Raw genomic sequence first — 67,579 nt, forward strand, 5'->3', positions numbered from 1 at the left:
GAAGTACTTCTGTACTGAGCTTGAAGCATGGATTTTTCACTGTTTACTTCGATCACTGTCCTCTTGCCATTATTTTCCAAAAGGTAAAACTGTAAAGCCCACCCCGATGTGTCAGATACTTGGAGTATACGGACAAATTTAGCACAGATATGCGATACATAAGTGGTTTCAATAACGTTGTTGCAGATTGTCTTTCGCAGGCACGCAGTTCCAATAATGGAGTATCATGGGCAGACATCACTGTCACGCAGAGCTTTGAACCTGAACTACGAAGCTCAGTGCACAACAAGAGCTGCAGCTATCAGTTACAGAAAAACTTCGTCTCAGCTTTCCAGGCGACTTAATGGTGTGACATAGCACACGGCTGACCACATCCATACATTCCATTGTCACATCGTAAAGCAATATTCAGTGTTGTTCATGGTCTTCCCCACCATGGTGTTCGCGCTTCCGCACATGCAGTGACTCAGTGCTTTACGTGGCCAGGAAATGACAATCAGTGGCACCAGCTAGCAAGAGCTTCTTTAAATTGCCCACAAAGTGAGAGACTGGTTACCATACTTTAGCACCTATTGTCGATATAATCACCCCCATCACAAGATTTACATATCTGCATTTGGACATTCTCAGACCACTACTGTTATCCAATTAGGACATATATTTACTGACAATGGTAGACTGCTCTACCCATCTGCTGGAAGCTACACTAAGCATGGGCATTTCAGTGGAAAGCATAGCAGAGGAGTTTGTTAGCATGTGAATTGCTAGGTTTGGAGTTCTAGCCACTGTGATCACCGATCGCAGTCAACAGACTGACTGCTCATTGTTTATGGAACTCACAAAACTATGTGTAATCTGCCACCTAAAAACTACTAGTTACCATCCTGTGAGAAATGGAATGGTGAAGTGTCTGCACAGAGCCCTGAAAGCAGACCTAATGTGCCATGAAGACACCAGAAGTGAGACATTATCAGTGGTCCTGCTTGGAGTAAGAATGACTATAAAATCTGATATTGACCTGGCACTGAGTCAGTTAGTCTGTGGTCAATACATATGAGTGCCACCAGGTATCAGAGAGAGTCAGGAGATTACAACACCTCCAGGAATGTAATGCAAGGGTTTGCCCAAACACTGCAGCGGACAATGAGAATATTCATTCCCATAGCACCAGTTCACCATGGAATCAAGCAAAGATTTTGCCACAAGGATCTTCAAAGATGTTCACACATTTAGTTATGGGTAACCGGGCTTAAACCGTCAATGTCGCCTCCATACGTTGGCCCATATTAGCTATTGTAATGAGGCCTAAACCTTGTGTTATTTTGCGAGATGGCAAAGCCGCTACAGTCTCAGTTGAAAGGATAAAGCCTGCATATGTCGCACATGAAGAGACTCTAGATTCACCTCCAGCAACTTCTTCAAGACAAACCCCTTCAGAGGAGCACACAGCTTCGCGGAATCATGACACTGATGATCCCTTCACAGCAGTAACCCCTGCAGGACGCAGCTTATCAACATTTGAAGATCCAATTCCATCAGGTTTTGTCACTTGGGCAGGTCGAAGAGTCAAACATACCCATCTGTACATACCGAGTGCACCACTTCTGACGGAAGAATACAACCAAAGAAGGCTCTGCAAATGCAGTGTTCCCCAGATACAGTTCCGTCAACCTCTCCAACCACCTTCCAAGACAGTCTTTCATCTAAAAAATTAAGAGCTTCCACAAATGTATTCTCTCGAAGAGGACGGAAAATACGCCAGAATTCCTCTCAGTTCCTGTTGCGCCCGGTTATCGCCAACAGAATCATTGGTCAGAGGGAAACAGCTGTTGTTTTATCACTTGCAGAGGACCATCCTACAGATGTCAACCACACCCCGACAAAGGAATGGTTCAGTTGCATTCTGCCCCTAGAAACGCTGAATAGCTGGCTGCCTGCCACTCTACGCTCAAAAGAGTGGGCTACTGTGGCAACAGATCATCAACACAAGTCGCTAGAATGAGAATTCCACACATGAACGCGAATACACTGCAAGAACTTATTGTTAGACATACATTCAATTGGGAATATGGACAACCATCAGCTGTAGAATGGACTGACGAAAATGAAAATTTATGGCAGACCGGAACTCGAACCCGGATTTCCCGTTTATCGCTAGTAGTCGCCTTACCATTTGGCTATCCACGCACAATTCACAGCTAGAACCGAACTTCCATACGTCAATCATGCGTCTACTACCTGCTCTCGTACATCCATTATGTATATTCCCATACGGGTGAGACATTTTACTTGAAAGTCGATTGTCTGGTGTTGGCGGATATATACAATATTGCACTGCGTGTGTTATTCTGAATTACGATGCAAACTTCCTTTGGACGTGCATACAGGTTAGAGGCGCCGTCCAAACCAAATTTGAATTGTCTCAGTCCATTCTACAGCTGCTGGTTGTCCATATTCGCAACTGCGAATACATTTAATTTATTTCGTAATGGCTGTAGTCGCCGCAGTGCCTGTTCCTTTGGAGACGCATACATGCTTCGTAATTCGGAATCACACAGGCACCGCAGCATCGTATTATTCTTAGACAGTTAGTTTCTCTATGTTTGTTATCTCTTGTGAATGAAATAATAAAGTTTTCTAGTTAGTCACTATTGTCCACATCTTTCAATTTTGGATAAAGTTGATTAACTACAATATGAAACATTTGCAAAGATAATGTGAATTTAATGTTATTAAACCTATGCTCTTTGACCATGACGGTCTATTCCTGAAGTTAATGGGATTTAGAAAAGTTCGTGATCAATCAATAGAACCCAATTCAGTGAGCAAATTACATCCACCAAATGTAGCTAACCTCACACAAAGACTTTTGAGCATTGGTTGGTGTAGCACTGTCATGGAGAATGGATCATTAAGTTATTTGTTACATACCATTATCGCTGTCTATAATGAAGATGAATGTAACTTATTGGTATACACCTTACTTGAATGATTTAAGAATTCTGTTAATAATTTGCTATGACAAAACCTCCACTAATAATGAGCATAGATGTTCATCTGCCACATTAAAAAACCTTTGCAGAAAAGAAATCGTTTCTACAAAGAAAAAAAAGCCAATGATGTCTATATTTACAGTCCAATAACAAATGTAAAGCAGCTTGGAAAACAGCTAAAGCAGAAATAAGGCCAACTGCAGAATATTTACCATCAATAGAATGTGTGGGGAAAGAACAATTCTGGACTGCCTGAAACTGACAATTGTCTTGCCGGCAAACAAAAAAAGGGACAGAAATTCACTCCAAAATTACAGATCTATAGCAAAAGTGCCATAATATCGACAATGACGTCAGCTTTAATGAATGACAAATTAAATGATATTTTTCATTGTTACAATCTACTTAACAAGGCCCAATATGGATTCCAAAATGGGCTACCAAAAATTAAAGCAATTCAAGATGTTGTAGTATCAGTACTATATGGTTTTAAACATAGGTAGCACATTTATACTACTCCAGTGGATATAACCAAGGCACTGACACTGTCTCACATACCTTCTTAACTACAAACTTGAAAGGTATGGAATAACTGAAATATAACTAGCACCACTGAAATCGTATTTGACAAATAGAAACCAAATAGTTCTCATAAATTCAAATAAATATGTGACCTTCTCAAGCTAAAATATGGAGTCCTACAAGAATTTGTTGTGTATGTGAATGACCTGATCAGCTTATCACCATATAAATCAGTGATGTACACATAGGACATAGCTTTTATCACATCACATAATGGTTTTGTGTTGTTGACCAAATGAACAACTCCATGATGGAAAAGGCAGTGGTTCTGTGAATGTAGGTTGACGTTAAATAGAAATAAAACTTAAGACATCCTCTTTTTCCCTTTAATGCATTAATAATGGGCAAAATGAACTCAAGCATTCCGTAAAATTGTTAGGTATATACCTTGTTAGTAAAGTATGTTTGAATATCCACACAGAAAAGCTCTGCTGTAAACTCAAAAGAGTTTTATATCTCCTTAGGAAACTAAAAGATTGTGTGAGTATAGAGCTCATGCTTACAGCATACTATGTTCTTTTTTCATACACTCTTGCATTATGAAATACTTCTTTGGGGAACTCTGTTGGAGCAAAGGAGGTTTTCCTCTTGTAGAAGAAAGCTATTACATGCATTTTTTTGTCCAAGCAAATTCATTTCGTGCAGACAGTACTTTATTGAGCACTAGATACTTACAGTCCCCATTCTATACAAACTCAAAGTACTTACGCATGCTCAATAGAATTCCCGGATGTATGAAAGGAGATCAGATGTGCACTCAAAGAAAACTCACAATAGGTACTTACTGGACATTACTTGGACTCATTTACATAAAGTCCAAAATAATTATCTGCATGCTGGCAAAATATTTTACAACAGTATACCGTATGACAGAAGCAATTACATGAAAATAAATTTAAAATTGTGGTAGAGACATGGTTGAAAGGAAAAGCATTTTATACCACAAATGAATTTATAGATAATTAAAAAGTGATCTTTTATTATAAATGTGATTGCAACAAACAAAACTGTAACTTATGGCATACAAGCTAATTTGTGATCTATATAATCTGCGTAACAAAACTAATTATGTGATGAGTAAAGGGTAAGCAATATCTATGTAATGACATTTATATACGTTAATCATTTGTATAACCATTTGTATAATTATTATGTACAAGCTGATGATGCCTATAAATCAGTTCAATTCAGTTCAACTGGCAACTTGTTTTAGAGCTTTGGAAAAATAAAACTCTGTACTTCACAAAACGAAACAAACGTAGTATCCTGTGTCCATAATATCAATGACTCGTGGCTGGAATCAGTCAACTCTTATAAGTTCCTGGGTATAACACGTTGTAGGATAATGAAATGGAACGATCTCATAGGCTCAGTCATGGGTAAGGCAGATAGCAGAATTCATTTCATTGGTAGAATACCAGATAAATGTAATCAGTCAACAAAGGAGACTGCTTACAGATCAGTAATGAGACCCATCCTAGAATATTGCTCATGTGTGTGACTCATACCCAATAGGACTAACAGGGGATATTGAACGTATACAGAGAAGGGCAGCATTAATGGTTACATGTTTGTTTGATCTGCAGAACAGTGTCACAGAGATGGTGAAAGAACTGAACTGGCAGATTGTTCAATATAGACAAAAACTATCGCGTTGAAGCCTACTTACAAAGTTTCAAGAACCATCTTAAATGATGACTATAGAAATTTACTATATCCCTTCATATTGCTTTCATAGGGATCATGAGGGCAAGACTAGGCTAACTACAGCATGCACAAAGGCCCTTTAACAGTCCTTCTTCCCACTCTCCGTATGTCAGTGGAGAAAGATAAAGCCCTAATAACTGGTACAACGAGATGTACCCTCTGCCATGCACTTCACTTCACAGTGTATGTCCTCGGAGTCTTTTGCAAAGGCATACATGAATAAAACATTCTCAGTTTTCAAGCCGTGTCAGTTCGAATAAAATCCTCGAGCTTTCGATGACCATTTCCGACATCGTCGTCAGAAGTTCACTGACTGTCAGGAGTTCACTGACTGCCGGGGTGCTACGGTTTCTCGCTAATATAGGCATGATGACATCATCAGCAGCCAATCAGATAGACCCAGTGTGGTGCGCGCGTAAGTCGACCCGGGCAGCTAGCGGAGCAATTGCCCGCGGTAGCACCGGTGACGTCAGGTGGCGCCAGGACAGGCGCCATGTGTGAAACTGCCGCTCCCGCGTCGAGCATCTGTCTTTGCTTTCTTTCTATGCCCAACGCCCGCCCCCGTGCCCTGCTGAGTGTGTACACCTGGTCTCTGTTGAAATTGTTGTTGTTTAAACGAATCTCGGCCGCTTCCTTTAAAACAGAGTCCCAATATGTAGAAGCATGAGCCAACACTTTTATATTTTCGAACTGTATTTTAAGTCCGTTTTCTAGGCAATGCTTTGCTATGGCCGACCTGTCAAGCTCCCTTTGTTTTATATGGCGCTTGTGCTCAGTATAACGCTCCGCAACCGTGCGAATTGTTTGTCCGAAATACATGCTGCCACATTTCATGCATACCATCGCAAAAGACTACGAGGACACATAGCTTTCCTGTACGGTGAGGACATAAAGCGCAGTGTGAGACTGTTAAAAAAACTGCGGAAAAAGAGATCACATGTGCTGAGTTCTTTGGCATTTTTACAACGCTGCCGGGACAAGGAGGTAATTCCTCGCTTTGCAGTAGTTAAGCACCTCTTTCGAACTGCTGCAGTGGACAGAATTTTGAAGAGGAATAGTCTCGCCATAGTGGTACAGCGGATACGACAGACAAGGTACGAGCTTGATTATAATGCCAGGAATCTATTTGAGTGTCATCTGTCTTTGTCATCAACATTGTCACCATTCGATTGGGATTTGGTGGATGTAGCCACGGCAACGCAACAACATGCAAGTTTATCCAAGGCAACGTCGAAGCAATGTGCCAAGTTCGACCGACTGAATCACGGGAGAACTAGTGTGAAATCCGATAAGGCCCATAGAACGGTTGTTAATCTTTCCAACCAAGAACGTCCAGTTGGCTCTGTATCAGCGCTGAGTAAAGGCCTCAAGTTTTAGGATTCTGGTTTACCAGATGAAGTGGTGAAGAAATTTCGTAAATTTCGTGCTTTAGTTTTCAACTGACGATTATTATTCTTTCTAGTGAAATATTTCAGTAAAATTATCATTTAATGTTTTAACTTCGCTTAGTGTTACAGTGGTCGTTTTAATTTTTTGGTTTTAGCTAATAATTTTGTGAAGTTTTGCTGGTATTGGCATCGGCTGTGTTGTAGTAGTATTACTACAAGTAGCTGCTTTCTTAGTAGGCAGAGAATTTCGAGACCATTATTGTTAGTTCTTAAATAGTTCTACTGGTGTAACTGAACTTTGGTAACGTAGATGTATAGTTTTTTTCAGTAACTTGCAGCAGTCCTCAGCAATTAGGAGGCCTAGGTTAGTTGCAAAGTCTAGCAGAAAGAAGGTTCTGCTGCTAGGTAGTTCCCACGGTAGAGGTGTGGGCCAGCAGTTGCAGGAAGTGTTAGGGAGTGAGTACCAGGTCACCAGCATTGTGAAGCCTAGTGCAGGATTGGCTCAGGTGACTGAAAGCATAGGAGAGTTATGTGAGAATTTTACGAAAGAGGATCAGGCAGTGATAGTGGGTGGAGCAGGGAACAGTCTCGATAGGGACGGGAAATATGATGTCAGTGGTGACTTGGTTAAGATAGCTACTCAAACTGGTGGCACTAATGTGCATTTCGTGCAACTGTTTCAGCGTCATGATAGGCCTCACCTTAATGCGGCTGTTAGGCGCGTTAATGTGGGGCTGGGGAGGGCACTGATGGCGAAGGGCATTGATCACATCTCAGTGGTGCCAGTTGGGTCTATCAGTAGATGGGGTTTCACTAGGCATGACCTGCACCTCAATAGGTATGGGAAGGGGAGGCTGGCTAAGCTTGTAGGTGACAGTGTAGTGGGTGGTGGTGGTGGTGGTGGTGGTGGTAGTGGTATCACTCATGGAAAAATTCCTGTAGTAGTTGGTGTTAGAGCTGCAACTTTTTTAGACTGAAGTCAGCTGATAGGTATACCTGCTTAAAGGAAGTGCCTCTAACTAAGGGCTCACCTCCAGAGGATGTAATGTTTCCAAGTAGAGAAGGAATTAGCATATTTCATCAAAATATAAGAGGTATTAGAGATAAAGTTAGTGAACTGCTAATAGATGTTAACTCTGAAATTATTGGTATATCAGAGCACCACTTAAATAATTTGATAATTCAGAGGCTTCCTTTACCAGGCTACAGATTAGCTGGCTGTTTCTCAAGGAGTTCCTTGCCGGGTGGGGGAGCGGCTCTGCACGTAAAAAACAGTATTTCATTTGGGTCCATAGACGTACCACGACACTGCACTGAACAGATACTTGAAAGTTGCGCAGCATTAGTTGAATTTAGTGAAACTAAACTTCTAATTGCTGTTGCTTATAGGTCCACTACCTCCGACTTCAGAGCATTTTTGCTTGAGCTAGAGAGGGTTCTTGATTCACTTTGTAGGAAGTACCAGAAAGTACTTATATATGGTGACTTCAATATTAATTTTGTACATGATGGTGCAAGAAAAAGGATGTTGGTAGATCTCCTAAATTCATATGATCTGATGCAAACTGTGTTTTTTCCAACTAGGGTTCAGGGGAACAGTAGCACAGTCATAGACAATATTTTTATTCATTCTTCGTTACTAGATGGGCATTCTTTTAGTAAAAGGGTGAATGGGCTTTCAGACCATGATGCATAAATTTTAACACTAAAAGGTTTTTGTACTCAAACCAATGTCGTATTTAACTACAAACTACGTAGGAAATTTAATCCAACAGCAATAGATAGTTTTTCAAAACTTGTCAAGGAACAAGAGTAGCAAGATGTTTATAGCGCCGATAATATAGATGATAAATACAATGCTTTCCGTAACACATTTATCATGCTCTTTGAGAGTTGCTTTCCATTATAACATTCTAAACGGGGTACTAGCAGTAATGGACAGCCCGATTGGCTGACTAGTGGGATAAGGATATCATGTAGAACAAAGCGGGAATTATATCAAAATATTAGAAGCAGCCACAATCAAGCTACAGTAGCCCATTACAAACAGTATTGTAAGGTGCTTAAAAATGTTATTAGCAAGGCAAAACGTATGTGATATGCAAATAGAATAGCTAATTCACAGGATAAAATTAAAGCCATATGGTCTGTTGTGAAGGAAGTGTCTGGTCAGCAGCACAAGGTTGATGATATAAAGTCAGTTTGCAGTAATAATATTTCTGTTACTGATAAATCAGATATATGTACAGTATTTAACAACCATTTTCTGAGCATTGCTGGTGAAATAAATAAAAATTTAGTTTCTACAGGAAATCATATTAATTTCTTAGCAAACGCCTTTCCGAGGTTGACGTCTGAAATACTCCTCTGTGATACAGACAAGAGGGAGATTGAGTCGGTAATTAAATCACTGAAGACTAAGGACTCTCATGGTTATGATGGAGTGTCTAGTAGAATATTAAAGTACTGTGCTGCACATGTTAGCCCTGTATTTACCCATATTTGAAATTTTTCCTTTAGGAATGGTCAGTTTCCTGAGCGAATAAAGTACTCAGTAGTAAAGCCGCTTTATAAAAAGGGAGAAAGGGATAATGTAGATAATTTTAGACCTATTTCTATGCCATCAGTGTTTTCAAAAGTTATCGAAAAAGCTGTGTATGTAAGGTTAATTGATCATTTTATCTCACACGATTTGCTATCAAATGTACAGTTCGGCTTTAGAAGTCGTTTGACAACTGAAAATGCTGTATTCTCTTTTCCCTGTGAGGTACTGGATGGGCTAAACAAAAAGTTTCGAACGCTTGGCGTATTTTTTGATTTAACAAAGGCATTTGACTGTGTTGATCTCACACTATTGCTCCAGAAGTATCGAAACTGAGTGATACTTCGACACGTAAATTAGTCTACTTTGCTTATTTTCATTCACTTATGTCGTATGGTATTATGTTTTGGGGTTGGTTGGTTTGTGGGATTAAAGGGACCAGACTGCTATGGTCATCGGTCCCTGTTTTGGGGTAACTCTTCCCATTCTAGAAGGATATTTTTGGCTCAGAAACGGGCGGTTCTTGTGCAAAAAGGTGTGCAGTATACTGCTGCATCCATTTTCAATAAGTTGCCACTCGAATTCAAAAATCTTAGTAGTAATGCACGCGCTTTCAAATCGAAACTGAAGAGTTTCCTCATGGGTCACTCCTTCTATTCTGTCGAGGAGTTCCTTGAAAAATTAAGCTGATTCTCATTGTACTGCTGATAGCGTTTGCTTAAACTTGTGAGTTCACAAACCTCTTGTCGACCTCTGTTCACGAGTCTGGGTATTTTGACATTGGCCTCTCAATATGTATATTCCTTATTGTCGTTTCTTGTTACCAATATTAGTTTATTTCCAACAATAAGCAGCTTTCACTCGGTTAATACTCGGCGGAAATCAAACCTCCATTAGGATCGGACTTCCTTAACTCATGTGCAAAAAGGTGTGCAGTATACTGCTGCATCCATTTTCAATAAGCTGCCACTCGAATTCAAAAATCTTAGTAGTGATGCGCGCGCTTTCAAATCGAAACTGAAGAGTTTCCTCATGGGTCACTCCTTCTATTCTGTTGACGAGTTCCTTGAAAAATTAAGCTGATTCTCATTGTACTGCTGATAGCGTTTGCTTAAACTTATGGACTGATTTTCTTTCAGGTTCATGAACATTTATTTTTATCTGTTATTACTTTTATGTTGTAAGTTCATGTACTGACACGTTCCATGACCTTGGAGATTTGTTCCTCAATTTGGTCCTACGGAACTCGACATGTAAATAAATAAATAAATTAATTAACGCCTTGTGCCGCCAGACCTCCCAGGATTTATGGATTACCAAAGATATACAAGGAAAGTGTTCCTCTGAGGCTCATTGTTAGTGCAATCAGTTCGCCCACCTACAGACTTGCTAAACATCTGGCCAGATTATTAGCACCAAAATTGGGACATTGTGAACACCATGTTCTCAACTCACAGAAATTTGTTGAGACACTCAAGAGAATGAAGATAGGCCCAAACGACCTAATGGTTAGCCTGGACGTTGTGTCACTTTTTACGAGAGTGCCAATACAAGATACACTCGGTCTTTTGGCCCAACATTTTCCATCTGTAATTATTAAGTTGTTTCGTCACGTCCTAACGACAACGTACTTTTTGTACTGCGATGAATATTATGAGATGACGGACGGCACAGCCATTGGATCACCACTGTCTCCAGCAGTCACAAATTTCTTCATGGAGCACTTTGAGGAGCAGGCTCTGCAAACTGCGACATTACGACCGTCTTGCTTTCTACGAAACGTTGATGACACCTTCCTGACATGGCCTCATGGTGAAGATACACTACAGCAGTTCATCGATCACATGAATGGCGTCCATCCCAACATTAAATTTACTGTCTACAGGGTGTTTCAAAAATGACCGGTATATTTGAAACGGCAATAAAAACTAAATGAGCAGCGATAGAAATACACCGTTTGTTGCAATATTCTTGGGACAACAGTACATTTTCAGGCAGACAAACTTTCGAAATTACAGTAGTTACAATTTTCAACAACAGATGGCGCTGCGGTCTGGGAAACTCTATAGTACGATATTTTCCACATATCCACCATGCGTAGCAATAATATGGCGTAGTCTCTGAATGAAATTACCTGAAACCTTTGACAACTTGTCTGGCGGAATGGCTTCACATGCAGATGAGACGTACTGCTTCAGCTGTTCAATTGTTTCTGGATTCTGGCGGTACACCTGGTCTTTCAAGTGTCCCCACAGAAAGAAGTCACAGGGGTTCATGTCTGGCGAATAGGGAGGCCAATCCACGCCGCCTCCTGTATGTTTCGGATAGCCCAAAGCAATCACACGATCATCGAAATATTCATTCAGGAAATTAAAGACGTCGGCCGTTGGATGTGGCCGGGCACCATCTTGCATAAACCACGAGGTGTTCGCAGTGTCGTCTAAGGCAGTTTGTACCGCCACAAATTCACGAAGAATGTCCAGATAGCGTGATGCAGTAATCGTTTCGGATCTGAAAAATGGGCCAATGATTCCTTTGGATGAAATGGCGGCCCAGACCAGTACTTTTTGAGGATGCAGGGACGATGGGACTGCAACATGGGGCTTTTCGGTTCCCCATATGCGCCAGTTCTGTTTATTGACGAAGCCGTCCAGGTAAAAATAAGCTTCGTCAGTAAACCAAATGCTGCCCACATGCATATCGCCGTCATCAATCCTGTGCACTATATCGTTAGCGAATGTCTCTCGTGCAGCAATGGTAGCGGCGCTGAGGGGTTGCCGCGTTTGAATTTTGTATGGATAGAGGTGTAAACTCTGGCGCATGAGACGATACGTGGACGTTGGCGTCATTTGGACCGCAGCTGCAACACGGCGAACGGAAACCCGAGGCCGCTGTTCGATCACCTGCTGCACTAGCTGCGCGTTGCCCTCTGTGGTTGCCGTACGCGGTCGCCCTACCTTTCCAGCACGTTCATCCGTCACGTTCCCAGTCCGTTGAAATTTTTCAAACAGATCCTTTATTGTATCGCTTTTCGGTCCTTTGGTTACATTAAACCTCCGTTGAAAACTTCGTGTTGTTGCAACAACACTGTGTTCTAGGCGGTGGAATTCCAACACCAGAAAAATCCTCTGTTCTAAGGAATAAACCATGTTGCCTACAGCACACTTGCACGTTGTGAACAGCACACGCTTACAGCAGAAAGACGACATACAGAATGGCGCACCCACAGACTGCGTTGTCTTCTATATCTTTCACATCACTTGCAGCGCCATCTGTTGTTGAAAATTGTAACTACTGTTATTTCGAAAATTTGTCCGCCTGAAAATGTACTGTTGTCCCAAGCATATTGCAACAAACGGTGTATTTCTATCGCTGCTCGTTTAGTTTTTATTGCCGTTTCAAATATACCGGTCATTTTTGAAACACCCTGTAGATGGAGAAGCACAGCAAGCTATCATTTTTGGATGTTTTGGTTGAGAGGAAGGCAGAAGGCCGGCTTGGTCATTCAGTGTACCGAAAACCAACACGCACTGATTGGTACTTGAACGCCAATAGTTTCCACCACCCTGTACACAAGAAAGCGGTCTTGAACACGTTGTTTCATAGAGTCAAGATTATCTCTGACGACGACCACCTACAGTCTGAATTGCAGAACTTGAAATGTGTTTTCGGGGAAAATAGATACAGCAAAAGAGACATCGCAAACGCTTTCAAGGGCCGCCGACGAAAGACATCTGGTGAATCAGTGGAAGAGGCCAAGCGGACTGCATTCCTACCTTACTGTGGAGCAACTGGCGGCAAGTTATGGAGTCTGCTGCAGAAACATGGGCTAAGACCAGTGTTCCGACACGCCCTCAAGATCCGAGATTCGTTGTGCCCAGTTAAAGATGACACTGCTCTTCGAGTGTCCAGCATGTATAGTGGACCCTGTGAATGTGGCAGCATGTGTATCGGACAAACAATTCGCATGGTTGCGGAGCGTTGTACTGAGCACAAGCACCATATAAAACAAAGGGAGCTTGACAAGTGGACCATAGCGGACCATTGCCTAGAAAACGGACTTAAAATACAGTTCGAAAATATAAAAGTGTTAGCTCATGCTTCTACATATTGGGACTCCGTTATAAAGGAAGCGGCCGAGATTCGTTTAAACAACAACAATTTCAACAGAGACCAGGTGTACACACTCAGCAGGGCATGGGGGCGGGCGTTGGGTATAGAAAGAAAGCAAAGACAGATGCTCGACGCGGGAGCGGCAGTTTCAGACATGGCGCCTGCCCCTGGTCCACCTGACGTCACCGGTGTTACCACGGGCAATAGCTCCGCTAGCTGCCCGGTTCGACTTACACGCGCGCCACACTGGATCTATCTGATTGGCTGCTGATGATGTCATCATGCCTATATTAGCGAGAAACCTTAGCAGCCCCGGCTGGCCGACTTTTAACCAATGCATGTGCATTCAGTGTCTTCTCTGTGTTTTAAGAATCGCCAACTGTGTTTTTTAACTGTATGGTGACTTTTTTTAATTGTCCGCCCATGAACGTCTCCCTGTCCGGGTATTTTTACCTCCATTATCTCCTCTTACTCTGTTTTATGTTCCCCTTTTTTATCGCCTTATATATGTAGCATTTTATTCTTGTTTTATTTGTCATGTCACTCGGCTGAAGAACCGCGGATTTTGCCGCTGACAGCCCTCCCCTGCCTATATGGGGCAGGGGAATGAAATCACAATAAAGGGAAAAAAAAGCAGCCCTGGCAGTCAGTGAACGCCTGACGACGATGGCGGAGATGGCCATTGGAAGCTCGAGGATTTTATTCGAAATGACACGGCTTGAAAACCGAGGACGTTTTATTCACTTCACAGCAGTTTGTAAAGTATGGCTGTAGATGCAGAAATAAATTCACATTTCGAAAATTGATTCAAATAATGTAATGTCCTCATTCGTGCTTCTGCAGGTGTAACTATATTTTAGAACTTTTGTGGAATCTGCACAACCTACTTGTGGTTATAAAAAGTATGTTCTCCATATGCGAATGCAGGCTTTCTCGGAGAATCTCGACGATAAAATCTTCTTGTTTGACAGTCGAGTCAATACATTGCTCTCTGGCAACGTTTCAGCAAATTTCTTACTTGCCATCTTCAGGTGAAGTCTTCGCCTGAAGATGGCAAGTAAGAAATTTGCTGAAACATTGCCAGAGAACAATGCATTGACTTGGCTGTCAACCCGAGAAGATTTTACCACTATGTTCTCCATTCCAAAACGAATCAACTTATAAAATTCACCGCCCTACTCTTCCATTTTGAACACCTGTAAACTTGACACTGCCCACTCCCCAGTTCCCCCCCTGCTTACTCATCCTGATACTCTGCTGCGCCTCTATTACCACATTCTATTAACACTACACCACCACACTCTCCACGTCTTCTCTTCATGAAACTTTAATCACCTTCCCTTACTCATCCATGAAACAGCCCTGATATATGCCCATCTTACCAGATCTAGAAGATCCCTTCCACCTTTCCCTTGTCAGGGCTTCTTACCTCTCCACTCACTTCCTAAATTTTGGTTCGGAACCATCTACATCTACGTGATTACTCTGCTATTCATAATAAAGCGCCTGGCAGAGGATTCAATGAACCACCTTCAGGCTGTCTCTCTGCTGTATCACTTTCGAATGGCGCGCGGGAAAAACGAGCACTTAAATTTTTCTGTGCAAGCCCCGATTTTTTTTATTTTATCGTGATAATCATTTCTCCCTATGTAGGTGGGTGCCAACGGAATGTTTTGGCAATTGGAGGAGACAATTGGTGATTGAAATTTCATGAGAAGATGTGACGGTACGTCACATCAATGGACATTTGGAGAAAGGGAAAGGAAGTTTTTGTTATGAGACATGTGAATTATAAATTATTTCAAGACTGTGTACATGTGCGCGATGTATAACAAATAGTAAAGAATGTAAGTTATTATTATCGAAACACAAATATCTACGTAATTAACAAAACACAGTTTTTTTTATATAATCTCTGTGTAACATAGGCCATGAAGATCAGAGACAATGGTTTGATTGAACTATCTCTCCTGTTTTGTTTCGTCTAGCGGTAGGCCGACATTGTAGTGCTGTCTGATAATTAATGTAAGTTTTATCTGTATTTTTGAAAAATATAATATAAATTGTTATTAGAAAGTGTGTATTATTGACTTAGTTGTCACCTCTCATGATTGCAGCCAGTAATTATAGTTAACAAAGTTTTTACAGAAATTCGTAGTGCAGGGAGCTCATCTCCCCTAGCAGGATTTAGTCGACCATTACGCTGACGATTCATGTTATTAAATGTAAATGCGAGAGACTTCTCAATTTTGATCTTTCATTAACTTCAAAGTCAAAGACAGTAGTGATAGATTTCAATAACAAACATTCAAAGCGCTGAATGAGTTCAGTATGTTTCATTTTGGCCACGTAACAGCAGATGAGATTCTCTCCAGTTTTGCCTTGCAAATAATGAACAAGAAACATTAAAAATCATTACATTCAGCAATATCTCGGTTACTCTTTATGTAATTTGGTACATAAACAACCAGTAGCCCCTGAGACCCATATTAATAATTACAGTTTGCATAAGAATACGCATATTTTCTTTTCTAAATAGCAGCGCTCACGCAAACTATTTATTAGAAGGTGGTGAGTCGAGCGCTGTGTTTAAAAAAGATTATATCGTACATACTTCAGGGCAGCCGATGTTCGTACAAGTGTTATCGCGGTATAAGTTAATTAAAAGTCTCATGCTAGCCCACAATATTTAAAGTCACCCCAACCAAAATCCTAAAATATATAATTATAAAAATAAAAATATACACTTATACCGCGATAAAGACCCTGTCGCAACGAAAAACACCTTTGTTTTAATGATTGCAACTCCAATTCATGTATCATGTCTGTGACACTATCTCCCCTATTTCGCAATAATACAAAACGCGCTGCCCTTCTTTGTACTTTTTCTATGTCATTCGTCAGTCCCACCTGATGCAGATCCCACACCGCACAGCAATACTCCAGAACAGGGCGGACAAGCGTGGTGTAAGCAGTCTCCTTAGTAGACCTGTTGCACCTTCTAAGTGTTCTGCCAATGAATCGCAGTCTTTGGTTTGCTCTACCCACAATATTATCTATGTGATCATTCCAATTTAGGTTATTTGTAATTGTAATCCCTAAGTATTTAGCTGAATTTACAGCCTTCAGATTTGTGTGACTTATCGCGTAATCGAAATTTAGCGGATTTCTTTTAGTACTCACGTGAATAACTTCAAACTTTTCTTTATTCACGGTCATTATGCAAGTTGTTTTGATCATCTGATGACTTTAAAATACGGTAAATTACAGCATCATCTGCAAACAGCCTAAGACGCTACTCAGATTGCTCCTATGTCGTTAATATAGATCAGGAACAATAGAGGGCCTATAACACTTCCTCGGGAACGCCGGATATTACTTCCCTTTTACTCGATGACTTTCTGTCTATTGCTACGAACTGTGACCTTTCTGACAGGAAATCACGAATCCAGTAGCACAATTGAGGCGATAATCCATAGGCACGCAGTTTGGTTAGAAGTCGCTTGTGAGGAACGATGTCGAAAGCCTGGAAATCTAAAAACCACATTCTCTTCACTCTCGTCAAATCCCTCCTTCAAACATCTATGAATACAGACACCCTTCTACACACAATCCCTGAATGCTATGTTTCCATGACACTCATCCCTGGCATTCTACATTCACTCATCACTTCAATCATTTATGTATCTATTTTAATCATTCAACACCTTTTTAACTTGTGCACCTGCTCATTTGTTTTTATACAGGGTGTTCTTTTCACTGACGTCACTGAAATATCTCGAAAACTACACATTGGATCAAATAAAGTTACAATTCCAATTTGTTTCTCTCAGAGGGGGACATCCAATGATACACTCGACCCCACATGCCACGCCATGCGTGGATGGTGGGGGGCAACTTTGAAATGTTCAATGAGAACCTCTGATTTTTTATGGCACATTACGATTTTGTGGCAAAATCTACATAGTTTTGCCTGAAGTATTTTCATCATATCACCATAGATATCTCTGTGATATGGGGAATAGGAATGGCTGCACAATTGTAATTTACGACATGTTACTCAATTGCCCTTGAATATCCAAAGGCAAATAGTAGGACAGTCCAGTATTTCATAAATTCTGATTGGAAACTCCATTCGCAAGGTTGTATTCCTCCAACATATTAAACAGGGAACTACTCGACTCACCACTGTGGACATGGCTGTGGACACTGCTCTACTTTTCCAATCAGAGTAAATTTTCAAACGTACTTCCACCAACTTCAGTATACTTAGTGGTCTGCTTTTCAAACGACTGTATATAGGACACAGGCATATCAGTGGGAATGTCAGCAGAGGCATTTCTGATGCAGTTGACAATATCTTCACGGCCTGTTGGTACTTTCTGGTACACATTACCTCTTAAATATCCCCACAGAAAGAAATGTGGCGACGTCAATTTCAGCAAGCTAGCGATCCTATTATTAGGGTTACCTCTGCCGATCCAGCGGCCAGTGTAAACATGGTCTAATACCTGTGCTTCAGTTGTGTAATGTGCTAGGCAACTGTCAGGCTGTAACCACATACATTGTATAATGTCCAGGCAACATCCTGCAGTAGAACTAGTAGTTTCTGTTCCAAAAACGTTCGATATTTGCGTCCATTCAACGTGCCATCGATAAAATATGGACCAGTGAGTTTGTTCCCCATACATTAACTGACCAAGGTGGTTGACGATCAACTTTCTGTAGTCCATGGGGATTGTCTACACTCCAGTAATGAATGTTATGCCTGTTAACACTACCATTGTTTGTGAATGTAGACTCATCGTAAAATAGTACTTCAGCAAAGAATGTGGGGTCGTTTGCATTTGTTTAAGTGCCCATTCACAAAACACTACCCAGTTATGGAAATCGAGGCCATGAAGTTCTTGATGCAGTAACACATAGTATGAATGATACTTAATATGATGCAGTACTGTGACAATACTACCTACGGAGATACTGGAATCGCGGTTTAATTGCCAGGCACTTATCTGTGGGTTGTGGTTCACTTCCGCTAGTACAGCCATTTCATTAGCTTCTCCTGTTACACATTTGCTTTGTTTCCTTTTGCTGTTCTGTACACTGCTATCAGACATTAAGGCGTTCATAACCTTGTAAAAGAACAAACGAGAGAGAACTTTCTCTGGAAAACGCTCCTCATACAATACAACAGCAGCCTCAATATTTCTCCTACATTCTTCACAAAGCAGGACAATTTCATTTCTTCCTTCAATGGTTGCAACATTCATCGTCCACTTGCATGTCTGTTTTCCAAATGACAGGTAGGGGTGTAGGCAAGAAACACTGCACAAATGTAATGTTTAGACCCGATGTCTTTTTTTATGTCTGCATGATTCATGAACTCCGGTCGCAGTGTACTGCCTGTTATGAGGCCTCGAAGTTCGGTACACGGTCACAGTGGCGCGTGAAGTAGTCTGCTGTTAGATATGTTGGAGGAATACAACGTTGTGAATGGAGTTTCCAATTACAAGTTATGAAATACACTGCGCTTACATGCGACACATCTTCCGAAAGACGAAAATCGAATTTCAGAAACCGTTTCTCGCTGTTGTGTTTATTTGTTAAGCTGGGTTCACATATGCATCTAATGTGACGCCACAGCTTGTGGCTTGCTGTAGTGATATTGTGACCCACCGTTCACACAGGACACCACAAATTCTACGTAGATGCACAGCTTTTAACATGTGTCAACTGAAATCATATGGGCGGGTATGAATGCTATAGTGCAGGTTACGGCCTTAGAGCTGTGACAATGACAGGTAGAGGTGTAGGCAATAAACACTGCACAAATGTAATGTTTAGACCCGATGTCTTTTTTTATGTCTGCATGATTCATGAACTCTGGTCGCAGTGTACTGCCTGTTATGATGCCTCGAAGTTTGCTACACAGTCACAGTGGCGTGTGAAGTAGTCTGCTGTTTGATATGTTGGAGGAATAGAACGTTGTGAATGGAGTGTCCAATTACAAGTTATGAAATACACTGCGTTTACATGCGACACATCTTCCGAAAGACGAAAACCGAATTTCAGAAACCGTTTCTCGCTGTTGTATTTATATGTTAAGCTGGGTTCACACAGGCATCTAATGTGACGCCACAGCTTGTGGCTTGCTGTAGTGGCGTTTTGAGCCACCGTTCACACAGGACACCACAAAGTCTACGTAGTTGCACAGCTTTTAACATGTGTCAACTGAAATCATATTGGCGGGTATGAAATCTATAGTGCAGGTTATGGCCTTAGAGCTGTGACAAAGAGTTAAATACAAGGAAGACGAAACCCAAATGCTGCATCCGAAAATAGATTTCACCCACGGATAAATCAAGGAAAACAAACACATTTATAAAAGAAATAACACTCAGAGACGATAATGCTGTCTGCAATGGCAAACTAACCAACAGCTGGCATATAAATATCATCTGCAGACATGCTTCTCTCTCAAGATTTTAGAATCTTATTATATTTGTTGATATAGGCATTTCGAATAACTAATTTTTAGTTTAACAGCTGCTGCATCACACTAGGGAGCAATTTCCTGCATATTATCCACAATTTATACACTGCTTGGTCCCACATTTACGAAGTTTATATGACTCGTCTTTTTGGTTACACATACTAAGTTTATTTATTTATTCCTTAGTGGGATATGTCATTGGTTTGCGCACACACACACCCACACACACACACACTGATTCAGAAAATCAAACATAGATTGCTGTTCTTGTAATTCTAGGAGCTGTGAAAGTGTACCTGCCGAAACTGCTTTCTTTTTTTTCAGAAATAAAATAAAAACACCCTGAAATAGAATAGTGCACGGCAGCGTTCACTGCGACACAATGCTCTTGTTTCGCAATACTGCCACCAGGGAGCAGTGGTGGTAGGAAAGTGGAGTCACAAAGTACAACCAAGTTCAACTCTTTGTAGCATGACAAAAATCGAGTCTCTTAGGTTGCGCCACTAAAAACTTGGAGTTCACACATGCAACTGCAATGCAACTGCAGTATGCCACTAGCTGTGACGACACTTTTGTTTCATGTGTGAAACCAGCTTTAAGACCAGTAGCGATCTGCTAGGCCAGTTAAATACGGCGCCTGGAAAACAGCTGTTAAAGTTAATGATTTAGTTAAATCACTATTCTCCTTCAATTAGACGTGGTGTAAACAGTATCAGTCTAATATTTATACATATCCTTCACTGTACAAAAAGCCACTCTGTCCATATTAGCTGAAAACTTGAAAAAACAAGAAGAAACCTGACAGTCCAAGCACGTTTCAAAACCGGTTGCATTAACATGGCAGTAAAAATCGATTGCGGTATTGGAAAGCCAGCAACCAGAAGCGGATTTCTAGAATCTATTTTGAAGTGTTTACAGGAGTTTTGGGAGCCCCATGTATCAGGGGTGATACTGGCCATTCCTACTCTCGCAGCATGGAGGTGGGCTCACACATGCCACTGGCAATTCAATGGCCATTGAATAGCATGTCATAAACTACGATTTTTTAAAATTTTACATCTCTAGTTCTGTAGGATGAAACTGAGGAGCAAATCTTCAAGGTCATGGAACGTGTCAGTATGTGAAATTACAAAATAAGAGAAATAAAAGATTAAATGAAAAGTCGTAAGTTTTAGTAAACACATCACCTTAATTTTTCAAGGAACTCCTAGACAGAGTGGAAGGAGTGACCCATGAGGAAAATCATCAGTTTCGATTTGAAAGCGCATAGATTACTGCTAAGAGCTTTGAATTCTTGTGGCAGCTAGTTGAAAACGGATTCAGCAGTATACTGCACACCTTCTGCGCATGAGTCAAGGAAGTGCGATCCAAATGCAGACCGGATTTCTACCTAGTATGAACTGAATGAAGGCTGCTAATTCTTGGCAATAGGTTGATATTGTTAACATGAAACGACAGTAAAGAATGTATATATTGAGAGGCCAATGTCAGAATATTCAGACTACTGAGCAAGGGTCAACTTGCATCACTTATTGCCCAAACTGCCCATTTTAGAGCCAAAAATATCCCTTGAGAATGGGAAGAGTTACCCCAAAATATAATACCACACAACATAAGCGAATGAAAATAAGCAAAGTACACTATTTCTCGTGTTAAAAGATCACTTACTTCAGATACCATTCAGACAGTAAAAATGGCAGCATTAAGTCTTAGGACAAGATCCTGAATGTGGACATTCCACAACAGTTTATATCTATCTGAACACCTAGAAATTTAAACTGTTCAGTTTCACTAATCACATGCCCACTCTGTGAAATTAAAACGTTATGTTTTGTTTAATTGTGTGGTAGAAACTGTAAAAACTGAGTTTTACTGTGATTTAGCGTTAGTTTATTTTCTACAGGCCATGAACTTATGGCATGAACTGCACTATTTGAAACCGAGCCAATGTTGCAAACAACATCCTTTACTACCAAACTAGTGTCATCAGCAAAGAGAAAATATTTTAGAGTTACCTGTAATGCTAGAGGGCACATCATTTACATAAATAAGGAACAGGAGTGGCCCTAACACTGATCCCTGGGGCACCCCCCACTTGACTGTACCCCACTCAGACCCCACATCATACCCATTCTGAACACCGTGAATAATGACCTTTTGCTGCCTGTTGTTAAAGTAACAGGTGAAGCAATTGTGAGCTATTCCCTGTATTCCATAATTGGGTACTTATTTCTATTCTTCTGACTGGAGCGCCATCTGTGACGAAACGATGAAAATGCTTCATACAAAACGGATGTAAATTTTGCTGTAGAATCTTAATCTGCAATTAAAAACGGTGGTTTCCCCTCCCACGCACGGTGTGGGGTGGCAGGTCGATTGTGGTATCGTCGGATGTTCGCCTCTGAGACAAACAAACAAATTGGAATTATAATATTTTTGATCCGATGTGTAGTTTTCGAGACATTTCAATGTCTTCAGTTAAAAATGAACACCCTGTTTATTCATGTGCAACACATTTTACGTTCGTCTGTGCCTATATTTTAGTTAATCAACGAGTCGACCTTGTATATTTTAACTTATACAACTGACGATCTGTTTTTTTATGTTTTAAAATATTTACTCTCATGTTGCTGAAGAGCGGCAAATTGCGTCCGCAGACAGCTCACCCCTGTCCCTGATTATGCGGGGGGGGGGGGGGGGGGGCTGAAATAACAAATAGGCAGTCTTTTAAAACAAGTCGACAGATGCAACGCTAGCGTGAGATAAGTAACGTCTTTGTTTAAGTGCTTTGAAAGTCAGATGAGTTAGCGGCTCGATAAAGCCTAGTAGGCACTAGGCCGTAAGACAGAAGTCAGTGAGATTTAGTGTGTCTGTGCGTGAAGTAGCTGGGAAATGTTTCGCATTGCTTTGTTGGTAATTTTAGTTATAGGAGCGTGTTCGGCAGAACTTCACAGGTGAGACATCTCCTCTTCTGCTGAATTGTTGTATCAGTCGCGCAGTTGAAGTTATTACCGAAATCCTCAGTCCAGTAGCTGCAAGTTTTATTTGGTTGACATTTAGGGAATCTTCAGATATTAAGATTGTTTTCATAGCAAGAGCTTTGTGGCAGATGTCAGAGTTTTAGAAGCAGATGTGTATTTTCAAATGTCGCTGACTGAGATGTACATGTTCAAACAAGTTTGTGTGGGGGAAAAAAAAAAAAAAAAAAAAAAAAAAAAAAAAAAAAAAAAAAAAAAAAAAAAAAATCGATCTCGACAATAGCAGACAAAACACCTCCAAGCAATAGCTACCTAACTTGTCTCACTAAATTCTCGATTACTTTAATCATTATTATTCTAGTATTTCGTAATACGTTCTTCTAATGTTTCATAGAAACTATTAGGAAAAGTGTAGCTTTAAGAGAGAAAATGTTGTAGAGTGTGGTGAAGGGGAGATTCCATTTCTTTGTTTTTCCATGAATACCAAGGCTGAAAATTAAGATACACTTTGGAAAGGAATTTTAAGTGTCATCTTTAGCAATGGATGTAACGTTCTGCTTCTCTTGGGATAATAACTGACTGAGCATTCCTGGGCTGCAGAATTGTGCATTAGCATGTCATGCTAGTACAACATACCATCTGTGTGCTGTATAGAAAGTGACTCATAAGTTTTAGCAATCATTTGGCTCTTTCAGATTGTGCTTAGGCACTGCATACATGAAACTACAAATGCATGACTAAAGCATAGTTACTGTAAAAATAACTAATTTTGGACTTATAGTAACAACTATTTGTATCTGTAAAGAATAATCTTGGATCACAAAAGTGTGGTTAGAACTGCCTGTGGTGTCAGTTTGGGAACTCGGTGCAGGTTTCGTAGGGTTCTGATTGCCATCTGTGTAGATTTACATATACTTCCCCATGCACTGTAGTATTATTTATTTGTGTATACTAGGGTGCCATAAGCATTTTGTGTGTGTGTGTGTGTGTGTGTGTGTGTGTGTGTGTGTGTGTGTGTGTGTGTGTGTGTGTGTGTGTGTGTGTGTGTGTGTGTGTGTTCTTTATATGTATCAGGATTCTGGGATGATTGACTCATCCCATGACATGTGCTGTATGGAACACAGTACTTTCAGAAAAGTTGCCCATAAGCCTATGTCAAATGGTAATTAAAACAGTCACCAGTCCATTCAAGATTATTTGCATGTGCTTGACAATGGTGAGATAGTTAGTTGAAAATATTTATGCCTTTTTTATGGTGGTTTCACAGTCAGGAATAGATTATTGGCACAAGTTGCGTGTGTAGTCCATTCAGAATATTGTCTGTTGTGTAACAGGAACTGTATTTAGGAATTACTTTGTAAGTGGAACTATCAAGCAGAAATGTTCTAGTATTCTTAGAGAGAACATTTTAAATAGGTAGATGTGTGGAAAGATCATTGTTGATATTTTGTGCCTGTAGGGAGGGGGGAGAAGAAATTTCATGGCTAATTTTCTGTATTAAAGGGTGCCCCTCTACAAAATAAAGACAGCCCGCAGATCTCTGCAGGAAGTAGGTACAGAGGTACAGCAAGTGCGGCGAAGGTATGGTGGTCCGACTCCAGAGCCACTTTCTAACTACCTTGATGTAAGTACTCAGTTTTGCCATTAATATATTTTTTAACAATTGACACATATGGAAACATGTTATTGCTACTGAATGGATTAGCACAATGGTTGAGATACAGATCATATTTGTAGAAAGTAGAGAAATGCCAATAAAAAATATTTCGGTGAGTACAGTTTGGTCAAGCTTTTTACTGTAGTGCCAGTAGCAGAAAAAATTTGAACGTGATTGAAGATGTTTGTCTCAAAGCACTGACAATATTTCCACATGTCACATCTGCTGTAATGTAACTACAAAATATGGATAATTGTGTGTATATTGCAGGAGGCAGTTGGTGCTGCCTTCCCTTCACTGCTCCTGCCCCCATGGCAGTACTAATATGGGTACAAGGCATGGCACCTGTTGTTCCCTGCAGCCTTAGACATCTTTTCATTGGACAGAATTCATTTGGTAGTGCTGCTGCATGTATTTGTGAGGCAATTGAATAAGAACTGGAAAGAAGGAAAATAACTTGCTAAACAAGTGCCATGTTCGTGTACTGAAATGCAAATTGAAATAGGATGTGGAATTTTCTGACTTTTTTTTTTTTTAAATCCTGTTCATGTAAAATGTGCAATATCAGAGTGAATGCCAATGGTTAATTTCACATGCACAATGTGTGGTATGGGATGTCAGTGATTCTCCTTTCGTGACGTCAATGGTGACAATAAGTTGTATTACATAATCTCCAGAGTTCTGCTACAGGGTAGCTATATAGAAACTGATCCATATTGTAGCCTGACATAAAGGTGAACATGGAAAGTGGTAGAGTATAAACTGTTCAAAACAAAAAAATTGGAAAGAAGCTACAGTTACAGAACATGTTGGGAAGGTAGAGAATTCTCATGAAAATTGAATTTGCTAGGGAAGAGAAGGGAATCCTTAGTCTGGGAGGGGATGGGTGGTTGAAATGTTGGAGGGTGAAAAGAAATGGGTCTTCATTTTACTACAAATTGCTTGGAGATTGTACCAATTCAAATTTTTTGCTTTGAGCCACACGTTGTGATTTTACAATGTGAAGCACATAAGCAGTTGAAGTGGCACATTATTAAATGTTGTGTGTTTCTCACTAACTGGCACAAACACATGCTGTTTATTCCGATTTCAGAACATGTCAGGTGGGAACCTAAAAGCAGGTCAATTGTGTTTATAATCTTCATTCTCACAAATATTTGGCAATTTTTTCCAAATAAGGCAAGATTTCTTCTAGGGTTCATTTTTTGGTACTGCCTGGTCTGTTTTAGCTGTATAGCCCAGTACAAGTTGTTGACTCCTTGTTCAATTATTTATGTAATTTTACATGTGTAGTGACATTTGTTTCAGGATTTTTTCAGTCTGTGTACTTGAGCAGTATAGCTCAATTGGGATTACCAAAAGTTGAGATTCAACCTATCTGCTTTGATGTGTGATGTCATCAAGGTGGCAAACACTCACACTTCAAGTAATGTAATACAGCGATTGTGGTGTCATTTACTATTAAACACGTGAACAAACAAAATAATACACAAAATATTTGACTCCAACAATAGAATGAAAGTAATGGCACAACTGTGGGAAGTAGGGGTTTTTGGGTGACAACAAACTGAATGTACAACAGTAAGAATGACACCACTCAAAAACAAATGTTGTTTTCTTCAGTCCGAAGACTTATTTGACACAGCTCTCCATGCTACTATACACTGTGCAAAAGTCTTAATCTCCAAATAACTTCTGCAACCTACATTCATCTGAAGCCTGCCCCCCCCCCCCCCCCCACACTCTCTCTCTCTCTCTCTCTCTCTCTCTCTCTCTCTCTCTCTCTCCCTCCCCCCCCCCTCCACCCTTCCCTCACCCCCTGTTCCCTCCCTCCAGTACATAACAGGTGATCCCATGATGTCTGAAAATTGATCATACTGACTGATCCCTCTTCTACACATTATGCCACAAATTCCATTTCACCCCAGTCCCATTCGGTACTACGTCATGAGTTACACACGGAGTAAGGTGGTGCAATGGTTAGCACACTCGTGAGGACAACGGTTTAAACCCATGTCCGGCCATCCAGATTTAAGTGTTCTGTGATCTCTGTAAATCAGTTCAGGCAAATGGCAGGATGTTTTCTTTGAAATGGCATGGCCAACTTCCTTGCTCAATCTGAGCTTGTGCTCCACCTCTAATGACCTCAATGATGGGACTTAAAAACATGTGTAGTGCAGCATTAAAAGAAGAAGGAAAAAAAAAATCTGCTCAATCTGTTTATTCACATTTCACTTCCATATCAGGCTACGCTTCAAATACTGTACCTTCAGAAAAGACTTACTAAAACTTAAATCTATATTTGATGTTAACAAATTTCTCTTCAGAAACACTTTACTTGCTGTTGCCAGCATACATTTAATATGCTCTCTACTTCAGCCCTCATCAGTTATTTTGCTGCCCAAATAGCAAAACTCCTCTACTACTTTTAGTGTCTTATTTCATAAGGTAATACCCTGAGCAACATGTGATATGACTAAATTCTTTATCTTAAAAAATACATCCTGTGTGTATATGAGCACAACAATACCTCAGAGTTAGATAAGTTACACATAAGATTACACCCTAACAGCTTATTCACACAGAACTAATATGGAAAACATTGAGACATGTAGAATTTGCAGTGATAAACACACACAGTGTGTGCTTGTGAATTAATATTGCAAAAACATTTCACTTTTAATTGTAATTGTATGTAGATCCCCACAAGGAAATTTTGAACTGTTTATGAGGAATCTCGGTTCCTTACTATGCTGTCTGTCAGACAGGAGCAAGCTGTTAAGTATCTGGTGACTTTATTGTAGATTTTCCAACAGGTTGAGATAGGAAGATGATATGCAAACTTTATTTGGATCCTACAATTTGATGTCAGTAATTAACTTTCCAACACAGGCAGATAAAGACACTAGGACAGGAACTGATAATGTTTTCTTTGTTGAACCTCGAAAGCAAGAAAATAACTGTTTACCCGGTAAAAAATGCTCACTCTGGTCATGATGCACAGTTAAGATAAAGAAGAGTTCTTACAGTACAGGTAGTCCTAAGTGAAAACCAGTTAGAATAATTGACTCCAGGGCAAATGTTTTCACGAACATTTGGCAAGAGATGATGTGGGATACAATTTATAATGTAAGAACTTCTGACATAAAATTTAATCTGTTCTGCGATAAATTCGTTTCATTATTTGAAAATGGAATAAGCCAGACAGAAAGGATGTTACACACATTAAAAAAAAAAAAAAAAAAACATGGTTCACTATAGGGGACTGAAGTATCTAATGAAAGGAAAAGTGGAATGTATCAGTTGGCAAGACCAAGTAGAGATTCTGCAGCAGGTGCACACTACAAAAACTACTCAAAATTTCTTAAAGGTTATTAAAAAAAATAAAGGAACATGGACATAGTCAGAAGTCAGTAATTCCAACTGTGAACTTAAGACTATGTAGAATGTAGTGAAGAAAGATAAGACCACCAACCAAAGAACAGGATAACATCACTATTGAACCAAACAAAAGGACTATAAATCATGAATCACAGATAGCAAATATCTATCATTTCTTAAATATCATAGAAAGTACAGGGACACACAGAGAAAAATCACAGCAGTATGTTGAAAAAGTAGCTGTCATAAAATTGAATCATAAGAATGTATCAGCTACTTCTGAAATTGAGAATATTGTACATTCTCTCAAAAGTAAAGTGTCCCCTGGTTAAGGTGTTTCCAATAGAACACTAAAGATTGTTCCCATATAATAAGCCCTGTGTGACCTGGAATAAATAATTCATTACCAATTTTGGCATTTTTCCGGAGAGACTGAAATATACTATTGTTGAAACATCTTTTTAAGAAGGGTAATAGGAGATGTCTTCAGGCAATATAGGGTAGACACTTCAAAATTCTAGAGTTTCCCTGCTGATGAGAATTTAAACTGGAAAAGCACATTTTGGAATCCTTATAACAACTTAAGTCAGCCACATTTGCACTTAGAACACAGACTACTGAATTAGCCTACTGCCGCAGACATATATTGCATGTAAGGACCACAAAGATAATAGAAATTAGGGGTCATACAGAGGCATCTAGATGATTACTTTTCCCTTGCCCTATTTGAGAGTGGAACAAGTAAGGAAATCACTAGTTGTGGTACAGGGTATCATCTTCCATGCACCATACAGTGTTATGCAGTGGGTCTGTGTAGATATAGTCATTGTAAATCTTGGAAGAGAGAAATCACCAAGTTGACATTTTGCATATTTTTATTTAGTAATGTCATATAGAATAATGTTCTGGGGCAACTTATCTTTGTCTTCATTGCTCAAAAATGTTTTGTGATGCTCACCCACAATCGTCTCGTAAACATCTGTTTAAAGATTTAGACATTCTAATTACTGCTTCACACTATATTTATTCCCTCATTAAGTTTGTTGTAAATAATCCACTACACTTGAAAAGGAACAATGATGTACATAATTACAATACCAGGAGGAAAAATGATGTCCATTACTACACATTAAGGTTATCTTTAGCACAAAAAGGAGTGCACAATGCTGCAACAAAAAATTTTATGACTTACCTAGTGATATGAAGTCTGGCAGACAACAAAGTAAAATTTGAAAGCAAACTGAAAAAGTTTTTCTGGCAATTGTTAAAAGGGGATGGTGAGCATAGGCCACAATGTGGTGGGAAAGACTATTAATTACTACACAGACTAAAGATCAGTAAAATCCAATCTGACCGCATGGAAATGAGCAAATATACCAATGTAAAGAGAAAATTAAGGCAGGTAGGAGAGTCTATATGCACCCCCAATCAGTCTTAGTTTTTAAAGTTAGTCAACATCAAAATTTTTATAAAGATTCATAAACTGGTACATTGGGCAAGTTTTGCAAACCATGTCTCAGTGGATAGCACTTCAGAATCTCTATCAGAGCATGCTATCAGAAGTATGATAGTTAATAGGATTTGAAATATAAGCCAGTGTGTGCATTCATTATACAAAAGCATAAACTTTATGTAAAATCTGTAAATAAATAAAATTAGTTGTTGTATGCTACACTAGGCTAAGATAGCTTCCAGTAAATGTTTTTTATATTGTTTTCAATTATTTGATAACAGATGTGTTTCAGATCCCTCACTGATAAAACTGGTAATATCTCTAGGGCCAGTCTAGTGAGCACAGCATTGTAAAGCTGAGGAAATTCTGCTCCAGATTCTGTTGCATGGATGATTATTGTTTGATACATGTTTATGGAAATTTGCCACAACAGAATAGAAATTATTACAAAAGAGGTGGCCATCTTGGCTCTTGGTCAGTTATCATTGAGCTATAGTAGATGTAGGGCCTATGCTGGTATGCACGAGTCACTTTATGAAAGTGTTGGAATTTTCCAGAGTTCAATTTTGGGACTTTAAATAATTTCTCAGTGACAGTGCTGTGGACTTGCAGTCTTGGTGAGGTTTTCATGCGAGATGCTTTTGCCATTTTAAGTTGGGCTCTGCATTCATTGAATTTGTAAACTTTGGTGAGTTAACTTGAAAGGGACTTGAAACATTAGATAGCAAGCAATAATATTGAGGTTTATTTCCAGTTAACTTTCCTGTCCAAACTACTATAAACTCTACCAAAAGATTTAATATTCTCAAAGATGTTCTTGTGCTACAGATGATGTTCACAAGATGTCCAAACAGGATGTCACTGCATGAATTGAAGTCCATGGTGTTTTCACACAAAGAACTGCAGAGATTTAAGCCCCATCATACAGGAAAAGTACAACAGCTGTTGTAGTAACAAACTGTCAAGTTAATGTGGTTAAACTAGATTTTTTGACATCTTGGAACATTGTTTGATCCTAACTGTGGACTTGCATTTAATTTGCGATAGTTAACTTGATGGTACTTGTCATACGCTAAGGTGATGATGCCTTTAGTAACTGTATCAAAACGTATGTTCTATTATTGTGTGAATTAAGAAACTATATTATACCTTTAAACTTTATTTCGTGTGTGTGTGTGTGTGTGTGTGTGTGTGTGTGTGTGTGTGTGTGTGTGTGTGTTTTATCAAATTTTACATAAATTATAATAATCCGGCCTGAATTTTATTTAAATTTTTGTAATCTGTAAGATGATTAATGAGGTGATAGGACAGGAGTGTGGTTGTCCTATAGGCACCAAAACGTAGCCAAATAACTTTAAAAATCAACCAAACATATTAAATTAATTTTGACTTTGAAACATACAGTAATAGAGAGTAGAAGCACTCTGGTATGTTGCACGTGGTTGGTCTCATCTGAGATTAATAACTTGTAGAGATAATCAGACATGTATGTCATAAGCTGCAGATAAATTTTCAGTGTGATTAGATAATTGCCATAAAATAGTTTGTCAACTTGAGTTTGTTTTATATGCTTTCTGTGTTGTATCTGTGACTTTGAAGAAATATACCTAATATCGCTTGTAAATTTTTCAGGCCCAATACTATGGACCAATAAGCATTGGTAACCCACCACAGAAGTTTAGAGTAGTGTTTGATACAGGATCTTCAAATTTGTGGGTACCATCAAAGAAATGTCATGTTACAAGCATTGCATGCTGTAAGCTGTCACTTATTTCTCTTCATTCCACCCAGTCTCTGTAATGATGCAGCTTTAAGTAATATGTAATTTTTCTCATTCCAGTGCTGCATAACAAATATGATCATGGGCTGTCCAGCACATACCAGCCAAATGGAACAAAGTTTGAAATACAGTATGGTTCTGGAAGCCTTTCTGGCTATTTGTCTACTGATACAGTGCAGGTAAATTTTTTAACTTATCTTGATGGAATAAGTAATTTTCTGTAACATATACTGCATAATTGGGTGTATCTTTCTCAGCAATGGTAATTAAGTTAGGTGAAACCTGAACTAGTTTCATAAAGTTTGAATCAAGTGAGGAAAACCATGTTATTCTTTCAGAACAAAAACACATTTGGGAGCCAGGAGTAAAATTTTCAGTAACCAATCACAGGTGTTAGAACATGAACAGTGCACTCAAATCTGAGCATTATATAGCACTTTGGAATGGTTTCACTGTGTTGAATATGGTAAAATGGAAATGAGCATTTGGTGTCATTGTCTGGGAGACCCCTTACAGGGCATTTTGAGTATGGTGTTTTCGATGAAGTCATAGGAACTGTCCCAGTTGCTAGCCTGTCAAATTTTGACAAGAATTGTTAGTAGCTGTGGACCTGGCTGAATGATTGGAAATGCCTATAGACAAGAAAGCATTCTGCAGTTAAATCAGTTGCTAGGAACTCACAAAATCTGAGTTGGTTGTGAACCCACATGAAATGGTGAAGGCTGGTCTAGAGACAACTGAATGAGGCATATCAGCAGGTCTTAAATTTCGTAGTTGGACTTCGTTGTTGTAATGCAGGTATGTGTGATTTTATTGCAGCAGCTTTGCTGTAGTAATTGTGAATCAGCAGTTATAGCATTCAAATTTACAAAGCCCAATCTGGTGCCACACTATACCTTTATCTACCGAGCGAGGTGGCGTAGTGGTTAGACACTGGACTCGCATTCGGGAGGACGACGGTTCAATCCCGCGTCCGGCCATCCTGATTTAGGTTTTCCGTGATTTCCCTAAATCGCTCCAGGCAAATGCCGGGATGGTTCCTTTCAAAGGGCACGGCCGACTTCCTTCCCTGTCCTTCCCTAATCCGATGAGACCGATGACCTCGCTGTCAGGTCTCCTTCCCCAACCCAACCAACTATACCTTTATCTAAACTACTACTCTGCAATTTGCACTTAAATCCTTAGCAGAGAGCTTATTGAACCATTTTCATTTCTCTCACATCCTACTCTCGAACAGTGTACAGGAGAAGTGAACATCTAAATTTTAGGTTGAGTAAAAAGTACACCGTTGTTTATCTACTTATTTTTGTTTATTTCAATCTAGTTTTCAGCTTATTGCGCCATCTTCAGGAAGCAACTGACTAGCGTCTGGAATGGATATTAGTTTTTGGCTACCAAGCATTATAAGCAAAGATTCAATCCACCACTTGCATACAGTGTTGTGCATCAAACTCGTCTTAATGTTGAAATCACACTTTACACAGTGGGAATTTAACTAGTAATATTGTGTAGTTTATGTATTGTGCTTAACATCTTCCATTGTATAACATGTAATTCCAACATTAAGACAAGTTTGATGCACAACGCTGTATGCAAGTGGATTTTCTTTGCTTATAATGTTTGGTAACAAAAAACTAGTGTCCTTTTCAGACACTAGCCAATTGTTTCCTGAAGATGGCCCAATAAGCCAAATGCTAGTTTGAAATAAACAAAAACCAGTGGAACAAAACAGTGTACTTGTTGTTAAACCTTAAATATGGAATTGTTCTATCAAGAAGTAATGTAAGAATGCATAAAGAACACTTATTTTTGTGAGAGCTCTGATTCCTTCCTATGTGGTCAGGAGTTGTCAAAATACTTCCACATTTTCATGGAAAAATCTCTCCCCTCCAAAAAAACGAATTTGATTCAATGATTGCCTCACGTTTTTACATATATTGCCTGAGGCAACTATTCAATGGCACTTATACCAGCAAGAGATACACTTATCAAGGTTGTCTGTTCATACTTGCACGCATATGATCTGCACGTATCAGGGTTGTGCACACCACAGTTGTGTATGGTTGTGGAGTTACCCTCAAGTAGTATGGATTTTGAACCCATGAATTGGAATGTATGTTGCCATTGCCATATAAATTGATTTATGGTGCTGTGACATGCCAAAGAAAACAAACATTAAATTGTTGAGGGGGAATGTAAAATTTCTTACAGTGGATTAGTTTACACGGATAGCCTCCTAGCTTTGCTGCTGCTTATGTGGCAACCATCAAAAAAATCGCTATTGAAAGCTAATACAGCAACCCATAGTGCCCACTGAGATAAGACAAATTACTTATACTTGTAAGTGCATATGCTTGGGGAAAGAAATGCCTGTAACTGCTACAAAAACAACCATGTTTTTTTTTTTTTATCCTCAGACATCTAAATACATGGGGATGCTGAAAGTTCCTCCTCAGCAAACTTTAAATATAGAATTGTTTATAAACTATTGCCATGGAAGTTTTTAAAGATGGAGTCTTACTTGGGGAATTTGCAGTTTCCTGCTTTTCCTCCAAACAATAGTTAGTTCTTTTACAATGGAAGGAGGTGGAGAAATGGACTGAAAACAAGTTTTTAAATCTTTAAATAATGAGTTTTTTCTGTTCACATTTTTGATAAGCAGCTTACCCTGTTGCCACACCAGAAGAGCTGAAAACAAGAGTTCCTCAAAGCACTTGACAATGAGAGCAGACCAATCTCTTGTTCTGAAGTTTTATACAATCTTTGTACAGTCATGGCATGATATGGTTTGCATGATGCCTTACCTGAATACACGTAATGCATTCTACCATAAAGGGAATTAGTGGCAACAGGGGCATTTAGGAACATTCCCTATTTATGTAGAGGCTGGTAAGCAGCCACTGTCCATCACATGACAGCTCATTGTGTAATGGCAGGTGCACCAAACTTACAGTACTGTGACAACCCTTAGTGAAGTTGATACCTATCAGCAGGATAGATGGCGACATATTATTAGGAAAGCAGACAGAGTAACAGGAAAAGGTTAGGGCTAAGATCATGCTATAATCAGTATTTAAATTTTTTTCTTACCACAGAGCAAAAGGTCACAAAAGACTGAAATAACATGAACATTTTATGTTGTCAAAAATTAAATTATTTTTAGACATAGGTTTAGCACATTCTGTACATTTTTCAGGTTGGTGGTTTGGAGGTAAAGAACCAGACATTTGCAGAAGCAATAAGTGAACCTGGTCTTGCTTTTGTTGCTGCCAAATTTGATGGTATCCTTGGAATGGCTTATAGCACCATATCAGTTGATGGTGTGGTACCAGTATTTTACAACATGTTCAAACAAGGATTGGTTTCAGCACCTGTCTTCTCTTTCTATCTAAGCAGGTAATGTCTAGACAACACACAGCTTAGGCTTAAATTTTAAGTGGGAAAGTAACTACTCAGTTTCTTGAAAAAATAATACTGAAAGTGTAGCACAGTGGGTGGGAAAATGATGTATGGGTGTGTCAGTGTGAAACACAGCCATCATGGCAAGGTTTGTCATGCATTGGGGCATGCACATGTGGATTTGCAACAGGCCATTAACAAAGCAAGAAACCCCAGATAATTAAAACTGAACACACGCCATTGAACATTTTGAACCCATTTTAATGATGACTCTCTGGTTGACTTACCAGTTCAATTTCTAAGTGCCCCAAACATTAAATGCAAATTTACCACTGATTTAAAACTGAAATGGGAGATACTGTAATAGATTCCTGCCTTACTGAGAAACATGCTGTAATCTGTATTCTCATGTGATCATTTTGAAAAGTGTTGATTTTTTTTTATCTGAAGATGGTAGCAACCCTTCAATTCATGCAAAAATTCAAATGGCTCTTCTCCATAGAGGAGGTGCAGTGCCACAAAAACTACTGTTTTTGACGGTTGGAGTGAAGGCTGGAAGGGAAAAGTCGGGACAAAAGACAGTGTCTGTCATAATTGTGTCTGTCTGATTCCTGTGTTCACGGATTACTCCCTGTATGCCAGTAGATCATCTGGTCAGTGAAGGCTGCTCTCAACTCTGTTTGTAAATTATAGAACAATTTAGCCTATTGTTTAACATTCATCTGTTTGAATAAGTTTAGAACATCCCCCAGTCCCCTAATTAATTTTGATCCCCTAAAAGTAGGAAGAATGTTGATAGCTTTACACAGTTGTGACAATTACATCTTAATTAAAATTCCTGGCCGTTTGCAAATGTCTGCCCAAGAGGTAGAGCCAGCTGCTACGACCTGAGATCTCTGTGGGAAGCTGTTTACACCTGGCCACCTGGCAGGAGTGGTTACAAATGGCTTAGTGTGAAGCAACCTGAAATTTCATTGCCAATATACTGTACAGCCAAGTGTGTATACACAGTACTTCATCTAAGTAGTATGATGGGTCTGGTTAGTCTATAGTATGAGCAAAGAATTGTGAAATCTGATTCCCTTCCCACACACTGCCCTCCAGATAAGTTACCACTAATGTTTTCACTTGGACAGATCATAAAGATTCATCATTTGGTCACAGTTGCAGCAAGACTATGAGACAGGATATTGTAGCTGGAGGGATTGCTCTCTCTCATATGAGAGACAGCTTATCAGTGAATTTAAAGTTCCAGGCTTCTGATGCTAATTAGCCCACATTTCTCATTTAGGAATCTAACATTGAGAATATTAGTTCTCATATGTTAATTGCCAACAATAAATTTGCAAATTAGTAAAACTTGTTACATGCCATGAACATTAAAGTTTAAGTAGCTATGCTTGCTTACCATTAAGGCTTTATTGATTTGATAATCTTGTTCCATGTTAAGTGTTAAACCTCAAAAAGTGAAGTATGTTTAGTTGAAAATTGCTTTTTTATTTTATTTTTTTATAAAAAAATCGCTCTTTGTCACTGCTTAAAATCTCTTTTTGGGCATAGTTATATGTTTGATGTCTACATTTAATTAAAATAAATTTAAAAATCTGCCAACAAATTTGTAAGGATATAGCTATATTTTCTTTTTGTTTTCAGAGACCCAGATGCGCCATTGGGTGGAGAACTTATTCTTGGTGGTTCTGATCCAAAACACTACAAAGGTGACTTCACATATTTACCAGTGGATCGTAAAATGTATTGGCAGTTCAAAATGGACAAGTAAGGGTCTTAAAATAATCCATTCAGTTACAGAACCTTGTACTATTACCATAATAAATGTAAAATTATAAGACAGGAAAAGTTTAATCAGTTGAGTGTATTTTATAGAGTTATTGTGAATGGAGCCAGTCAGTCAACATTCTGTGCATCTGGTTGTGAGGCAATTGCTGATACTGGCACCAGCCTCATCGCTGGACCACTTAGTGAAATAAAAGACCTCAATAAGGCCATTGGAGCTACACCAATTGTTGGTGGAGAATACATGGTAAGACACTACTTTGGAAGTGTTTTTATAATTTTTTTCTATTATTGTTAAGTTGATTGATCATTCCGCTGTCCCTCTCACCCTTCCCCATTCACCCCCCCCCCCCCCCCCCCCCCTCCCCAAAAAGAAGAAAAAATCCACAGACAGACCAGTTCTCACTCTTCTTTACATTTTGCCTTATTCCAGTAGTAACCATGAAAATAACTTTAAAATTGGCAAGTGCTTTCCAAAAATGTGATGGAAAAAACTGTTTTGAAGGAAATATTTTGTTCTTTTTATAATATTAGCACAGCAAATAGGTGATAACTGTTACTGGGAGGAAATAAATATTTGCAATCCTAAGAAAGCAATACAGTTACAATTACTTTGTGTTCTTGTTAATGTTGAAAAATATTGAAATGGAACATTTTTAATAAAGTTCCTTAATTCATTTTTTACATCATAGTACAGTGTGTTGTATTGTGGCTCTGTGATGTGTGTATCATCACTAAAACAGGTTTGCATAATTTTTTGGTTCCTCATTAATTTGTTACGTAATTAAACAAAATTAGGTTTTTCTGGTAAATATTACACGCTAGTGAATGCGCAGTCCAATGAATGGTGACAAGTTGGTATTCTGTGATCATTTGAGGGTCTCAGCATAGTGGAGGTGAATGCATCGTTGGTGCCACAAAAGAAACCACAAGAATTCAGCATGGACTTGAATTGTTGTACGTTAAGACATCAACAAAAATAATCAGTTTTTGAAAATAAAAGTAATTGGATAGATAAAAAATCTACTCGAAAAGTGGTGGCAGGAGAACGCACACATAAAAAAAGGTATTTAAGTTTGCAAGCTTTGGGAGCCAGGACTGGTGAGGTTTAGGAAAAGGGGAAGAGTTCAGAAAAGTCACACAGAACCCCAGGTCAGGGGAGACTTATCGGATGGAATAAGAAGAAAAGATTGACTGTTGAGAACTGCACCAGGTCCGATTTAAAAACCTGATAGCTTAAAGGTGGAAGATAGGGTAATACGCCAACACACACCCTCTGCATATACCCATTCATCCCAACCGATAACTTGGTTGTAATCATGCCAATATAAAAGTCCCAACAGTGTTTACATAACAGCTGATATGACGTATCATCTCACAGTTGGCTCTTACGTTGATAGTATGTTTTGCCAGTTACAGGGCTGATGTAGATGGTGGTAGGAGGATGCATTGGGAAAGTCTTGCAGCAAGGATGGTCACAGGGGTAGGAGCCATAGAGTAAGGAGATAGATGCAGGAGGAGCATAGGGTCCGACAACGATATTGCGGAGATTGGGAGGGTGACGAAAAGCTATTCTAGGTGTGGTGGGCAAAATCTTGGACAGAATGGGTTTCATTTAAGGGTATGATTTTTTAGTAAGTCACAAAGCATTGTCGAAGTAGCTGATTAGTACATTCAAGACCAGGATAATTCTGTGTGACAAGTGGTGTACTCCAAATTTATGAAGCAGTTACTTCGACAAGGCCATGACTTCATAAAATCGTGCCCTGACAAGAGTTCCTTTGTCAGATTTTGCTCGCCACACGTAAAATATCTTTTTGTTGCCCTGCCAGTCTCTCAAATATCCTTGTCAGACACCATGCTCATTCTACATCCATCTCCCTAGCTCTTACCTCTGTGACAATCCCTGCTGCAAAACAAATAATGGGATTAGTGAACACAGGGTTGTCTTAGCAAGACTGAATACTGTAACTCCCAAATCCACTAAAAAATAAATGGAAATATATGTCTATTCAGAAAAGCAGATAAATATGTGCTCGACGCTTTCCAGAGAGACAATCTCCACTCGTTCCAAATTAATAACGTAAGGGTAGACCAGATGTCCTTGAATTCAAAGAAATAGTATCTACAGCAGTTGAGAGATTTATACCAAATAAATTAACAATAGACAGAGCTGATCCCCCATGGTTAGGGACAGGAAAAATTAGTTTAAACGATAACACAACAAATAATGTGAATTTGGCGGTTTTTATGGGAGTAAAACAAATTCGATGTTTTTCAACAAAATGTTATTGTAAGAAGTGTCTTAAATCTAATGACGTTGGTGACATATTTAATGTCGAAGTGTTCCATGTTCGGCTGTCGCACTACTTTTTAGTCTCGAAGTCACTAGTGTCCTTTAGACTTTCGTGAGTGCATACGAACAACCACTGTGTGAATTTTAATTATTTATTTCTTCTGTGGTCTCAACAGCTCAAGAGTGGTGTGAAGAAGTGCAAAAATGTCAGTAAAATATCTGCAAAATACTGTTATTTTCCTGTTTTACCTTTGGCATTTGTTTTTAAGTAATTATTTGTGTCAATATTTTTTGTTAAAATAATTTTTCTCTACACTTGTCTCATTTTTGACCAACCCTAGCTTAGGAATAGTTGCATTTTCAACACAGCATTGAAAAAATGGTTAAATGTGACAAAAATAGGTAACTGATAATAGAAAAAAGCTTGCCAAAAAAATAACAACGAAAAGTGCAAAAAAATATTTTTTCCTGTCCCTACCCATGGTTCAAAAGTCAGAACACTGTTGCAGAAACAAGAAAAGCGTGCCAAATTTAAATGAACACAAAATCTCCTCCAAGATAGGTGATATTTCCCAGAAGCTCAAAATTTAACACCGTCTTGAATGCAAGGTACTTAAAATAGTTTCCACAATGAAAGTTTCTCAAAAGTAGCAGAAAATCTAGAGATTCTGATCATATGTAAGGTATGCTAGTAGCAAGTGACAATTAATGCCTTCTCTGCATGATAGCAATTGAAATACTATCAATGTCATTACTGCTAGAGCAGAGTTACTAAACACAGCCTTCTAAAACTACTTCACCAAAGAAGTCAAAGTAAATATTCCAGAATTCAAATAGAGATCAGTTGCCACCATGACTAACTTAGAAGTAGATATCGTCAGAATAATGTAGAAACTCTTAATAAAAGCAAAAGTCTTCTTGTCCAGGTTTTTTACCAATTGGGTACCTTTCAGATTATACTGATGTAATAGCTCCATACTCAACCATCATACACAACTGCTCTCTCAACGAAAGACCCATACGCAAGATGGGAAAATTGCGCAGGTCACATAAATACTCTGGAAAGGCTGTAGAATTAATCCACTAAATTACAGGCCCAGATCATTAACATATAGCACAGGATTTTTGGAACCTATATTGTGTTTGAACATCATAAATTACTTTGAGGGGAAAGGTGTGTTGGCACAAAGCACAAATTTAGAAACCATTGCTCTAATGGAACACAACTAGTCCTTGACTCGTACAGTGAGTGCTATCGACAAAGGATTTCAAATTGATTCTGTATTTCTAGATTTCCAGAGAGCTTTTGACACTGCAACTCACAAACAGCTTGTAATCAAATTGCGAAATTGCGTGCTTATGGAATATCGTCTGATTTATGCAACTTGATTCGTGAATTCCTGTTAGAGGGGCCACAGTGAGTAGTAATTGATGGAAAGTTGTAGAGTAAGACTCTCCAGGGGCCTAATGGTTCTTGCATGCATGGTACACACAGGGCCCAAGCTATTGCAGCATATTCTTACTTCCCTGGCTGCATTTCCTTCCCCTGCTCCTCCCTCCCTATTCTTGCTCCTTACCTGTTGCCCCCTTCCTTCCCCCCTCTTGCTTTTAAGATTAGTTCGAGCTGGCTCTCCACCTGGTTCCCTGTATTGCTTGCAATTTTGTTCTTTCTGCCTGTTGTCTTTCATACCTTTTGGCATTAAGGTCTCTGCGTAAGTTTGACCTCCACTTTGAAATTTTCTGTTTTTAGTGTGAGCCATTTGAGGAAGAACTTCCTTCCTAGCATCTATGGTGTGGATTCCTCTCCCCCTTCCTTAAACTCTTCCTTCCTCATTGTAGTCCCCTCTACCCTGTTACGTCACCAGGACGTGTAGCCTGTCAGAGTGGTGGGGCTGTTTGTACTCATTTGGTTCAGCCCCCTGACAACACAAGGATTACACTACTGACACCTGAGCTGTTCCCTCCCCATGTACACCAAGGAGTGATTGCTTGTCTTCTTGAAGCATTGCAACTACCGGCAACAGCTGCTGTGCCAGGCGGTCCTTGCTGTGTCTGGGTGGTGCCAATTTGGGATAGTCCCTGATTGGAGTGGGTGGTATCGGGATGGATGCTGGACACATGAAGTGTATAAAGCTGCAAAAATCTGGCTGGTCTCAAATGGCCGTCTCTTCGAATGGTAAAGGATCATTGAATGCTGCTTCGTATGACCTGGCAGCCTTCCCTTCCACTGCTACACTATGGGAGGAGGGCCAGGATCACTGTCTTGGGATGAAATGCTTTCCCTGCAACCTCATCTGTACTATGACTGATGGGGACACATTCACCGCTACAAGGCCATTGTTTTTTGTGGAGAATATCAAGGATCAGTTTGGAGTCTCTCAGTAAGATGTGGTCGGACTCCCTGTTGGCCACAGCACCTTCTACTACTCAGTGTGCAGCTCTTCGTGCTTGTGATGGTCTTGGCAATGTCCCACTGTGTATTACCCCTCACCAACCTCTGAATATGGTCAAGGGAGTGATTTTTCACAGAGGCCTCATCCTGAAAACTGATGAACTCCAGGCTAATCTAGAGTGACGCAGCATTCATTTTGTTAGACATTTGCAGAAGGGTTGTAAATACAACCACACAGATACCAGAGAACCTTCATTCTGGCTTTTGAGGGAATACGCTCCCAGAGGTGGTGAAGGTAATGTGCCAAAGATATGATGTGGAGCCATACGTCCCACCACTTATGAGGTGCTTTCAGTGCTACTGTTTTCGGCATGTCTTCCCACTGTATGGCGGACCCTATGTGTGGTGGCTGTGGACACCCACTCCATGAGGGTAGCTCCTGTGTCCCGCCACCTGCATGTGTAAATTTTCATGACCGTCACTCCCCTTGCACACCAGGTTGAGTTTACGTGAGTGAGTCCGTCCCTGGATCTCCTGTCTTATGCTGAGGCTCGCCAAAAATATTAGACACACCATCCATTGTCACTTTCTTCTTCAACTTTTGCCTGTGTTACATCCTTTCCCCCACCTACCTCATCCTTAACCGAGCCCCATCCTCATTTCTCTTGCCCGTCCTCTGCAGTTCCCATGACCTCCCCTCCGGGAGCCGCTCCCCCTCCACAGCTGAAGTAGTGCCCCCTTCTTTGGCACCTGCTGGAGATGGGGTTCCTGCCCAGAACTCCTCTCCCCAGCATCTCTCAGGCTGGAAGCGTACTACCACAACTCTTCCACAAGATGCACCATCAGTGCACCCCAGGGTTGCCCTTTTTCTTTCAGTTCCAGATCTTGCACACCCTCTGTGCCCTCTCGTCCACTTCGTCCTCAGAGGTGCAATCTGCCCCCTCGCAACCTGAGTCTGACATCTTATTTATGGTTGTTAACCACATCCTTGACCGTGCCCACCACAGATGGAGTGACATGACCGCCTCTCGGTTTCTTTATATCTAACCTGGACTCTCGCCACACGATCATCCAGTGGAATTGCAATGGATACTTTAGTTACATACCGGGAATAGGTCTTGTTTCCTCCAGTTCTGTGTTCTGTCTTGCTCTTCAAGAAATGCACTTCTGTGATTACCACTCTCGTTCTGTTAGAGCCATGTTGGTCCCTGGGTAGCATTTGGTTGAGTCTGCACTTTGGTTCACTCTGATGTCAATAGGGACTGGATCCCCCTTTGTACCAACTTGGGAGGAATAGTGGTTAGAGTGCAAACGACTTCGGCAATCCTTGTTTGCAATGTCTAGCTCCCTCCAGGTAGGCCACTTCCTTATGTTGAACTGTCTACCGGAATGCAGCAACTCCTGCCCCCTGTTTCTCCTCCTTATGCCCATCATCTATTGTGGGAGATAGCCACTTCAGTGGGTAGGGGTGTCTTAATTGACCAACTTATTGCAGACTCTCTCTCTTCAGTGACGGTTCCCCTACCCACTTCAGTGCTGCTCATGGCACCTTTACTGCTATCTATCTCATGATCTCATCCCCTACTCTCGTGCCTTCCCAACATTGGTCGTCCCATGATCATCTTTGTGACAGTGACCACTTTCTGGTGATTGTCATTCCCCTGCTGTCACCAGGCAGACAGGCCCCCACATTGGGCATTCTGCAAAGGGTGTTACAAAAAGGTACGGCCAAACTTTCAGGAAACGTTCCTCACACACAAAGAAAGAAAATATGTTATGTGGACATGTGTCCGGAAACGCTTACTTTCCATGTTAGAGCTCATTTTATTACTTCTCTTCAAATCACATTAATCATGGAATGGAAACACACAGCAACAGAACGTACCAGCGTGACTTCAAACACTTTGTTACAGGAAATGTCCAAAATGTCCTCCGTTAGCGAGGATACATGCTTCCACCCTCCGTCACCTGGAATCCCTGATGCAGCCCTGGAGAACGGCGTATTGTATCACAGCCGTCCACAATACGAGCACGAAGAGTCTGTACATTTGGTACCGGGGTTGCGTAGACAAGAGCTTTCAAATGCCGCCATAAATGAAAGTGAAGAGGGTTGAGGTCAGGAGAGCGTGGAGGCCATGGAATTGGTCCGCCTCTACCAATCCATCGGTCTCCGAATCTGTTGTTAAGAAGCGTACGAGCACTTTGACTGAAATGTGCAGGAGCTCCATTGTGCATGAACCACATGTTGTGTCGTACTTGTAAAGGCACATGTTCTAGCAGCACAGGTAGAGTATCCCGTATGAAATCATGATAACGTGCTCCATTGAGCGTAGGTGGAAGAAACTAAAATGAGCTCTAACATGGAAATTGAGCGTTTCCGGACACATGTCCACATAAGATCTTTTCTTTATTTGTGTGTGAGGAATGTTTCCTGAAAGTTTGGCCGTACCTTTTTGTAACACCGTGTGTGTGTGTGTGTGTGTGTGTGTGTGTGTGTGTGTGCGTGTGCGTGTGCGTGTGCGTGCGCGTGCGCGCGCGCTATTGTCACCCCTATCCCATGTTCCCCTCATCGACAGGTACCACGGTGGACCAAGGATGTAACAGTTGCTGTCCAGGACCATCGAAGGGCACCACAGTGATTTAAACGACACCCTTCACAACCAAAATCCTCACTTTTAAGTGTCTTCATGTTAAGGCTCTTCATCACAGCTTTGGTCCAAGCTCCATAGGCTTCTGGGCTGCCAGTGAGTCAGCTGTTCAGGGTCTGAACCTCCAAGGTGCTCTGTGCACTTGATTCATTGGTCCTTGCAGAAAACCTCAAGACACTTTGCAACAGCATCGGTGTCCTCTTCCTATCCCACTACTTTTCTCCGGCAGAAATGCCAATTTGAACAGACCCTCCTGTTTCAACCTGCACCACACTGAACCCTTCACTGAATGAGAATTCTTGCAGGCTCTTACCTCGTCAGAGGACATGGCCCCAGGCCCAAATTCCATCCATATCCAGATGATCCAATACTTAGACATTGCCCAGAGGCAATGTCTCCTCGGGATCTTCAACCGCATTTGGCTCGTGGGTGCTTTCCTGTCACAATGGTGAGACAGTATAATTATCCCGTCTTTAAGCCTGGGAAGAATCCAACATCTCTAGATAGCTACCGACTGAGTAACCTGATGAACCAAAGACTGTTTTATTGATGCAACAGATCTACTAATGACTCTGCCCTCACTAGCTCTTCCATCCTTGTTTGGGGTACTGCTGCATGTGTGGGATTCTTACAGATAGGATTATCAGAGTACAAAGAAGGGCAACATGTGTTGTCGTATTGAGAAGTAGGGGGAGAATGTCATGGACATGGTACAGGATTTGGGGTGGACATCATTAAAACAAAGGTGTTTCTTGCTGTTGCGGGATCTTCCCACAAAATTTCAGTCATCAGCTTTCTCCTCTGAATGTGAAAATATTTTGTTGATGCCAGTCTACATAGGGAGAAGCAATCATCATATTAAAGAAGGGAAATCAGAACTTGCGTGGAAAGGTATAGGTGATAATTTTTCCTCACGCAGTTACAGATTAGAATAACAAAATTATTGTGAAGATGGTTTGATGAACCCTCTAACAGGCACCTAAGTATGATTCACAGAATAGCCATGTAGATGTGGATGTTCTATGCACCCTCCTACCACCACCTATACCAGCCCTGTAACTGGCAACACATATACTATCAAAGTAAGAGCTATCTGTGAAGCAACACATGTCATATCAGCTGTTATGTAAACACTGTTCGACCTTTTACATCTGCATGATTACCAAGTTATCAGTTAGAATGAGTGGGCTTAGACAGAGGGTGTAAACTGGCAACATACAGTATCGTATTGCAGAGCATGCTCTAAAACACTAGTCATGACCTTGGTGTCTGTTTCGCATTTGCCATCTGGAGTCTTACACCAGTTTCTCAGAACTTGACACCTGGGAACTGATGCTGCAACATGTCCTTCCTTCGTGCCACCCATCTGGCCTTAATTTACATTAATTTCTTTGGTGTCAACATTTCTTCATAGTAACTATTCCTTTCTTCACTTCCTTTCAGTTTTTTAAATCTTTCATTTTCTGACCTGTCTTTTATTTGCTGTCCCCTTACCACCACTATCAGATACAGTGCACTTACCTTTCTGCTCTTTTTATTTCTTGCACGGTGTATTAGCAATAATCTATGGCTTGCATATTAACCTATCTTCCACTTTTAAGCTCTCAGGTTTTCAAATCTGATCCAGTTCAGTGCCCAACAGTCTGTCTTTCCTTCTCATCCCATCTATCCCTTTTCCTAAACCACACCAGTCCTTTTCCTTCACCTCTCCTCTCTCCCCTTCAACCCTTCTGCCAGGAGGCGGCGCCACTGGCTACAAAAGCCTGCAGACTGTAATACAATTTTATGTGTGTGTGTTCTTGTGCTGTCACTTGTTGAGTAGATTCATCTATCAATTACTTGCATTTTGTAAAAAAGAATTCAATTGCATGTAACTTCAAATATAGTACTTGTACAGTTAACACAACCAGACAGCCTGGAAAATTCTGATTGGTTTGTAAGTACAATAAATGCAGACACTGGCATCGGGTGTGTTTTGAAAGTGCCTTTGTGTAGTACTTTCATAACTATGAAGGATCATCTTATTGACAAAGCTACACATTGAGGTTAATCAGAGGTTCAACTGCATTGTGTATAGTCATATGTGTAGAGTGTTTTAAAGTAATTAGAGAGCAACTATTTGGACACATTTTTTGGCACTCTACTTCATAGTAGTCATTACCTTTGTTTCACAAACAATGTCATAATGTCGTGACAGTTCCTTCAGATACTTTGTATTGGTGAGAGGTGGGGCACCTAATTTTCATTTTGATTTGACAACTTAAGTGAAAAGAGTGGCTATGGACATGTAAATTTTGAAATCAGTGAAGTGTAATACTTAATCATGTGTGATAAAAGATGGAGAGTATATTGTTGAAGTGTTGCTTAATTAGTAATTTGCTATTTACTCCCCTCAGAAAGTACACTACTAGAGTATAACATGTCGTTGAGGTGAACAGAGTAAATAACAACACTGCAATGTGTTAAAGTTGATTAACATGCAATATGCCCACTATTAATGATGCTAAAAGCTTTTAAAGTACCTCATGTTTTTAAGATGTAAAACAGTGTCTTGCATTTAAGACATCAACAGAAATTTTTGGAAGACTACAAAAATTTAGATTATTTAGATGTTTAGATGCCAAGATGGCTGCAGAATGAGACACTGCTCTTATTATTGATAGAATAATCTCCACATCAAAAGTTGTCTTCATTTCCCATGAGTGTTCTTGCTTCCGAAGTGTAAGTTAACTGCCCCTGTGGACCTTAGCACAGTTCACTAAGTCTTAGCAAAATAGGGAATTGATGTTATGCAGAGGTCTATTTTGTTACTCCAGTAGCAAGGAATTAATGAAAATTATGCTTGCTGAGCATATGATTGTAGCTACCTGGAAAGCTGTGGCCCAACTGTGTTGAACTTCTGACAGCAGGACAACAGCAGTTACTGTAAAAAGATTTATGCCGAAGAAGAATTGAATGCTTTATATCTGTCAAGTGGAACATTTTAGCTCTTCGTCCATTATGACAATGAATTCCTGCCTCTCACGAAGCAGATTATAGTAACTGATCTAAAGGAACAAGGTGAAATAGGTGACAGTAAGAATGATGAGTAAGGGAAGCTGTCTCCTGCAGAAAGTCTAACTGCAGTTGTGTAATGACTTCATAGTGTTACGAACTTTCTTCTCTCCTACAGTCTGAGTAAGTCCTTTCCAGCAGCCACCATCTGGAGTGACAAGTCCTGTTAGTATGTTATACTGGAAGAAGAGTTGCTCTTTTCATCGAGATAAACGTAATTGTTTGTTAACTTATAAGTGGAAAGATTTTTAAGGTCCTATGAAAGAGTGGTAATAATACATATTTCAGGATTTACCATGGAGACAATATTTTTATTGTGGGCTGTATTTCAGTTTCTACCACATACACCTCGAGAAGAGGAAAAGAGTAAATTTGAATTTTAATTCTGGGTCACTCCTAGAGTATAATTTGAGGTAAACGTCTTCTTAAGGGACCCAAGTAAATTTTCCTTTAGGTATGTTAAAAAGTGGTTTTGCTGTAGTTTAACTTCTGTATGTTGCTATGACGTAACATTTTTCTGATTAAATCGGGGAATGCTAGGAATTTGTGTAAAATGGAAGTTTATAAAATATTTTTTGTCATTTGCATCAGTATATCATAGGGCAGGCAGTTCCAGCTAGATTGCCTGCCTGTGGGCAGCCTGGCACCAGCCAGCATGGGTTACAAAACTGTTTATGCATGAACAGTCAGGCAGCAGTGTGCTCCCAGCAGAGGGGGCGAATGGCTTAGTGTGCGATTGGTGAACACTACACAATAATGACAAGTGAGTGTAGTATGACAGAGCTAATGAACCAAATACTATGTGCTTAACCGGACAATTCTAAAAACTTAATGTTTTATTATTTTTGTTAAAAAATAATACATTTTCTATCAGGCCCCACATTGCCTCAAGACACAGAATGCTCATTAGTGTTGGAGCATGAAGTTGGGAGCTCTCTGCAGTTGTCTTAAATGTTGAAAAAACTGATAACAAAATGATGACCCGAGCATACCACCATAACAAATCGCTTCTGCTGTAATACCTGTACCTAAGCATCTGCATCTACATTTATACTCCGCAAGCCACCCAACGGTGTGTGGCAGAGGGCACTTTACGTGCCATTGTCATTACCTCCCTTTCCTGTTCCAGTCGTGTATGGTTCACGGGAAGAACGACTGTCTGAAAGCCTCCGTGCGCACTCTAATCTCTCTAATTTTACATTCGTGATCTCCTCGGGAGGTATAAGTAGGGGGAAGCAATATATTAGATACCTCATCCAGAAACGCACCCTCTCGAAACCTGGCGAGCAAGCTACACCGCGATGCAGAGCGCCTCTCTTGCAGAGTCTGCCACTTGAGTTTGCTAAATATCTCCATAACGCTATCACGGTTACCAAATAACTCTGTGACAAAACGCGCCGCTCTTCTTTGGATCTTCTCTATCTCCTCCGTCAACCCGATATGGTACGGATCCCACACTGATGAGCAATACTCAAGTATAGGTCGAACAAGTGTTTTGTAAGCCACCTCCTTTGTTGATGGACTGCATTTTCTAAGGACTCTCCCAATCAATCTCAACCTGGTACTCGCCTTACCAACAATTAATTTTATATGATCATTCCACTTCAAATCGTTCCGCACGCATACTCCCAGATATTTTACGGAAGTAACTGCTACCAGTGTTTGTTCTGCTATCATATAATCATACAATAAAGGATCCTTCTTTCTATATATTCGCAATACATTACATTTGTCTATGCTAAGGGTCAGTTCCCACACCCTGCACCAAGTGCCTATCCGCTGCAGATCTTCCTGCATTTCGCTACAATTTTCTAATGCTGCAACTTCTCTGTATACTACAGTATCATCCGCGAAAAGCCGCATGGGACTTCAGACACTATCTACTAGGTCATTTACATATATTGTGAAAAGCAATGGTCCCATAACACTCCCCTGTGGCACGCCAGAGGTTACTTTAATGTCTGTAGACGTCTCTCCATTGATAACAACATGCTGTGTTCTGTTTGCTAAAATCTCTTCAATCCAGCCACACAGCTGGTCTGATATTCCGTAGGCTCTTACTTTATCAGGCGACAGTGCGGAACTGTATCGAACGCTTTCCGGAAGTCAAGAAAAATAGCATCTACCTGGGAGCCTGTATCTAATATTTTGTGGGTCTCATGATCAAATAAAGCGAGTTGGGTCTCTCACGATCGCTGTTTCCGGAATCCATGTTGATTCCTACATAGTAGATTCTGGGTTTCCAGAAATGACATGATACGTGAGCAAAAAACATGTTCTAAAATTCTACAAGAGATCGACGTAAGAGATATAGGTCTATAGTTTTGCGCATCTGCTCGACGACCCTTCTTGAAGACTGGGACTAACTGTGCTCTTTTCCAATCATTTGGAACCTTCCGTTCCTCTAGAGACTTGCGGTACACGGCTGTTAGAAGGGGGCCAATTTCTTTCGCGTACTCTGTGTAGAATCGAATTGGTATCCCGTCAGGTCCAGTGGACTTTCCTCTGTTGAGTGATTCCAGTTGCTTTTCTATTCCTTGGACACTTATTTCGATGTCAGCCATTTTTTCGTTTGTGCGAGGATTTAGAGAAGGAACTGCAGTGTGGTCTTCCTCTGTGAAACAGCTTTGGAAAAAGGTGTTTAGTATTTCAGCTTTACGCGTGTCATCCTCTGTTTCAATGCCATCATCATCCCGGAGTGTCTGGATATGCTGTTTCGAGCCACTTACTGATTTAATGTAAGGCCAGAACTTTTTAGGATTTTCTGTCAAGTCGGTACATAGAATTTTACTTTCGAATTCACTGAACGCTTCACGCATAGCCCTCCTTACGCTAACTTTGACATCGTTTAGCTTCTGTTTGTCTGAGAGGTTTTGGCTGCGTTTAAACTTGGAGTGAAGCTCTCTTTGCTTTCGCAGTAGTTTCCTAACTTTGTTGTTGTACCACGGTGGGTTTTTCCCATCCCTCACAGTTTTACTCGGCACGTACCTGTCTAAAACGCATTTTAAGATTGCCTTAAACTTTTCCATAAACATTCAACATTGTCAGTGTCGGAACAGATATTTTCATTTTGATCTGTTAGGTAGTCTGAAATCTGCCTTCTATTACTCTTGCTAAACAGATAAACCTTCCTCCCTTTTTTTATATTCCTACTAACTTCCGTATTCAGGGGTGCTGCAACGGCCTTATGATCACTGATTCCCTGTTCTGTACATACAGAGTCGAAAAGTTCAGGTCTGTTTGTTATCAGTAGGTCCAAGATGTTATCTCCACGAGTCGGTTCTCTGTTTAATTGCTCGAGGTAATTTTCGGATAGTGCACTCAGTATAATGTCACTCGATGCTCTGTCCCTACCACCCGTCCTAAACATCTGAGTGTCCCAGTCTATATATGGTAAATTGAAATCTCCACCTAAGACTATAACATGCTGAGAAAATTTATGTGAAATGTATTCCAAATTTTCTCTCAGTTGTTCTGCCACTAATGCTGCTGAGTCGGGAGGTCGGTAAAAGGAGCCAATTATTAACCTAGCTCCGTTAGCAGAGTGTAACTGTGTAAAGCAATGGCTTCTAATTTGTCTCCCCAAGGTATAGTATACAGTGCAACTGAAAGCAGAGCTGAAAAATTTCGATTCATTTCCTCGGATGTTCAGGTCTTGAATCCTTGTTTCAAAACTGACATATCTGCACAACGTATTTTTCCTTATAAATTGCAAAACATGTCTCAAGGAACTGTAGCAATGAAATATGTCCAGGTAAGTTTCCTGAACCATATGTGGTCCATCCATTAACACCTTAATTTTATCTCACCCATCAATAATGCATTGGACAGTCCATTGAAGTGAAGTGCCACAGTCAAGTTATTTAATGCTCCTATTCATCAGGCTATTTTAGGGTACTGCACATGTCATGCCACTGTACTCAGGGGTACAGATTTGTGAACACACTTGTGATGTTCTCTATGGTATGTTAATAATGCCACAGCTAGTTTTTTGTAAATGCCTTTTTCATTTATAGTGTAGCCAGTATGTGACTGTACTTCCTTTTCCAGGTTGACTGCACTCAGATTCCTAATCTACCTGCTATTGACTTTGTTCTTGGTGGGAAAAATTACACACTATTAGGAAAGGACTATGTTCTCAGGGTAAGTTGAAATATTTACAGCAGTATATCATCTTAGTAATGATCAAGAATTACTTCCTCATTCGCATGCTGCCATTTACTTCAATGTGACACATTCTGCCATTTTAGAATGAAATCTAGTGTAGAGTTGGTTTAGATTAAAATGCACCAGGAGCTGACAAGTATAAAATAGTTTACATGTTGGTTGCAACCAGCACCTCAACATTGAGAGTCTGGATAGGTTACAAAAAATATAGTTTTATTAATGGAAAAAGCACACACACACACACACACACACACACACACACACACGTATACATACAGGTAAAGAGAACTTTTAGAGCTCAAAATAATTAGTTGCAAAACTTTGAAGTGTACTTGTGCACGGGATTTTGACTAAAATTCTGTTACTGATAAGTCAGATATATGTACAGTATTTGGCAATCATTTTCTGAGCATTGCTGGTGAATTAAGTGTGCAGTATACTGCAGCGTCCATTTTCAATAAGCTACCACAAGAATTAAGAGCTTTTAGCAGTAATCCACTCTTTCAAATTGAAACTAGAGTTTCCTCATAGGTCACTATTCCCCTGTTGAAGAGTTCCTTGAAAAAGTTGCTGTTTCCAATGTTATGTTGTTGTTTGCATTTACATGAACTTGTGGTTTGTCTTTTATTTGGGTTCAAAAAAATGTTATTTTATCTGTTATTACTTTTATATTGTAATTTCGTGAACTGACATGTTCCATGACCTTGGAGATGCGCTCCTCAGTTTGGTCCTACGGAACTACATGTGTAAAATAAAAAAATAAAAAATCGTGAAATTTAGTCAGTTTTTAGTTTCTGTGTAGCTATGAAGTCCAACCGTGTATCTCACAAGAGTTTCCTGTGAACATATATCTTAAAGGAGCTTAATGGAGCACAGTAGATGTATTTATCTTGTACTACTGGTGAGCACTTCTCATTCAACTGGCAAACTGTCATCACTTTCAGTCTCTAATGAAGTAACATCATTCTTCTTCACTTTCTGAGCCTCTAATTTTTTTGTTAAAGCATTGCCTAAACAGTAATACCGGAGGGAGTGTCCAAAAGTGCACATTTTGTTGCTGTTGCTGAGTATGCAAAGCTGAACACAGTAAAGACAATATCTAGTGGCAACCACCTCAACCAAAACACAATAGTCAGGTTTCAAATGTAGGACCAGATGCTCCTGTAATGGCTCAGCACTTAACTACCTGTGCAGAAACAGATATAAGTGGGGTTTTATTTTTTCCAAGATCTGTTCTTGAGTTGCCGAAGTACACCAGGAATTTTACGTTTCTATCAGAATAATAAAAAAAAAAAGGGGGGTTCACTATTTACTCATCGTGAATGTGTAGAATAGTGGATGTTCATAGTAACTTGGTAGCTATGTTAAGTTATTACTTATATACCTATCCTGGCTTAAATGATGCAGATATCTACTCTAAGTTCCGCTATAAGTGTTCGCTCTCCTGAAGTGGTTGCAAGAACCTAATAGGTCTGGAAGAAACATGATTGTGGACCTCTACATTGGTGTGCAAAACTTAACAATAGTAACTTCTGCATGAGGTTTCACTGCCAAGTGACATAGCTTGATGAAACTTATACCTAGAAATAAGTGTTACAGAGAGGAACAGACATGACACTTTCATTCAAAGACAATAATTACACTGAAGTCACCTCAATTTATGTTGGTCCCCTGACATTACAAATGGTGGATATGGTTGTTAATGATGCGTGATCACCAAACCGCTTTGCATGCTCTGCAATGGAATTGTTGTGGTAGAGCATACCATTCCTCCGCCAGTGTGACTGACATCTGCTGGATAGTTGTTGGTGCATGTCATCCCATTGATGCTCGATGCTCGATGGGATTGAAGTCAGGCTAACGGGAAGGCCACTTCATTTGCTGAATATCCTTTTGTTCCACAAGCTCTTCCACGTATGCACTCGCTCATTGTCATCCATAAAAATGTTGTGGCCAAATGCCGTCCTGAAAAGATGTGCTTGGGGTAAGAGTACAATGTCGCAATAATGTTGATCAGTTTAGTGTGGTGGTCTAAAAGATTTGTGGTGCTGTAAAATGTTGCATGGGCATGCTGACATCGAAATCTTTGAACACAGGACACTCACCAGTCAACACTATTGTGATGTACACACATGTCACTTAAGGGGTGTACATTTAGCCCTGACTTCATTTTTATGGGTGACACTGCTAGACAGCAAGGAACTGTGCAGGTGCACCAGCTTACTTCAGTGAGAGAAGATTCAGCAAATGAAATGACATGCATGTTCCCCCAACTTAAATCCCATTGAGCGTATGTGGGATACATTGTGGAGGTGTATTGTAACATTTCCCATGCACCAACAACCATCTAACAGTTGCCAATCACACTGGAGGAGGAATGGAATGCTCTGCCCCTAGAATGCCTTATCAAACTTATGGCCAGCATGAGAGCATATTGCAGATTATGCACTGCTGTCCATGGTGATCACAAACCCTATTAAGAACCATGTCATATCCAGGAAACCATTATACATCAGCGACCTCTGTGTAATTATTGTCTTTGAATGAAAATGTTTCTGTTCTCTCGTTGTATGTTTATTTGTTACCTTCTGTGCTTTACTGTAGCAGTTCTTTCAGTGTGCGCTCAGTTTCATCGAGCTGTTACTCGTCAGTGACAGTTACTAGCATCCTTTGTTTGGCACACCATTGGACTGTACTGTTCTATATGCTACATAGTTACATATGTGTGTCAAATTTCAGTTATTTCTCTCACCAAAAGCATAGCAATGAAGATTTGTTAAATGAGAAGCTGTTTCTTTGAAAACATGGGTTTCATGTGAAAACATCTGCTTAAAGTACGCCAAATATTTATGTATTTAATTTGTTATGACCTATTTCAGGTATCTTCATTTGGAAAAACTGTATGCTTGTCTGGCTTCATGGGCATTGATATACCACCACCACATGGCCCGCTGTGGATTCTGGGAGATGTTTTTATTGGCAGATTCTACACAGAATTTGACATGCAAAACAATCGTGTTGGTTTTGCTGAGTCTATGTAGAAATAAGTGTTCTGGCAGTAGTCACCAGTCTGTAACGTCGTCTTGCAGATCATCATACAGATACTAATGGGTGTTGTTACATATTTAAAAATGACTTTTCCTGTAGTAAAGACACTGATTTAAGTTTAAAATTTTGTGTAAAGCTTTAATCACTTGTTATTAAATAACAAATCGCCAAAAAAGTAGGCTTTATGAATTTTGTTATAATGTACATGCATTATGTATTTACCAAATTTAAGTTCATTTAGGCAGTGTAAGACATTGTCTCTGAAATGTTGAAGACCAAATAAAGTTGGAACACTTGAAAATCAATATCTACCTTTTTTAATCAGTTAAAACACTTAATTAGTAGCTATGGGTTATTCACTGATATTTAAGACACAATATGTAAAAAAAGTTCTTGTTAGTGTAACAGTTGAAAAGTCTTTTGCCAATGTTTTGTTCTTCAGTTGTGGGTTCCACATATTAACTTCCAAAATTGTCTTCTCAAGTCATGTGGCATGCTTTATAAGGGAAGCTTAGAAATATGCTCATTTCCCATCATTACTCTCATCCTGAACATGACTTCAGTGTGGTTATATGCCAGGCAGATTGTTTCACCAATATGCTACAATATTTATCAGTCACCACTTCTTTTACCTCTGTTTGTTTGTATTAAAAACTGCAGAATTACACTGTGGTTCGTAGTCCATGTTGAAATGTAGGTTCCTGTGTAACTGGCTGGGCAAATCAGATCAAAAGCATGGAGTAAGGCATCTGCAATACGACCATGCTGCGGTTGACTTCTCTTTCTTTCTAATAATGTGTCAAGACTCAAAACTTGTTACAAATTATGAATGCAAGCCATGTCCTTGAAGAATGAAGACTTCATGTCAATCTTCAGCTGACGTAAATCACAGCAACAGTTTGTTCATTCTGTGGCCATCTGAATGCCGTCATAAGACATCCCAGAGTAAAAAGTCCTCGACTTTCTTTGTTAATACAGAATTAATTTATCTTATGTTCAAATGAGATGATACGTCTGAAGTAATTCATTGTATTCTTATCACGTAGAAAGAGATGACTGAATATTTGTTAAATTTAAATGGGTAATCACAGGATCCTTTCTACATTTAAAGGAATGTCATTGAACTCTGACTGATTTGTAGCAAGAGGGAACAGAGATTTAACCTATAGATGGAGCATGTTAGCACATTTGTGTGGTATTCTGAAGTTAAAGGGCAGGGAGGAAAATTAAACATACCTCACTGACATTATTTCTAACAACTGTGTCAAAAATGTATAATAAATAAGCTATGATCTCCACAACTTGTCTGTAACAAGGCCACAATGGAAACAGCAAGGCCTCACACCTGACAACCATGTGCCTGCTGGTGGCCATAATCTTAACTCTGTTCAGTACAGTATCTCCCTGGTTGATGTGTTTGTAGTACAGTCAGTCACACACGTGGCTTGTTGGTGAAACTTGTACTGTGGATGATCTCCAGCTGTAAAAGTGACCTTCAGTTGGCAAGGTTATTAGTTTAGCCTTGATTGCAGTAGTGACTTATTACACTTCTACTTGGAGATTTCTTGCAGTTCATTGCCATTGTCATTAGCAACACATTGTGACTGCCATCACTCAGTCGTGTCCACAAACCCATCTCTATCATCTGAAAACTCAGACTATGCTGGATCACCATCATCAAAATTGACTCTTCCAACAGCCTCAGTAATTCTTCATTAGTGAAACTAGTTGTTTTTCAATATTTACACTGTGTGCCATCCCACTGGTTGATGATAGTGTTTATTTGAGCTAAAACCATTTGTTTGTGTTATATGATAAGGCAAATATGATTGTTGATACCAAAATATAAATTAGTAGTCAGCTTTGTAATAGAAGTGTGACATTGAAATATTCTAAGAATTAATAAAATAACTCTTGAATGTAATGTTGAAATAAACAACTCAGAATAGTGAACAAGATATTATACCAGTTTCCTTGTACATTGACATTTAATCATGAACAACAAAGTGATGAGTGCTGCACTAAACACTGTACTATATGAGAGGAACTTTGGCCACTGGTGGGCACACAGTGTCAAGGTGATGCTCTGCTGTGTCCATGGGCAGCCTTGTGGCAGTTAGTTAAACAAGACACATCAATAAATGTTGTGTAAGGGTGCACACAGAAAATGGGCTACCTGTGCAGGGGGGCCTAGTGTGGGCGGCTAGACCAAGCACAGAAAATATATCCCCGTTAGCTAATGAGGCAGCTAATGAGGGCCCGAGCCCACCAGCGAGCCAGAACGAACAACTTTACAGAAAGTAATTGGTCAAAGGAGTTAATTTTCACATTACATAGTTTTTCTATGTCATCTTCATAGTGAAGTGCCCAAAATTTATAATGGGCATACTGTGATATCGTCAGTAAAGTAATTACTAAGCAAATTTCAAAAAAGTTTCCAATGATAAATATGGGTTGCTATGCTTTTGTGTTCTGTGTATGTTATCCCATGTTGCTGTGAATGAAATTTGGCAAAAGTATTGAATTTTTCTTTAGGCTTTGGAGGAGGTATGTCTCCAATCTCGAGAAAATGGAATTTATGTAGCATGTGCTCTTCTGACTGTATGTGCATGATAATGAAATATTCATAACATCCCTCATTATGCTAAACTGTTCAAGATGTCGATAAGAGATTTTGGCAAGTGATACCATGCAAAGAGGAGAGTATTTTGCTATATGGTTAACATATGGAACGTTATCTATGGTGATATGGCAGAAACTAATGGCTTTAATTTATTTTTTTCAGTCCAGTACTGTAAAGGAAGAGAATTTGCTACTATGAAAATAGACACAAAGTTTCTTAGCTTGTATTATAGCAAACCAACACAGTAAGGTTTTACATAAGGTATCAACCACCCTGATCATCTATTGCTTGTTTAATAAAACACTGTCTCAAGATTTGGTTGCCTTTTGCTTGTGTAATAAAGCACTGTTTCAGGATTCTGTTGCAATAGCTATTGCAAGGTGAGATTTTGCAATTTGTATTGTGTTTTGGCAAAAAAAAAAAAAAAAAAAAAAAAAAATTGGCAACGAGATGTAGCTGTTCCTCATAACTGATGAAGCTTCTTCAAATGAGAAATGGTTAACAATTCAGACAAACATAAATCACCAATTCTGTTGCAGTTTTGGCAGAATCCTCTAAATCATCATATTTTTAATAGTGAATGACTGGAATGGAAACTTACAGAAGGATTTTCTCTCCGTTTTTCATTTGAGAAGTATGAAAATAATTTGCAGCAAATAGTGTACCATATATCTATTCACATCCCCATTCAAAGTGAAGTGGTGAAGATCTCCACCATAATTATCTTTCAGTGTGTTAAAGATCAGTTATATATATTTATAAATTATTTCAACCTCAATCTGTTTATAAAGTAATGAGTATTGTGTTTTTGTACCATTCTTATCCACAGATACAAGGCATCAAATTTGTTGCTTGTAATAGAATAATACTGCATTTTTGCTGCAGAGTAGAACTGACCCAGTAAAATGCTTTTGTAACTCTGAAGTTGTGAAGACACTGACAACTTGCAGTGATGAATTAAAAAATATTTGTAATAAGAAGATTCAGTCCCTCACTCTGTATGGGGATAGGAGCAGAGAGATTGTACAGTATTTGCTGTAATTGTCATGCATCAAGTGTAATGGAGGTGTAGAAAGAAAATCCACTGGTGAGTTTCAGTCAAAGCCATTCATTATTAAAGACACCCCACACTAAAGGGTTCCCTGGAAATTGCGATAGAACTGGCAAATTATTTTCATCTGAGTTATTAAACTTTTTTAGCCAAAAATCATGACTGAGAAGGTTAACAAGTCATCCAAAAATGGACCATTCCTCCCAGTGCCTTTTTAATAAGGAACAGGTGTCACTGAAACGTAGCAGATGAGTTTCTTTCTGCACCTGAAAGCTTCTGAAACAGTAGCTTATTAACCCTCTTGGACCCTCTGGCTACAATTGCGTACATTAACTTTGACTTTGTCTTAGTTGCAAGAGAAGCATTTTTCCCAATCTGAGATAAACATTTGTGAATGTTCAGTCTATTCATCCCTTGCAGCTGATGCCAACTGTTGGGCATCACTATGGAAATATCAACAAGTCAGTGTAGTAGTGTGCAGCAGCTCGTGACCACCAGAATACACGGATGTAGTTGGTTCACTATATTCCACTGTATAACTGAATATTGTTATTTTGCATGGTAATTACTAAGTGGTCATTTTACTATTTATTACAATACGGAATATTTCATATTTAGTAATTTTAGTCTATAAAATAAGCTAAGTGTACAAAGTATGTTTTGAAAGAGAGTTCTTATTTTTGCGTAAACTGTGCATCTAAAATCATTAAAAAAATCACCTAAGAGCATTACCATGTGAAGAAAAAAATTTCTTCCTCCAGAAAAAATTCAGGTTTGAAAGGGATAAGTAAGGAACTGAGGACAAATCAAATAAATGCCTTATCAAGAACTAAATCCGCAATATGAAAATAAATGTATAATTTCTTTACTTATGTTGTAAAAAAAAACCACAGCAAATCTTGTCACCACCTATCGATGGCTGTTAAAAAATTACACTGTTTCATTATTTTATAAACCACTTGAGACTATTCATTAAGGTTAAAATAGATTATAAATATGTGTAATCTATCTTTAACACATTAAAAGATAATTATGGTGGAGAAGTTCACCACCTCACCTTGAATGGGATTTGGAACAGAAGTATGGTTCGCTATTTGCTGTGAATTATTTTCATATTTCTCAGATGAAGAACAGTGAGAAAATCCATTGGTAAGTTTCCATTCCAGTCGTTCACTATTAAAAATATGATGGGTTACAGGATTCCAGCAAAACTGCCACAGAATTGAAGACATATTTTTGTCTGGATTGTTAAATATTCTTTATTTGAACAAGCTTCATAAGTTATGAAGAATTACTACATTTCTCTTGCTGACAGATTTAATTGCACAAACTGAGCTTTCAATAGCCATTGTGATAAAAATAATCTTGAAACAGTATCTTATTAAACAAGAAATTGGCAACCAGAATCAGTACCTTACATAAACTCTCATTGTGTCAGTTTGCTGTAATATATAAGAAACTTCTAGTTTATTTTCATACTAGTAAATTCTCTTTTTAAGAGCTGTTGAAGGCTCTTAAAAACATTGCAGTACTGGACTGAAAAATACAATGAAAATAATAGCGTCTGCTGTAATGCTGTGGATAAGAACGTTCCTTATGTTCACCATATAGGAAAATACTAACCATTCAATGAGGAATCACTTGCCAAAATATCTCAAACAGTTTAGGATATATAAGGGATGTTATGAATATTTCATTATGGCACGCTTGCGGTGGGAAGTGTACATGCTACATAAATTCCATTTTCCCAAGACTGGATACATACAGAGACCACCTCTCAAGCCTAAAGAAAAATTCAGTATGTTAGCTAAATTTTATTCACAGCAACATATCGTGTAATATGCACCAAACACAAAATCGTAGCAACCCATATTTCACTGCGAACTTCTTCAAATTTCGTGCAGCATCTTATTTAAAAGAGAATATCACAATAAGTATGACCATTAGCGAGATGATCAGCACTTCACTGTGAAGCTTGGTGTATAAAGCTATACATAATGTAAAAATAAAATTTCTTTGAATAGTTTCTGTAAAAATCATGTGAGGAAGACTACAGAGCTAAGGGAGTGGACTTGGATGTTCTACACATAATGGCACAGCTGCACCTTGAAGACTAGCGGGCTAACCAGTGATCTGTGTGTGCACCCATAGGTGCATATAGATGTTCTGGATGGCATGGCGAGTCAGCATGCAGACTACCAGCCTTCTTTCTGTTCTTACAGTAAGTATGTTGGGAATCAGGTGGTCTAAAGATATTCCCACATTGCTGCTATAGTGACTGAACACCCATCATTTGTACCGATAGGCAGTTGTTCTTCCACACTCTACCCCTATACAGAACACTTCAGTGAGTTTGAGTGGAAGTACGGGTGTAAATGCAAAAGATGTACTGTTACTGAAAAATCATCATTTCACTGAGTAGAAGTCTTTAATATGGTTCTTATTACGAGGGCAGTTCAATAAGTAATGCAACACATTTTTTTTCTCGGCCAATTTTGGTTGAAAAAACCGGAAATTTCTTGTGGAATATTTTCAAACATTCCCGCTTCGTCTCGTATAGTTTCATTGACTTCCGACAGGTGGCAGCGCTGTACGGAGCTGTTAAAATGGCGTCTCTAATGGATGTGTGTTGCAAACAACGGGCAGTGATACAGTTTCTTTTGGCGGAAAACCAGGGCATCTCAGATATTCATAGGCGCTTGCAGAATGTCTACTCGTACTTGTGATTACTAGGATATTCAGTTTCTAATATGAAACACATCTTTGTGACAGAAGATCAAGGCTGATGGAGATATTCTGCTAGTGAACTGAAATGTTTGTATATAGAGTTGCACTCTGCCAAAACTACAGTTCAGTAGTTCTGGTGCAGTACGTAAATGGTGTAGTAAATGGTAGGATTACAGGTATTATTGGTAGCATTGATAGGGACAAAAACCTAAATGAATATGAGAGAAAATCTGAGAACCGAGAGCTTCACTGTTTGTTGCACGCAGTTAGAACCCCACATCATTCAATGTTAGTACACTGTGTATTTTATCTCATTACAAAACATAAATTGCATTTTATAAGTAATAAAAATTAGTTGATCATATAACTTCTGTGCTTTTGTGCAAACAAAGCAAATACTTTTGATAAAAGTACAGTTTACATGCACAAACATAAAAATTTATATAATTGTTGTTTTGTACTCAATAGAACATTCATCCTGATCAAAGGCAAGAGTTACCTGTTCTTTTTCACAAGTACAAAGGTTGGTTGTGAATAGCAGAAATAATCCCTCTGTTTCACATTACAAAAATGTTTGAATAAAACTTCAGTTAAACAGCGACAATTTAAACTTCGCTATAAATACTGTTTACACTTAGATAACAGGCAGGAGGATAACTATGAGGAACAAAAATCTTGCATTGGTTACATGACCCTTTATATATAGTCACTAAATTTCTAGACTGTTCACCGCTTCGTATACGCAAAGGGCTCGAAATGAGGTAACACCCGATATTCATACAACACGCTTAATATACATTTAACACGGTTACAATCTTAACTGACAAAATCTACTAGGAAAACTACCATGGCCTACACTTATTTATGATACCCTATAGTAGCCTACAGTACTTTTACAACTCTAAGTCATATAGCTTTATTTGCTGCAAGACCGCCATCTGCGGTTATCAGCTGCCTAGTGTGCAAGTCTCTTCATATGATGCCTCTTTGGTGACTTGCATTCAGTATTCTGCCAATAATTTTATTCAAGTGGCACACACAGCATTTTGACTCATGTTAGAAATATTTTAAAAAATTCACACATATAAGTATTCTTCTTAAAATGTCCCAAAATATAGTGGATGTGACTGTTCATATCATTTGGCGTGTTTGTTGTATTGGGTAGGGTTTTACAGAGACTGAGTGAGAAATACAGCAACAGAAGGGAAAGGGTGGACAGAGGAAACAGTACTAACGAAGTAAAATAAAATACTGTTACAATTTGTTATATTTTCAAAATATGGAAGTAATTAGTTTAAAAAATGTCACTTTTTACCAGTGTTTAAACAAAATAATGGAAGTTTTTTGCTTCAGATTGAAATTGTATCCACTTGGACATTTAATTTACATATTTCAGTACTTTGTAAGCAATCTGTTGTTCAGCACAGCTTCACATCATCGACCCATTGAGTGCACTACAAATTTGCATTCTTCTTTATGAACTGAACACTTTTCCTTCTTTATTTCCTCCCACATGTCCACATTTTTATCCTTAGAGCAATTAATTCTTCAGATTTTCAGTGGGATTTGGTTGGGGATTTTGGGGTGATATGTATAAATTTCCAGTATCTCACTCTCAGCATATAACACAGTATCTTTGGCGAGCATATTTATATATTTCTGCCATTGCTTCAGAATATTGGTCCGACACCATGCCAGGAAAAAAATTTCCCGAATTATTACGTTACTACAGTGTTTGAGAACTGAAAAATTATATCTGGGTAATGTTGTGGTTCATTGGACATTGCACATATACCTTTCCATGAGAAGAAAACCATTAACCATGGATTCATCAGACAACACCATATTATACCACCATTAATCATCTTTTTATTCTCGACGCACAACAAAGGGTAATCTTGCACGAGTTTCTTTTTGAATACATATAGCGTTCTTAGTAATGCAACCACAGATATTTGTAGCAGGCACTCTTTTAATAATTTATCAACGAGCCAGAATAGTTTTCAAAGAAAGCTAACTCTTAGGAGTGATGCAGAAAGGAAAAGTTCCTTCATAACTGCTCTGCAAATTTGTTGATTTAAATATAGCTAAGTTTCACAATGTCCTCCACATTTACCTGTAAACTTTGACTTGCTATCTTCTTGACTGCATTTTAAATTCATTTCTGGGAAACATTGTTCTCTTGCAGTCTCGCTTGTTGGTCCACTGTGTTTCCATAGTCAGTCTCCTTTTGTTCATCTTCACTAGTAGATTTTTGAAAGAAAGGTTATATTACTAAATTAAATGAAATTGTATTTATTTTAGAAAAATAGAACCAATAAAATTTGTAAGTTTTAACTGGTGGAGATGATATTAAATGGCCTTTTTTTTTATCGTCCATTCATATTTACATTCACATTCTTATTCTTTCAGATTCATCAACTTTATACTATTTATTGGGAACCAAAGAAGTGTACTGACACCTTCTCTACACTCATCTGATGATGAACTACTCTGTTGTAAAACATACAAAACAAATTGTTTGAAAGAGACAATTCCTTACATTTTTTTTTTTTTGCCAGTGTAGCAATCCACTAGATGAGGATAAGCCTGATTCTTCAATTAACACAATTAACAGAAATTGCAGGCAGGAAACTGGCTAACCTTTGCGTCAAGTTGGTTGGTTGACTTGAGGGAAGGGACCAAACAGCTAGCTCATCAGCGCTATCGAATTATGGAAGGATGGGGAAGGAAGTTGACTATGCCCTTTCAAAGGAACTAACCTTGCATTTGGGGAAGTTGCAGAAAACCTTAATTAGGATGGCTGGATGCGGGTTTGAACCATTGTCCTCCCAGATGAGAGTTCAGTGTGCTAATCCCTGCGCCACCTCACTTGGTAAGATAACAAATCTCCCACGATTAAAACACATGGTAAGACATTATTCTCCTTACCTCGGGGCAAATGACCACCCCTAAGCCTTCAGAGGCCATGCCAATATTATTATTATTATGATTGGGTTTTGGGGCGCTCAACTACGCGGTTATCAGCGCCCATACAAATTCCCAACCTTTGCTCAGTCCAAACTCGCCACATTCATGAATGATTATGAAATGATGAGGACAACACAAACACCCAGTCATCTCGAGGCAGGAAAATATACCTAATCCCGCCAGGAATCGATCCCGGGACCCTGCTTGGGAAGCGAGAACGCGACCGCAAGACCATGAGCTGTGAACTATGCCAATAAGAGTAAATTGAGAAATTCTCTGCAAGAAATGATAAAATTTTTTGGTAATTGTATTTACAGTGATCCAATCAACTCTACTCACTGAATGGATTTTCACTTTAATTACAGAATGTCTTGGTTACTGACAGATAAAAAATGTAGACACAACTATTCTTTCAAAGAAAAAAATGTTTATACAATGCATTGTTTGATCCTATCATCTATAATGAGGTAGGTGGAAGTAGGTGCTGATTATCAGACTTGGTAATCAATGTGTTGTGATGTTTACATCATCAATGTGTTATTTGATAGGAAGTTCAACTTTAACATAAGTGATTACATGAAAATTATTTTGATCATGAAAGATTACAAGTCTGCATTATCAATTAAATTCTTCAGGAATCTGAGTGGGTTTGACAAAAATTTTCAGTATGTATGCCCTGAATAATTTTCAGATATTTTTAGGGTAAAATAACATTGTTTTATCACTACCTGGCTCATACAAAGCAAAAAATGCCCAATGAAGCAATGGTCTTGCTATTTACTAAGGTGAGGAAAGATAACATATAGTATGCATCAATTTTTTTTATGCTGTCCAATGTTTTTTCTGAAGTGAAATCAAGTTGCCTTCAACTGCTTTACGTGATTCAAGGACAGTGTCTGCATGCAGTAGACTAATGACATGTCAACTATAACAGCAGAACTCTATCTATAGTACATGAAATGACACATGGTTAAAACAAAAAGGAAAATCAGTACACACTGTATAAATTAATTCTCACATAATTATTACCAGAGAAACTAAAAGTGTTAAATTTTGAGCATATAGGTGCAATAAAATCTTAGTTGTATATCCGATGATTAGGATATTTCACAGGACTGGAGGGAACTGATTATGTGTGTTTATTCCCAAATGTCAGACAGACTTGTATTCAGTATTCTGGGAATTACACTGTACAGTTGAAACGGATGTATACATAATTCTGTTCTACATAAAGTTTTGTCAGTCCCGACAAAATACAATTTTAAAATATGTTAACTAAACCTTTTATATATGTAATGCATTTTTATGTAATTTGCTGTTATACGTAACAAATTCTGGTGAAATAAATTTAGTTTTGCATAATTGTAATGAGCATTGTTGTTTGAAAAGTAGCTCTTCTGTAACTTTGTTGATGTATGCAAATACAGTGAGTGGGCAGAGACAAAGAACAAAGACACAATTAACCATGGAGGGCAGCATGGAAACAAAGGAACTCTTGGCACTGTTGTTTTCAATATGAGAATTTCTTTCATGGTAACAATCCAAAAGTTAAAAGTTGCCAGCAGATGTTTATTGTTGAACAGTTGTTCTATGATTCAGTTGCTTTAGATGAGCCAGGGAGAATAGAAAAAGGAAAAGTTACATACTGGATCAAAGAGTAACATTCATATGAGAGCCCCCCACCACTGCTCTTTGGCAGGTTCATGCTTGGCTACCACAGGACCCCAGTCTTTGCAGCATCTTTTCCCTTCCATGCTGCATGTCTATCCTCTTGCTGCTGTTTTCTCCTCCCTAGGGGAACATGTCTGGGCTGTTTTTGGAAATGTATTCCGGATTTTCAGTAGTCAGTATCAGAATACTCTCCACTCTTCCTTTTTTCGGTCTTCGTTCACCTTGTCCTATCCTTCCTCCACTTGGGCATTGCAGTTCCTCTTTTTCTTCCTCCCTGTGTGCTCCTGAAGGCCGGCCCACTTGTCTGATGCATAACTGATGACTGGGTAACACGTAATTCCCAGCCCCAGGTCGACAGGTAGGGTTATGAACCTACTACCTGGTACAGGCCAGGCCCAGGGAGGGGCGATTGCTTGAGCTACTACCTTCCCAAATTGCTGATTTGTGCCTCTGTCAGGTGTTCAGGAGATATGACCTGAAGTGTGAACAATCACCTAAGGCGAGGACACCCCCTTCTGAAGGGGGCCCCCCAGTTGGAAGGAGCATGCCATCGAAGACACTGGTAGTCATGGGTGATTTTCTCGCAATGAGCCAATCACCTTCACAGTCAATGGCTACGATACGTAAACAGAGTGAGGCTTATGATTTAAAGTCCCTCCCAGCTGCAACAAGGTGCCTCATGGTTTCATGTAGTGAAGACGGTCAGTCCTTCACTGCAGTAAATCCATTTATTATTCAGAAAGGTGATGATGCAATTACTGGCCCTGTGAAATCCTGCTCTCATTTATGCAATGGCACTTTGCTTTTGGAGACTACGTCTGACACACACACACACACACACACACACACACACACACACACTCTCTCTCTCTCTCTCTCTCTCTCTCTCTCTCTCTCTCTCTCTCTCTCTTTATCATTTTTTATGGTGGTTCTTCTGTCAAAGATCAAAGCAGGTAATGAAGTTATCACAGTCAGCAAATGGACAGCACGCAGGAAATGGATTGGTTCTGGGAGAACTTTAAAGGGGATGTCGGCATTCCATCTCATGGGAGAGTCGTCCTGCTCATATGGGATGCCGTTCATAGTCGGTCCATCTCCCTGACTACCTGCCTTCAAGTTGTTGCAGTTTGCCTTTTCTTTCCTCACTTTACCTTTTCCCTTTGTACCATTTACATCCCTCTATCACACAGTGTCACCAAGGCAGACGTCCTCCAGCTTACTGGGCAGCTACCTCACCCCTTTCTGCTGCCCGGTGACTTTAATGCACACTATCCCCTTTGAGGTTCTCCCAGAACCAATCCATTTCCCGTGTGCTATCAATTTGCTGACTCCTACCCCACCTACGTGCACACTCAAATGGCAACTTAAGGCTGGCTGGAGGCTTTACTCCTCCCTGGTGACCTTTGACAAACAACATTTCCCCAGAATGAGATTTCCACTCTGCAGCGGAGTGTGCGCTGATATGAAACTTCCTGGCAGATTAAAACTGTGTGCCGGACCGAGACTCGAAATCGGGATCTTTGCCTTTCGGGGGCAAGTGCTCAACCAACTGAGCTACCCAAGCATGACTTGCGCCGTATCCTCACAGCAAGTTTGGAAGGTAGGAGATGAGGTACTGACAGAAGTAAAGCTGTGAGGACAGGGCGTGAGCCGTGGTTGGGTAGTTCAGTTGGTAGAACACTTGCCCGCGAAAGGCAAAGGTCCGGAGTTCGAGTTTCGGTTCGGCACACAGTTTTAATCTGCCAGGAAGTTTTAACATTTCCCCAGTTATGATGACCAGGTGGAATATCTTACAAACATTATTGCTACTGCTGCAGAACATTCCATTCCTAACACTTCTTCTTTACCACACCGTGCCCTGGTCCCTTGGTGGACTGAGGTGTGCCACGATGCAATAAGTGTGTGGAGATGTGCTGTCATCCAATGATGGCAAATTGCATTCATTGTAAACACATGCTTGCAGAATTCGTCACGTTCTTCGGGATAAAAAAAGGTAGCTAGATTTCATTCCCTATTTCTTTCAACAGTTCCACTCCCTCTTCAATGGTGTGGGCGAAACTGCGACTGCTTTCTGGGACCACCATCCATTTTCCGATTTCCTGCCTAATAATAGCAGACGATGTTGTCATGGACTCTGTTGCTATCTCTAACACCCTGGGCAGCCATTTTGCGGATATTTCGAGCTCCTCCCACTATCATCCTGCCTCCTTCCATCGGAAACGAATAGAAGAGGCTCGGAAGATACCCTTCTCTGGTCTGAACAGTGAGTGCTACAATGCCGCCATTACCATGAGGGAGTTAGATCGTGCTCTCACTTCATTCCAATCCTCAACCACAGGGCCAGATGCTGTTCACATTCAGATGTTACAGCCCCTTTCTCTTGCTGGCAAGCACTTCCTGCTTAATACATACAACTGCATCTGGGCAGAGAGTACGTTTCTCAGACACTGGAATGAATCCACTGTGATACCCATACCTACGCCTGGTAAGGACAAATATCTTCCTTCTAGCTACCACCCCATTTCTCTTACCAGCTGTGTTTGTAAGGTGATGGAACATATGATTCATGCCCAGCTGGTATGGTGGCTCGAGTCTCACAATTTACTAACCACTGCACAGTGTGGATCTCGAGTGCGGCGTTCTGCAGTTGACCATCTCATCACTTTGTCCAT

General features: G+C 39.6%; 1 protein-coding gene across 1 annotated transcript; it reads left to right on the forward strand.

Annotated features, from left to right (window-relative positions):
- Positions 1–22,609: 22,609 nt before the first annotated feature.
- LOC124554947 (lysosomal aspartic protease) lies at positions 22,610–54,170 on the forward strand. The gene is made up of 9 exons (XM_047128646.1): positions 22,610–22,772; positions 24,300–24,420; positions 30,920–31,043; positions 31,128–31,246; positions 34,264–34,463; positions 36,120–36,242; positions 36,351–36,507; positions 50,701–50,793; positions 53,697–54,170. The coding sequence occupies exons 1-9, from the start codon at positions 22,711–22,713 to the stop codon at positions 53,856–53,858; spliced, it is 1,161 nt and encodes a 386-aa protein (XP_046984602.1). The 5' UTR covers positions 22,610–22,710; the 3' UTR covers positions 53,859–54,170.
- The last annotated feature ends 13,409 nt before the right edge of the window (positions 54,171–67,579 follow it).

This window comes from Schistocerca americana, chromosome X (assembly GCF_021461395.2).
Source record: "Schistocerca americana isolate TAMUIC-IGC-003095 chromosome X, iqSchAmer2.1, whole genome shotgun sequence".
Lineage (NCBI taxonomy): Eukaryota > Metazoa > Arthropoda > Insecta > Orthoptera > Acrididae > Schistocerca > Schistocerca americana.

Bases quoted from the DNA above. Each gene is read 5' to 3' on its own strand.
- LOC124554947 (XM_047128646.1), top strand. From the start codon at position 22,711: ATGTTTCGCATTGCTTTGTTGGTAATTTTAGTTATAGGAGCGTGTTCG. The intron at 36,243-36,350 runs GTAAGGGTCTTA...TGTATTTTATAG, and splicing joins TGGCAGTTCAAAATGGACAA to AGTTATTGTGAATGGAGCCA. The intron at 50,794-53,696 runs GTAAGTTGAAAT...GACCTATTTCAG, and splicing joins GAAAGGACTATGTTCTCAGG to GTATCTTCATTTGGAAAAAC.